The sequence below is a fragment of the Rhipicephalus sanguineus genome, chromosome 11, assembly GCF_013339695.2.
Source record: "Rhipicephalus sanguineus isolate Rsan-2018 chromosome 11, BIME_Rsan_1.4, whole genome shotgun sequence".
Classification (NCBI taxonomy): domain Eukaryota; kingdom Metazoa; phylum Arthropoda; class Arachnida; order Ixodida; family Ixodidae; genus Rhipicephalus; species Rhipicephalus sanguineus.
In genome coordinates this window covers 11,384,390-11,456,478 of record NC_051186.1, presented here as the reverse complement: position 1 = coordinate 11,456,478, position 72,089 = coordinate 11,384,390, and the positions used below count along the sequence as shown (strand labels likewise).

Genomic DNA, 72,089 nt, shown 5'->3' with positions numbered 1-72,089 from the left:
ACATTTCGATGCTTGATATTCCGTATGGTGCCTAATATAACCATATAACTTATATATGCGCATATATATTCCACAATGTCAAGTACAACTGTCCAAGGAAAGGTACAGTAAGTCGCCATGACACCTGCTGCGGAAGTAGGTGGCGCTTCGCGCAGTAAAAAGCCGAAACCGAAATCCATTTTTGAGTGCCTCCGAACGGTCCGTCAGTTGCTGGCACTGACCCACTCACCGCGATTAAATGAATAAATCGAGGGAACTTTTCTCCATGGGAGATATAGGGACTTTTGATATTATTTAAAACGCTTATGGACCATTTGCCTTAAATAAAAATGTCGAATAGAGGTTTTTGTGTCGACTTTTGTCACCCGTGTTCAGGCCTCGCTTGTTTGTTTTCTTTTGCAAAAACCAGCGGCAGAAAAAAAAAATCATCTTGGAATTTACTGGCATAATAATTACTGGGAGTGATGCTTCGACGCGAAGTTCAGACGTTCGACCTTGAACCTCTTTCTTTGCCAATTTATTTGTTACTGCAAAAAGAAAAGGTAATGGTCACACTCATGTATTACATCGGTTTTCCAAATCATAAGATATTTCGAGAATTATAACATTGCGGGCTACCGCGCTTCAAATATCGGCATACCTTACTGTGACAGGTCCCTAAATCACGCAGACCTGCTTCACGCTGTAGTATGGTCAAAACGAGCACAATGCCATAGTTGGAATGAATGCTCATTTTGGTATCTAATAAATGAATCAATGAACGAAAAATTTTATTTGTTCTAGTTTATAGAAAAAGAACTTGAAGCTGATAATTGCGCTGGACGATGTGCTACATTACTCCATTATACACAGAGTGTTGCAGTCGTGAAGGTTTTGTTTTTGCACAACAAAACGAAGCAGATGCAATTTCACTGAAGTAATCTTTTTATTTACTGCAACACATAATAGCACGATAATCTGCTCGTACACAGGAGCACATCAGACACCTGAAGACTAAATTTAGAAAGCACGTCACGATCGCTGCCGCGGAAAGTAAGGTAACAAACTGTTATGTCCGGTGTTGTCGTCGGCCCATAGACGTACGCATGGGTCGCGGTAATCCAAAAAGTGCAGACAGCCTCGAACGGTTAAAATCGAGTTTATTCCTATTCGGATGGAGGCGGCAGCCGAATTGCCGGAGGAAACGATCGGTGGCTCGTTTGCGCCGAGCGGGGAAAGGAATAGTCTAGGTGGTGTTGGGAAAGGGGAGGAGTCAACATCTTGAAGTTGTTTCTGCAACCGGTCCTCCGCAGGTGCGGAGGCTCGCTCGGGAGACAGGGAGTGCTTGGGAATCAACATTGTCGCTTGGAAGCGATCTGGTGGCCGCCATGGGCGCGTGGACGCTCTGGGTGTAGTGAACTAGAATATATATACTACACTGTAATATGTTCTAGTTCACTATACTCTGGGCGCACATAGGAATAGAAGCCTCCGCTCGCTGGGTGTCGTTTCTCTTGTGTTCAGGGCCGGCGGGCGGCGGCGCCGATTCGTCTGGTGCGAGATGCCAGGCTCAGCGGGACGAAGCTTCCGTCGAGGTGGCTGCTTGAATGGGAGGTTCCCTTGGCAAATTACCTGAACGACGCAGCTGATTAAGGTGGCGGCGTGTGGCCTTTCTGCCGATGTCGACGAGTCATGACCGCAAACCTATGCGTTTCAGCGCCGTCGCTTCAAGCCAGCCGGGCTTTCTGTACTTTCAATTCTCCTGCTACGCGGGAGCTTTTCTTCCTCCGACGCTGTTTTCGCTGAGGGATCCGGGACAGTTGCTGTCAGCTGGGTTCTCATTTCTCGTCCGAACATCAATTTCGCTGGCGTTTGATCACTAGTGCTTTGATGATGATGATTAGTGGTGTTTTGTGGCGCAAGGGCCATGGGTGGCCAAAGAGCGCCATGTCTTTTGTGTGGTGTTGGCGATGACCAATGATTTCGACGACAGGGTGTATTATGGCTGTATAGAGGCCTAAAATCACGCGCTATACATAAGCGTAAAAGGGGTGTATACAGTATAAAATTATGGCAGTGACAAGTGATGTGATCTGTGGGTGTGGCTTGAATGACGAGTGAGTATGGTATTTACAAGTGAGCAGCGGGAAAAGAGCACGAACGCCTCCTCAAGGCCTTTGAGCCCAAAGGCCGGGAGGCAGGTTCTTCCTTTGATAGAAACCGCAGCAGCAACCTCTATCACGAGGCCGCGCTACGGAGCGCCTGGAAAAATTACGTTGAAATTATGTACACTTTTTAAAAATTCAAAGAGGGACTGATATTTAAAAAGGGGTTCTCTGCCAATGAACATAGCAGGATGAAGAGGGAACTGCAGGTATGCAGATGAAAAATGCTTTATCCTGAGGGCGTCTAGTTCCGTGCATTGTAGTAGGGTGTGAAGTACGGTTAAAGGATCGCCACAGTAGTCGCACAAAGGTGGATCGCCTCCGGACAAAAGGTATGAATGTGTACTGTATGTGTGGCCAATCCTAAGTCTGCAGAGTGTAACTTCTGTGTGGCGTGACTTTGATACTGGTGTCCAATTACCTAGTTGCGGCTTGATAACATGCAGTTTATTTTGTGTAAGCCTATCCCATGTGCTCTGCCAAAAGGCCCTGAGCTTTCTTTTGAGGAATGGTTTTAAGTCTAGCGGAGGGATAGCAACGGCTGTATTGGGACTGTTTTCGTGGGCGGACGCTGCTAGCTGATCCGCCAACACGTTGCCTTGTATCTCGCGGTGCCCAGGCACCCAGCACACTACGACATGTTGTTCGAGGGAGTAGATCGTGCATAAAATAGAGTATAGCGAGACAAGGACAGGATTTGTGTGCTTTGTCATAGTTTTTAAAGCTTTCACTACACTTAAAGAATCCGTGTATATCACTGCTTTTTGTAGTTTCATTTGTTTTATGTGTTTAACTGCCGCAAGTATCGCATAAGCTTCTGCCGTGAAGATACTTGAATCATGGTGCAGAATACCGGAATCGGAAAAGGATGGACCAACGGCTGCGTACGACACAGAAGTGTTAGACTTTGAGGCATCTGTAAAGAATTCAGGGTGTGGGTACTTGTATTGTAATTCGAGGAAGTGTGTACGGATATGCGCAAGTGGCGCGTGCTTGGTAACTTCGACGAAAGAAAGATCGCAATCTATAAGCTGCCACTGCCACGGCGGGAGATGGGCAGCGGGAGCCATTAGACAGTGTTCGAGAAGTGGCACACCCATTTCTTCAGCTAGGCCCCTCACACGAAGTGAGTACGGCTGTCTCATAGAAGGACGGTTGTCAAAAAGTTCAGAAGCAGACAGCTCGTTGATTGTAGTGTGTGAGGGGTGTTCGTTGTTTGCGTTTACCTTGAGGAAATATACAAAAGATAGGTAAGATCTCTGGAGGTGTAGCGACCACTCGTTCGATTCGACGTAGAGGCTTTCCACGGGGCTGGTGCGAAAGGCACCCGTAGATAGCCGAATGCCTAGATGGTGGACAGGATCAAGCATTTTTAGGGCACTTGGTGTCGCAGACTGGTAGATTATTGCCCCGTAGTCTAGGCGAGTGCGTATGAGGCTTTTATACAAATTTATCAGACACTTCTTGTCACTACCCCACGCAGTGCGTGACAACACTTTTAGAACATTCATTGCTTTTATGCATTTGTTTTTTAACTGTTTAATGTGTGATACGAACGTCAGCTTATTATCCAGGATAAGGCCTAAGAATTTGTGATCCGTCTTCACGGAGAGATGTTGGCCATGCAGCTCAATGTCTGGGTCAGGATGAAAGCCTCTCTTTCGAGAGAACAGGACACAGGTGCTTTTTTGGGGATTAAGACTGAAACCATTCTCGTTTGCCCATTTAGAGATCTTGTTCAGACCTAGCTGGACCTGCCGCTCACACATGGAAAGGTTGCAAGATTTAAAACCGACCTGCACATCGTCGACATATGTGCAATAAAACATATTTCGTGGTATGCAAAGACGCAAGGAATTCATTTTAATAATAAAGAGTGTACAGCTAAGTACACCACCCTGTGGCACTCCAGTTTCTTGAAGAAATGGTCTTGATAGAACATTTCCTACCCGGACACGAAAAGTACGACCCGACAAGTAGCTCTCTATTATATCTAGCATTCTACCACGTACACCAAGGTGGGACAGGTCTCTTAATATTCCAAAGCGCCATGTGGTGTCGTAAGCCTTTTCCATATCGAGGAATACAGAAAGGAAGAACTGTTTGTGCACGAATGCGTCCCGGATTTGTGCCTCGATACGCAACAGGTGGTCGGTCGTGGATCTACCCTCGCGAAATCCGCACTGGTACGGGTCAAGTAAATTGTTTGTTTCCAGGAAATGTATAAGACGGCGGTTTATCATCTTTTCAAAAAGTTTGCACAGGCAGCTTGTTAGTGCGATGGGCCTGTAGCTCGTAACGGAAGATGGATCCTTGTCCTGTTTAAGAATGGGAATGACAGTGGCCTCTTTCCAAGACGGGGGGATTTCGCCAGAAAACCAGATAGCATTGTACAAGGAAAGTAAGGTTCTTTGCGTTTCGGCAGGTAGGTTTTTCAACATGTCATATACCACACGGTCAGAACCTGGGGCGGAATTACTGCAGCTGTTAAGCGATACCTGGAGCTCAGCTAAGCTGAAGGGTTGGTTGTATGCCTCGTGTTTTGTATATTTCCGCTCTAGTTTTTGTTTTTCTATTCTTGTTTTGTACCGTTGGAAGACTTCAGAGTAATGCGCGGAACTAGACACTTGTTCGAAGTGTGCGCCGAGGAAGTTTGCCTGGTCTTCCAAGGTGTCGCCTTGTGTGTTTACTAGAGGAAGTGAATGTACTTGCCGCCCTGCTACCCTACTAACCATATTCCAGACCTTAGCCTCCTGTGTATACGAATTGATCCCCGTTAAAAACTTCTCCCAACTTTCTCTTCTTGCCTGTCGGCGCGTTCTCCTGTCTTGAGATTTTATGTTTTTAAAACTGTCTAGGTTCTCGGCTGTCGGAGAGTCCCGAAGCAACCTCCATGCTTTGTTTTGTTTTTTGCGCGCCTTCCGGCATTCTTTGTTCCACCATGGGACCCGTCGTTTGCCAGACAGTCCACTTGTTTGTGGGATACATTTGGTGGCAGCATTAATCAGAAAAGCTGTAAAGTAGTCTACAGCTGCACTTATGCTTAAATCACACATGTCTGTCCAACTTAAGAGAGCAGTCTTACGAAACTGTTCCCAATCGGCTTTGTCAGTGTGCCATTTGGGAACCTGTGCGGGACATTCATTTACTATTTGTGTGCTCATAACTATAGGAAAGTGATCACTTCCGTAAGGGTTATTAATGACTTTCCATTTAAGTAAGGGTAGAAGTGATGGAGATATAATGCTGAGGTCTATAGACGAGTAGGTACCGTTAGCGAGGTTATAGTATGTTGCCTCTTTCTGATTCAACAGACAAGCACCCGAAGAGAAAAGGAATTGTTCAATTAGCCGACCTCGCGCATCGCAGCGAGAGTCACCCCATAGAATGCTATGTGCGTTGCGGTCCCCAAGAATCAGATAAGGTTCTGGTAGCTCATCTATTAAAGGGGCCCTGCAACACTTTTCGAGCATGCTCAAAAAGCGCTGCCGATCGGTAGTCGAGGCTCTCGAGAACACGCGAGCCAAATATTATAGCGATGCGCACGGCCTGGAATTTACAATAAATTCTCAAAGTCAGCTGAAAATCGCTCCCTCTTCTCTCGACAAATGATGTATTAGTCCGCAAAATATGACGCGATTGTCGGCAGTTCCACCATTGGCTGATGTTATAATCACGATAACACCCTCATTATTACTTTCGTTGTTAATTTTGAGTTCAATAAGTAGATAATATGTACGTTTATATTATGTTATCGCGTTAAAAACACCGAACAAACATTAATATTAGCACTTCCGGTCTCACCGACAGCTCGTCTGCTCGTAGTTGCGTGGTTCCGTTTTCTTCGCCATGCGCAGTGCCGAAAACGTGAATATTTCTGTGCTTTTGACCATCGCCGGTTGCTGTTGAGAGTGGCAGCCGTTCGAGTGTTGCCTCGTCAGCTGAGAACTGGATCGTCGGCACGTTCTCACGACCGACCGAGGCACGGGCGCAGCGTGTCTCCGATAACAATGCTGGCGTCCGGTAATGGCGGCGCTTCGGGGTCGTCTGCCAGTGCCGTCTTACGAGGCGGTGTATCGGAGTATGGGCCGAAACCGATCTCAGCTGTCATTCGTTCCAAACGAGCGCGCACGTTTGCTTCCATGGTTGGCAGAGTGATGAAAACACTACGGCGTTCGAGGTGCACACCCAACATTACCAAACCGACGCGCAGTTTTCAAGCACGCGCGATACACAGCGCGATCGACTCCGCTCGACGAGAACGACGCAAGCCGACCGGAAGTGGCGGCACAGACCACGTGGTTGCGCCGAGACGCCAGAGAGAAAAAAATGAAAAAAATGCCGCCGGCGCTGACGTCGCCTCCTCGCACCTCCGCCCTCCCTCCCTCCCTCCCCTCACGCCGCGCGCAGCTTTCCGCGCGCTCGCTGCGTTGAGTTGAGAGAGAAAGCTGCGGAACGTGATCTCTATAATTTGGTAACACCACTTAGACTTGACGGATTCGAAAAATTTTTGCGGCATATGACTCGTGAAGAGTAATACGTCAATAATGAGACTATTCCAATATAATTAAGAAATGTGTTGCAGGGCCCCTTTAAGGACTGGAATTCATGTTTTTGCAGGTGGTAGTGTGGAGGTATGTAAAGAGAGCAAATGGTGACGAGTTTGTTCAAAAGAACCACTCGAACAGCCACTGCCTCCAGGGACGTTCGTAGTGGTAAATGTGTACATGCTACTGATTGGTTGACTATAATGGCTACACCACCGGATGATACCATGGCATCATCTCGGTCCTTTCGAAAAATGAGGTAGTTGCGTAGAAAGTTTTTGTGTTGTGGTTTTAAATGCGTCTCTTGTACACACAGCACTTTTGGATTGAGTTCGTGAAGGAGTTCTTGAATGTCATCGAGGTTTCGCAGAAGGCCTCGGATGTTCCACTGTAATATTTGTGTCTGCATATTAATGATAAAAAGGTGCTGTGTGTACAGTAAGGAAGTGTGGAGTGTTCAAATGAAATACTTTGTTTCAGGAGGCAGGACGGTCGTCCGGCCCCGTTATTGGCTTTTTTGTTTTCTTGGCGCGGTCCAGAGAACTGCGCCGGTGTTTCGGCACCAGGGGTGCCGATGCCGTGTCCATTGCCTCCTCGGAGGCACTGGATGCCCGCACGGTCGGGCTAGTGGCTCGAGTTTCGGGCCTCGTCTGGCGTGACGAGGCCTTGAGACCCGACGGCCCTGGAGTCGCCGGTCCCTGTTCGCTAGTTGGCGGAGTAGACTTGACTACTGCCGCCGTGGGGGCAGGCGCCACAGCCGACGGTTCGCTCTGCGCAGACCGAGGGAGTGGCGGGGGCCGATGCGACGCGGCCCCCCGGCGCGCCGCATCAGCGTAGGGTGTGCTGTGAAAGGGTGAGCACCTTTTACGGGCTTCGCGGAAAGAAATGTTCTCTTTGTACTTCAATGTGATTATGTCCTTTTCTTTTTTCCAGCTTGGACATGAACGGGAGTATGCAGGATGGTTGCCGTTACAGTTGACGCAGTGTGGTGGCTCAGCACAGTTGTCGGAGGGGTGGCCTTGTACACCGCATTTAGGACAAGTTTGATGACCACGGCAGCTGATTGATCCGTGGCCGAATCTCTGGCATTGGAAGCAACGTCGGGGGTTAGGAATGTATTGTCTGACATTTAGTTTTATGTAGCCTGTTTCAATGGTTTGGGGAACAACACTGGTTGCAAATGTAAGAATCAGGTGTTTCGTTGGGATTTCTTTTCCTTCTCTTCTAATAACGATTCGTTTCACATCAGTTACGTTCTGGCTTTTCCATCCCTCTAGCAGTTCAGTTTCAGACAAGTCAAGGCGGTCTACTTCAGAAACGACACCGCGTGAGGTGTTCATGGACCTATGGGGTGACACTGTAATGGCTATGCTTCCAAGTGATACGAGAGTGCTGAGTTTTTCATGCTGTTGTTTCGCTGTGACTTCGAGAAGAAGGTCACCGATCGCCATTTTGGTTACCTTGTAGCCCGGCCCTAAGGCTTCGGTCAAGGATTTTGCAACTGTGAATGGAGAGATAGTTCTTGCGAGTTTGTCAGGGTTCTGGCTGTGAAGGACATGGAATTTTGGAAACGTTTCTGTTGGTCGGGTCAGAGAATTAAGCATTTCATCGGTGCGTACCCTCTTGTGAGGGTAACGATCAATGAGACGGGGGAATGGAGCTGTTTCCATTATAGTTGTGTGTGTTTCGGCAGCAGTGGCGGCCACCCACCATGGAGTCCAACTTGGGGACGCTTCAGCACTTATGATCTAAGGCTGCAGACGCCAGTCGTACAATGCCGCTATAACCTAATATGTTATGTCCAAGAGAGGACACATATACACGGTTAACCCGGGCCGCCTACGAAAATGGGGAAGTAACCGAAAAGATTAGAAGACAGGACAGCGAGGAAAGAAGATAGGAAAGCGAAAGATCAGAGAGGGGGATAGGAAAAGGCGACCGCCGATTTCCCCTGGGTGGGTCAGCCCAGGGGCGCCGTCTACGTGAAGCAGGGGCCAAAGGGGTGTGTTGCCTCTGCCGGGGGGCCTTAAAGGCCAACTCCGGCGATTTTTTGGCCATGTCAAAGTAATGGTGCTTTTATGTTCCTGAGACGCTCCTGTTACGGGCCCGATAGCAGAAATACTAGGCAAATTGGAGAATAATTTTAAATAGGCAAAAAAGCGCAACACCGAAACCCAACCGAGTGTACTGTCTACGTATGACGTAGACGTTGTTACGACCGACCCGGAAGTCGTGCAAGGCATGCCGGTCACGCCGGCGCGGAGTATGAAAACTGTGACAGCCGGGACGACCAGCGAAGCGCCGGCCAAACCAACGCTGTCTGTTGCCTTGTGGACAGCAGACGCTCGCTGTAGCGGCCTAAGCGCCGAAGTTAGCGGGGCCCTCGGCTGCGTCACTTCCGCCGCCTTGCCAATACTGACGTCACAGACGCAATGTTGCCAATAATTGTGGGAAGCCAGGAGGGCGTTTGCAGAAAATCTTTAAAATTCATTTGCAAACAATCTGCGCATGTCTCAAGCCTGTAATTTGGCATAAATGACGGAAACGTGCAAAGGAACGTACCCAGCGAATTTCACTGAGATCCATCGACCTCGAAAAATCGCCGGAGTTTGCCTTTAAAGGTCCAAGCACCCGGCGTCGGCTCAACCCCCAGGATCCCCTTTTCCCCGGACACGGCAAAGCCATGCACGGCGGGGCGTGGGAGGGGGTCGAAACCCCCCCGTTAGCTCGGGTCCGTGGTGTCGCTACACACCAAACGCCTGCTTCCACAGACGCCCCTGCGGGGTCACTAGTGCTTTGAACAGTATTGTGCTGCCTGAAAAGAAAGCTCGCGATGCGGCGTTGCATTGTCCCAGTGTGATTGATTGATTATTGATTGATCGATTGATTGATTGATTGATTGATTGATTGATTGATTGATTGATTGATTGATTGCTCTATTTGCTTCGTCACAGTAGTGTAACAGGAGGCGAAGGGAAAAGCCGTAATGACGGCTTAAGGGATTCTCCGCCCCCTTTGTGAACACAGGGGGCGGGGGATCTTTAGTAAGGGCGCCTTTAAGCTCAGCCATGTATCGCTCGGCTTGTCCGTTCGTCGCCGGGTGGTAAGGAGCTGGTGTAACAGACGAGACGCCGTTGTCGCTGTAAAACTTGAGAATCTCCGTGGACACAAACGGAGTGCTGTTCTCCGAGACCACACTAAAAGAACTTGTTTTTGGGCGAGTTGGTGCCTTAGTTTGCTGAACATATCGTAAGTGGCGCGAAGCTAGGAACATGAAAAAGGGCCGGAGGAAAGAGACAGAAGAGCGCCAAACTACCAACTGTTTATTGCCAGCGCAGGCTGAAAAACAGGTAAACTTCCACACATGCGCAGTGGAGTGGGAGAGTTACCCCAAACATGACATCACGTGAGCAGTTCATTAAAGAAGGACAACTCAGACTGAAAGAGAACAATGGATGTGTCACTGACACAAGCGGACCCTTCTAATATGATACGCCTCTAGTAATTCCCTTGCTGTCTGATCTCTGCTTTTGCCGATAATCCTAGCTTGCGCAAAACGTGGCACACACGAGCATGACCTGACATGCGCGGGAAGGTGCGCACCATCACTCTTACCTATGCTGTTGGCATGCTCCCTGAGGCGGTCGTTGATACACCGACCCGTTTGACCGATGTAGGTCTTGCCACAGCTCAGGGGAATTTCATATACAACCCCTTCGGCACAACGCCTGAATGGTTTTACGTGCCTCTTTTGGCACCCTTGCTCCTTAGCACGAGAGATTCGTCGGCACAAGTGCGCCAGTTTATTCGGAGCGGAAAACACAACAGGGATTGCAAACCTGGCGGCCACCTTCTTCATGTTCCTAGCTTCGCGCCACTTACGATATGTTCATCTCCGAGACCACCTTGCGCGGTAGGCCGAACGTTGCAAACAACGACCGCAGAGTGTCGATAACTGCTGCCGATGTCGTTGTAGCCATTTCTTTTAGCTCAAGCCACTTGGTGTATGCGTCTACAACCACCAGGAACGAACACCCTTCGATAGGTTCAGCAAAATCAATGTGCAGGGTGTGCCAAGGCGCGTCTGGTCTTTCCCATTCAGGAATAGGGGCTCTTGGCAGGCTTTTGTGGTTGCGTTGGCAAGGCTGGCAATCTTGAACTGTTGATTCTATATCATGATCGATACCAGGCCACCACATATAACTTCTGGCGCACTTTTTCATGGCAACAATGCCTCGATGACCTGCGTGGGCAAGCGACATGACCTGTTCGCGAAGTGCCGCCGGAATTACAACTCGTGATGCCAAGGTGACGCAACCGCGATGACGACTCAACTCCGCAGCTCGCTTGCGGTAAGCGTTGAAGTGTTCACCCTTTAGCTCCTACGCGTTGCCTTCTTGTATAGCTGCGTAGACTTCCTTCAAGACAGTGCACTCCTGCGTTGATGCTGCTGCCGTGTCAGCTGTTAACGGAAGGTTCGGCAGCGCCTCGAACATCCGGCGGGGGTGCTTCATATATTGTGGTGTCTAGAGGCAGGCGGCTTGGTGCGTCGGCGTTCTGGTGTTTCTTCCCAGTGCGATGTGCGAGTTCGTAATCGTACGACGACATCTTGATGTACCATCGTGTCATTCACGGCGCCAATATCTGTGGCTTCTGGGGAACCATAATACCCAATAAGGGCCGGTGATCTGTTATGAATGTCACTTTTCTGCCGGTGATGTACTGCCGAAAGTGATCTGCTGCGTAAACGATGGAAAGTCTCTCTTTATCCAGCTGGGAATAATTCCTCCCTGTCTGCGACATGGTGCGCGATGCGAAAGCGATCGGGGCTTCCCGTCCCTGGTCGTCAGCTTGGGAGAGGACTGCTGCCACTCCGTATGGTGATGTGTCACAGGCTAGCAGTAGGGGTCTCCTTTCGTCGTAGTGTCGCACTTCGCTTCGCGATTGCTCGCACTTCGACTTAAGTGGGATGGATACCCTGCGCGTCGATTTGATGTCCAAGAAACTTCACTTCAGGCACCGCAAAAGCACAGTTTTCTTTGTTGATGTGCAAATTATCATCTGATAGCTTTTCCAAAATGAGCTTAAAGCGTTCTGTGTGCTCTTCATTGGAGGCGCCACCGACAATAACATCGTCCAAGTAGACGCAAACGCCAGGGATGCCGCTAAGTGTAGACTTCATAAATTTCTCCGAATGGTAGCCTTTTAACATTGTAGAGACTCTTCATGGTGTTTATTGCGAGCAGTTCAGACGTTGATTCGCTCACCTTCAGTTGCTGGTAGGCTTGTGTCAAGTCCAAGGTGCTGAAGATATTTCCGCCACGAAGCGTGCTAAAAACCTCCTCTGGTGTCGGCAGTGGGTAGGAAGATGCTTTTGTCGCCAGGTTGACAGTGCTCCTGTAGTCTACGCAGAGGCGTAGGGTACCGTTCTTCTTTAGGACGACAACGAGTGGTGTAGCCCATTGCGAATGTTACGTCTCTTCGATGATCCCTTGTTCCTGCAGTCGGTCAAGGTCATTCTCGACTTACGTTCGTAGGGCGAAAGGTACCGACCTAGCTTTCAAAATTTTCGGCGTCGCATCCTCCCGCAGCTCCAGTGTGACTTGATGTCCGTTGTTTCCTGGTATTTGTTCGGAGAAAACCGCTTTGTACTTATCTTGAAGCTGCTCCACTGACGGATAGCTGGGTGTGTGGTGAAATCCGCCAATGACCACCCCAAGAAGGGTGAACCAGTTTCGTCTTAAAAGGCTTGATCCAGAACCGTGGACGACTAGCAAGGGGAGCTGATGGGTCTGACCGTTGTAGTACACGTCGACGTTGGCACAGTCCAGTAGTGGAAGGGAATGTCCGAACGACGTTCTCAGCTGCGTGTCGTCTTGCTGGAGAGCTGGCGGGTTCTCACGCCAAGTGGCGCGAAAATGTCCTCGCTGATGAGCGTACATGCTGCTCCGCAATCCACCTCAAGCTCGACGGGGCTCTGGTGTACCATGATTTCTCTCGTAATCTTCGGTCTCGTGCCGAGGTTCACAACGGCATTTAAGTCATATAGTGCCGATGACGTTAGTGGTGTTCTGTTTGTATCTTGCTCCTGGCCTTCCTGTGCGTCGACATTGTTGTTCCGTTGCACTGAAGTCTTCTGTCGGAGCTGTTAGCGCTTAGTGATGCATGCCTTTTCAATGTGTCCCCGTTTTTGGCAAAAATTGCCGATAGCTGTCTTGAGTCGACATTGAAGTTTATTCCTATTCGAATGGAGGCGGCAGCCGAACTGCCGGGGGAAACGATCGGTGACTCGTTTGCGCCAAGCGGGGGAAGGGAAGGAGTCATCATCTTGAAGTTGTTTCTGCAGCCGGTCCTCCGCAGGTTCGGAGGCTCGCTCGGGAGACAGGGAGTGCTTGGAACACAACAGAAACCATAACCGTCGACCGAGAGCAGTGCATTAACATAGGCATGGCAACACTTATACGAAAAAGAAAAAAGTTGCAAACGCCAGATCAGTTCAGAAAGTCGAATTATAGGTACAGCATGCACAGCATCGACACACGTAATAGAACATCCATCCAACTACAGTACAGACGGAATCACATTTGTCTAGAGTGCCCAGCGGGCCGCTTCAGCTGCCGTTTTCTGCAAAAATATGCGAAGACCGACGCCATAATGATACCTAACAGTCGTACTGCAAGCTATGCCATTGTGCTATAATTCGAGCATCAACCGAAGTTCGTAGCTAACGTGAGGTAGCAGTGACGGCCAACAACAGCGTCCACAGCCACGCGCTCCACCGCTCTAGTGTGATTCCGTCTGTACTTGCTGGTCGTGGTTTCGACTCCCGGTGACGGAACTTTTTTTTTCTTGGCCATCTGATCGTGTGCTTTTTTTTTTCTCGTCATTTTCGTGACGAAAATAAGTCACTGAAATCTTGGTGGACCCCGGCATAAAACACTTTCGTGTTAAAACAGTGACGACTTTTTGGCAATCACTCGTGAAGCACCACGCGCTTGCCTAGCCTTTTTTCCACCAGCTGGATTTCATTGAGGCTTAGCACCCCGTCGTCATCGTGCTACCAGCTGCAATGCACCCCGGAACACGGGAGTCGCTTCAGTAGTCAACTAGTTAAAAACACCAAGTAAACCTTACTGGTTATTGATGGCAGAACTTACGAGCTTTACTAACTGCTGGCTAGTAAGCAAATTTCGCGAAGGAAGTAAAATACGCTTTAAGCTAGTACGTACAAGCGTTTACTAACCAAACACAGGATTCGCCTCTGTGGCATGCGTGTTTTCAGGGTTGGCACAAATCCTGGTGTTCTGCTGAAGTTCCCTAAAAGTTGCTGCACTCACAGCTCGAGTATGATAAGCAAGTAACTGGTATAAAATACGAGCAGCTACTAAAAAAATAGCATTACTGAGTAAGGAAAGTAGTGCACAAATGACAGAAAATATGCTCCTTGTGACCCACGTGATCAGTTTTTTTAGACCAGAATACAAAGAATAAACATCAATAATAATAATTCTAAGGGGGATTTTCGCCCCAAAACCACCGTATGACCATTAGGGACGCCGTAGTGTGGAGGGCTCCGGCAATTTTGGACCATCTGGTGTACTTTAACGTTCTCCCAAATCTCGATACACAGGCCTCAAGCATTTCACCGCCATCGAAATGGGGCCGCCAGTGCCGGGATTTGATCCCGCGACCTTCGGGTCAGCAGTCGAGCGTTATAACCACTGCACCACCGTGGCAGGGTAGAGAATAAACTTTAATGAAAAAAACGCTGTAGGTTGGATTACCGATATAGTAGGTGGATTATGCATGTACTAGCGAAATTTTGTCACCATGTTGCTAGCGCAGCATAGCCTTACTCGCTTTTGCGTTAGTAAACTCAACGTTACTAACAAATGACAAAACCAGCTTAAAATTTGGCGCGTTACCAGCAATCACATACGCTTAATTTATTTTGTACAGGTGCCGTCACGTGAACGCCTATTTTTTTAAGCGACGTTATCTGCGTATCTCGTGCGGCCTGTGGATATCTGAATAGCGTTAATGACGACCTGTACTCAACGAACTGTGTCACGCTGCTCACGCTTGTGAATTAAGGGCCACGCTGTTAGGAACCAAGGATTTCGCGATAACGTTTAGATAAACGACAACAGAGGAAGCGGCTTGAGGGGCGCGGCCATAAAACGTATTGTCGGAGGGACAGTCAGCGACGCACGTTCTTTTACGATAACTGGCGACGCTGTGGCCTGACGTGAACAAGGTGAGTGGGTCTCTCGTACAGTGAAAAGCGCAGATTTTCGCTACGCATTGCGTCACCTATCTTGAGCGCTGCGACTGTATTTTGTAAGGTGGCTTTTGATGAGCACAACATCGCAAAAAAAGAAAAGGCAGTGTTCCGTAATACTCTTTTCTTCGAGGTAGCGAATAATATAGGATCCCGCGTCATGAAATAATAATAATAATAATATCTGGGGTTTAACGTCCAGGATATCGTGCACAATACTTTTTACTGTGCAACCACAATGCTGAAATAACGTTCTGGACTGGTCTGGTCATAAAAACAGAACAGCTGCTTACGTTGCGTCGTCCGCTTTACAAGAAAGCAAGACAGCCTTAAACATGTATGAAGTGGAAGCAACGGAATCTACATGCATGTCCCACTTAATGTAACTTGATTGTTCATTGGGGCCATAAATGGCCAAATGACCAATATATGGCTATAATTGTTCAGTAAGTACGCTTCTTTTTAAGAAAGATGGCGATCGAACGGGAGGGTCGTTATTGAGTCCTGTGAAAAAATGGCTGCACTTGCAGAAATTCAACGATTTCACCTCGTTTGTGCCACTTTAAAGGTCGTCGTGATGGAATCACCCGTAATACAGATCCGGCATGGATGACTTGCATACTAAGCACACCGATTGATAAGCTTATGAACACGTTTTTGAAGTTGGTGAAACTTTTTAACGCGCCCGAGATATCGAAGACTTTGCTTTAAAAAATTTTACGATCGGTCCTACGTTTAAAAAACTTGCAGAGCACTGCTATAAAACATCCGTGACGACTGCATCCTGTTGATTCCCTGCTCAGAGCGAAAAATTGGGTATTGTAGGGTCAATTCTTCGACTCCATTTTGGTGTAGCCTTTTAAGTCTGCCAATAACCAAAAAAAAATTCGATTCAGATGAAGGAACCATAAGAAAACTTAATGAATTGATAGTGGTAAAAAAAGGATGGGCAGCTTTCCTTTGTCTATTAGAGGTGAAATGTACAGACGGGATCACACTTGTCTAGAGCGGTGGAGCGCGTGGCTGTGACGCTGCTGTTGTTTCCAGCTGTTACTACACGTTAGCTGCAAGCTTCCTTTCATGCTTGAATTATAACATCGTGGCCTAGCATGCAGCATGACTATGTTAGGTATCATTACGGCGTCGGTCTTTGCATATTTTTGCAGAAAACGGCAGCTGAAGCGGCCGCACTGGGCGCTTTAGACAAGTGTGATTCCGTCTGTACATACTTGTCTACTGTGAAGGGCAGGCAACGCTTGTAGGGTAACGTAGAACGTGACGTGGTGTTAACGACAGCGACAACGATGTGGGAAACGCGACTTAAGCAGTTTCCAATGTCTGGATAAGGGAGCGTTCGGCATTTTCGGCGGGACTCTCGTCAACATTGAGTCTGTATTTCAGTGTAGACGGCAAGCGCTCACTACAGTCTCAGTCAAATTCCGCTCACAACACGCGCTGTCACTTTCAGAGAAAACTTCACCGTGACGAAGTTTTACTAAGCTGCCCGACCTGATGGCAGCCATTGTGTAAGCCGAGCGGTTGTGTGGTACAAAAGTAAATAGAAAAGAAAAAAACAACTCTTACCAAGCTGCCCGCCTTGCCTCAGTGATATTGTAAGGAGCACAAAAGTTCATTACGAAAGGGGGTGGGTGTCCACATACAGTCACGTGTGAATAGAACAACACAAACGCCGACGATGAACTCAAAGCGCACGCTTCCAGTGGCGGTAAAGAAGGCGTACACAAAAGTTAACTGCGCATGTTCAGGCAGGGAGCGCCACCTGTCAATCAGATAGGTGCGTATTTAGCGAGAAATGACTGATTTGACGTTTCATCTCGTCGGCATGCAAGTTAATCAGGGGCTGTCTCGCGCATGCGCTTCCACTACTATTGATATGCCAAGCCTCGACCACTAGATGTGTTTCTTCGTTCCTGTATGCGAGTCCTGACAGTGACTAATGCAATTTGCTGAAATGCAATGCAAGTCTTTCAGACTAGGGAACGCAGGTACAGCCGCGTCCAAGTCTCTGTAGAGCGCGCGAGCAGCCAGCTTTGCTCTGCGGAGGGACACCTTGAGGCGGTTGCAGGGTGTGACGTGGTGTGCCCCGGGGGCATGCGCGGCCTAACAAATGTGCAGATCTGCGCACGTTGTTTTCAATTACAAATTTTGTTGTTAGGCGCCTTTGTTTTGCCACCTGTGCGCATTACCCGAGGTTATCACTTTTTCATTTGCCCACGTATCTCGGAATAGCCACAAAACGCGCATCGTTTGTTCTGAAAGAGTGGGGCGCGTGTTGTTAACCCAAGTCAGTAGCGTAGCCAGCGGGTGGCACACCGGGCCCGTGCGCCCCCCCCCCCCTCATCGTAAAAAAATATTTCTGCCTACGCCCCTGGCCCAAGTGCGTATTATTTGGCATCGAGATCCCGCAAGCGCCTTGAGGCCGAGTGAAAATTCGGCTAAACAACGGCACTCTTCAACTTTGCCACTCGTACATAGCAGGTTTGCATGTCTATTAGGCCGCGCATGCTCCTGGGCAAACCACTTCGGACCCCACATCCGCCGCAAGGTGTCGCTCCGCAGAGCAAGGCCGGCTGCATGCGCGCTCTACACAGACGTGGACGGGGCCGTACATCACATATGGCCACTTACATCGCAGCTTGTGGCTGCCTGCCCACTTCTGATTCCATACGAATTCTATAGTCAAGTATCAGAAAGCCCGTCTCATTTCGGAAGCTTACCAAATCACCAAGTATGGTGACAGAACATTAATTACAACCAACAGGCAATCAAGCCAAGGAAAGTATAGGGGGTGTTATTTGTTGTATTTGTGATACAAATGTGAAGGAAGTAAAGTGGACGAAAAGACAGCTTGCCGCCGGCAAGGACCGAACCTGCAACGTTCGAATAACGCGTCCGACGCTCTACCAATAGCTACGGCGGCCGTCGTTCTCCCGTGCACCTTACGTGTAGATCTGTGTGTTTAAATCTGGGAGTGTTAGTCAGCGCCGCTAGTAGCCATGACTGCGAGTGTTGACACAACGTGGCGCTTTCGAATGTTGAGAGATCTCTCAATGTTAGGCATACGTGGCAAAATGCTAAATGTAAGCGAGAGCCACCTGTCGAATCGCACATTTCGTGTTCCTGTTGACAATGTCCTATCACGACACTTTGTCCAGGAAACGAGTGTGTCACAGGGTTGTGTCCTCAGCTGTACACTTCTTATCATAAAAATGACTTCCTTGGGTCTGTTCATCCCGCATAGCATGTTCTATTCCGCGAATATGGATAATGTGCAGAAACAGGCTTTAATCTTGTAATCTTGAAATGTTTGAGCGGCAGGTTCAGCATGGTTTCAACAAGGTCTCTAAATGGCAGACGAGAACGGCTTCACACTGAATCCACAAAAAAACGCCGGCAGTCTTATTATCTAGAAATACAGTCCTTCTTCCCAATCTTGACGTTGATCTGCGTGGCCAGTGCCTGTCTGTAAAGACGGAACATAAATTTTTAGCCTAATCCTATAAACAAAGCTAACTTCATATCACACATCAAGGATATAAAACTAGCGCATAAAAACAATCAAATATTCTATGAGTGTTGTCACGCACAGCATGGGGTAGTGACAAGAAGTGTCTGATGATTCTGTATAAAAGCAGCATGCGTCTAGATTACGGAGCAATAGTCTATCAATCTGCGACACCAAGCGCCTTGAACATGCTTCACCCTGTCCGCCATCTAGGCATTCGCCTTTCCACAGATGCCTTTGGGACGAGCCCCGTAGAAAGCCTCTACGTTGAATCAAACGAGTGGGCGCTCCATTTGCAGAGATGCTACATATCCTTCGTGTATTTTCTCAAAGTGAACGCAAACAAAGAACACCCTTCGCACCCTACTGTCAATGATTTGTCCAGTTTTGCCCTCTTTCGCAGCCGTCTTGCCATGAGACAGCCCTAATCACTTCGTGTGAGGGACCTAGCTGAGGCAATGGGTGTGCCACTCCATGAACACCGTTTTAGTGGCTCCCGCAGCACCTTCCCGCCGTTGCAGTTAGCACCTTATAGACTGCGATGTATCGGTCATGGATAGTTGCGAAGCACGCTCCTGTTGCACATATCCGTACACACTTTGTTACGTTCTACCTGTCATAGGCCGGAAGCGGTGACATGGAAACCAGTCGATGTGGCAGGGCAAAAAACAGCGAGCGCTTATTTCCAGCTCGGAAATATATAGGAAAGTAAGAGGAGAGAAAGAAGGAAAGAGTTACAATGACGCATGCGCCGTGGGGCGTCATTTGGCCCGACTTGTTATCTGCAGCACACTTCCTCGAATTCGCAGCGCAAGTACTCTAACCCTGAGTTATTTACATATGCCTCAGCCTCACACTGGTGTGTCCTACGCAGCAGTTGGTCCATCATTTTCAGATGCCGGTGTTCGGCATCCTGACACAAGCATCTTCATAGCAGAGGTTATGCGATGTTTACGGACGTTACAATTAAAACTACAAAGTGCAGTTATACGCACAGATACCGCAAGAGCTTAAACTCTGAAAAAAAAAAAGACCGAAATCCTGCCCTTATCTCTCTCTGCACTCACTGTTATGCACGATTTATCCACTCGAACAGCATGTGGTAGTGTTCTGGGTGCCAGAGCACCGCGAGATCGAAGGAAACGTGTTGGCGGACAAGCTAGCTGCATCCGTCCACGAAAACGCTGCCGATACATCCACAGCTGTCTCTGCACTAGAGCTAAAACACTTCCTACAACGAAAGCTCACGGCTTATTGGCAGCGCTAGTGGGATAGGCAAACACAAAATAAATCACATTTTATCAAGCTGCATCTTAGTAATTGGCTGCCGGTATCGAGATCACGCCGCACAGATGTAAACTTACCAGGCTTAGAACAGGACGCACGCACAGCACACACGCATACCTTCTGTGTGGTGGCGATTCACCCGTGTGTGAGAAATGTGGTGAACCACGTACCGTGCTTCACATTTTAATCCAATGAAAAGAATTGTACGCTATTAGAAGAAAACACTTTCCATTACCCAACCGACAGCAAAACCACTTCATCGATCGATGTTCATAGGTAGGGAATCGGTTTTTAAATATTAGTCTCTGTTTGCGTTTTTAAAAGATGGGCGTAGTTTTCAGGTCATTTACCCAGGAAATCCGTAACACGACCTCTGAGCACAGGTTGCTGCGGCGGTAACTACAACAGAGAAAGCATCACCTGCCTCGTGGCGCTTGGACCCAGGGGCCGTTGACGAGGCAAGATTCGTGATCACACAATATCGCCATAGTTTTATTATCTTGATCACTTTATGAAATGGGATCAAATTTTGCGGATGGATTCATCAAAGATCAATCTTGCAAAACGTTCTGCAAAGTAACTTTTTGCTTGCTTAGTTGCCGTATTGTACCATTCTTGCAATGAAGCTATTCCTCAGTGGATTGCACAACATGCGGGCTACTTCTACAGAAAGCACGAGAGAAAAAAGATTCTTATTAATCATAGTACTTAGGAGGTGTAGGACCATGACAAGTTTTTTTTTTCTTTTCTGTCAGTCACGCTGAAGGTTTGGGCATGGCGGTCTCGCATGCACCTTCGCATTATGTGACGATCGAAGGCAACCTTTTGGCGACGATCCTCCTGTTGTGATAGGAAGGCCACCTAAGAGCATAAGCATTAGCATAAGACTACAAGAGCATATTATCACCGCAGGATAGGAATATGAAAGATGTACAACTCCTTAACTAGCTGTAGCGATGAGAAGAAATGGAATTTAAAATAGCGAGCGCACAACTTTCAGCCGTTTTGGCCAGTTTTGCTGGCTACATTTAGTGAAGCGATACCATTTGTTCGTACTGCCGGTTCATCCTGCAAGAATGGAAAAAACTAGGTATCTCACTCGCTCTTACCTCCGATAATTGTCCAGCAAAATCCTGGCAGAATTCCCAGAACAAACAGCACAGGAAAATAATTGTCTGAGACGCCCGAATGTAAAGCACAGCGGCGTGCATGAGCTAACGCAAGACAGTAGCAGTGCTGCTTTTTGCGAGGATTGGTGTAGTATTGGTGCGGGATAAATCCAGTCACGTTAGGGGCTTCGAAAAATTTGTGTTATGTGTGTAATATGCAAAGAAAACGTCGTCTGCAACTCCAAAAGCCACTGTTTGCGACAAGCTGTAGTTGCAGAAAAAATTACTGCATTTAACCGTTCATGTGACCATTCGACACCGACTACGTCTCCCTCGACATGACGAAGAAGCTACAAGGGGTTACGAGGAGCCCTTGTGAGAAATTATTACTGCGCCAGTAATGCTGCCAATTTGACAGCCACTATGCCAGCAAGGACAATATTGTTATGTCTTCAGCTCACCACGTCGTTTTTTTGTGCATGGCGGCAGACACTGCTGTGTAAAAATGAACGTAAGAAATGCCTTACAAAGTTTCCTCTCAGCTGTTGACAGTCGCTTCTCAAGTTTCTGCAAACTTTCGTGGGACGTCAGCGGCAGCATGTCAATGGTGCTGCTGTCAACAGGTCTGGCATGCTCATGTCCATGCAGCTAAACTGCCATTTCCAGCCTCCTTAGGATGTTTCCATCCAAGGAAACTGGTCTTTGTTAGATTTGACAGTTTCAATAACGGGCTCATTTTGATTAACATAAACAATGAAGTCACACTCTGACAGATTCAGTATACCCATCACTACATTCATTTGCGTTTCGTAAACAAGTTTCGGCTTTCTGCCCTGGAGGTCTCTGAACGAGTTCTCAATCTTGAGAGGACACTTCACCTCCTGGGCGCGAACTTTCCCTCTTCAGCATTCGCAGGTGAAAAATATTACCCCGTCAGGTGATGCACCAATGATGGGCATGTCCTCAAATACTTCGTCTGTGAGAAAGGCAGCATCTCCAATTTTTTCCAGTCTTGACATGTAGAACAACTTTGCCTCTGCTTCTTTTCGCGAGCCATCCTTTATCCCAGCACTTTTAAATGTTCACGAGTGCGTTACAAGGTTCACGACACCTCGTAGATTATGGGGTCGTGGCGCCTTCTTCAAGTTCTGGGTGCGAGTTAGGCATGCACGGGCTATACTTGCCGTCACCACGCCTTTCCTGTACTGCACCGCATTAGTGAATGTGCTTGCAGCCGCGTTGCGGACTCAATATTCCAAATGCCCTGCTCTGTGTAGGCTTGTTTTATCCAGGACAGGAATTCTGGCCCGGAAAGTTCACGCTTGTCCTGAACTAGATCCATGAGGGTTGGAACCTTTTGTGTGGCTGCCAGGACATCAAGGAAGCAGAAAGAGTAATGTTAACCCTCCAATGCACGAATGAGTAAATCATGAGAGGAAAAAATTGTTTGCCATGCAACCGTATTTTGCATCAAGACAAAGCATTCTGAAAAATATTGTACTAATTGGGCACATAGAAATGAACATATTAGTATCGGTCAAACTTCTCACACGTAATTTGTCAAACTAGAACTAGAATATGCCGCTGCCATTAGAACCCTCACCAAGCCCATATCTGCACTTGAATCAGTTCAGAATCGTGTCACCCCTAAAATTCACCCATTCTTCATATAACATCAGCATTTCTCTCTTAAGGCAGAATTTAGCTTCTCATCCCTCGCTTTTCGTGATCGTGTTGCCACGCTCCCTGTTTTACAGATCCCGAAACCACCCACCTTACATAATGCCATGCTCTTCATGCACGCCATCGCACTCCAGCCATCAACTGCAAGTTATCCGTCCTGAACAGAAAAGAACCTTTCAAGCCTCATTTTTTCCTCGGGCTGTCAGAGACTGGAACAAATTTCCCTACCATGCTGCTGCCATTACAAGTCATTCTTAATTTGTGGACATTGCGCAAACATGTAGCACACCATAACATCTGCTTTTACTGTATAAACACGATACCCCAAACCGGGTCTTCAAAGTATTAAAAATGAAATTAAGCAGCTCTGACAAGTACCGTAGAGGATGCAGTGTAAGTATCCACACAATGCGCCTCTTTCATTTTCCTGTGCTGCCCTCTGCCGTTTCGGTAGGAAATAGTAACAGTGCGATATTCTACACGGGGACACACAAGAGAAGCAACACGGACGGGCGCTGATTTTCAACTTAACTTTATTGAACACGAAAGGAAAATATATGCGGAAAAATTTAAAGAAAACAATAAAGCATGACAGAATATCAAGGGATCATCATTGATCACACGTGCTGTTCCAGAAAAGGATAATTATTTCGTCGACATACAAACAGATGTCATGCTGATGCATGATAAACCTTCTTGCGCTGTATATGCGGCTTCAATGATTTCGCGAGTGCGCTGGTCCTGATGTCTGCCGATGATTGGTTTGTTCAAACAGGGGAGTGCATCCGCACGAACGGCAATGAATAGCTAAAAAACCATCTTTAGCATTGCGCACATTATTGTTGTGATCTCGAAGGCGATCATTTATACACCTCCCCGTCTGGCCTACATAGCATCCCCTACATGAAAGTGGAATTCGATAGATGACATTGCTGCTGCAATCTACATATTGTTTGCGATGCTTGATGGTGCACTTGAGTTTTTTCTTCTTCACAGGACAGGTAACACGTGAAAGATATGAAAGGTTATGGGGTGCTGAAAAAATCACTTGAACACCACAATGTTGCCCGATTTTTTTTGAGACGATGTGATATCTTGCGCATGTATGGAATGACCGAAATCTTATCGCGCCCGCAAGCTTCATTGTCTACCTGCGGACCATTTCTGCCGCAGTTTTTCTTTTTCCTACAGATAGTTTCCGCTACTGACGCATCAGTTTTTGCGGATATTTTGCAGCTTCGAGCCGACGAGTCTAAGCATTAAAACTTTCCACGACAGCATGCGTACAAGATTTTTCCAAAGCGTTGAAAAGACATGTTTGAATAATGCTTCTTTTAACTAATTTTGTATGTGATGATGTGTATGGCAGTAAGGGTTTTTGTACGTGCGGCTCGTACCTCCAGCATGTATGTCGATTGGCAAATGTCAGCCGCAGATCTAGAAACCGAATGGTGCTGTCCCGAGGCATTTTGTGTGTAATCAACAGTGGCTCTAAACATTCTTCAAACAGTCCGATAAGGTGCCTGTTAACAGCTTGGAAGTTTTCAGCATTGCACTTCAAAACCACAAGATAGTCGTCCATAAAACGTAATGTTCTCAGAACACTGCTACCGTTAAAGCGTTCACTCAGAGCTCTGTCGAGCTTTCCTAGAAACAGGTCGCTCAACAGTGAGGCAATGCATGACCCTATTGAAACACCATTTTTTTTTAAGTTTTCATTATTCCATTCAACGTAGGTAGACTTCACGTATAGAGACACAAGGTCTAACAAAGCACCGGCACTTATACCTGTCGTGTTCTGGAATGCTATGGGGCCAAATTCATCGATGCTTTCTTCGATGCATGAAATTAGTTCTTTAGTGGCCAGAGGAGGTGCTAATTGTGCACCATATGTACACTTGAAAAATCAAACCATGTGTTTCCGCTTTGTTCTGTGTTTATCAGATTCTATAAAAACTTTATGCCACCAGGCGCTGCTGCCTCCGTGGCAGCAAGTGAAACTGCTGAAGCGTGATTAGCTCTGCTTTCTATCGTTATTCAGAGGCCTGTGATTTCTAAAAACATTGCCACTGCAGATAGGAAAATTGCAAGCAAGGAATGTTCTGCAATCTTTACCATCGTGATTTTTATTGCACTAAATGAAGCAGTATCATAAAATAAGGTTGTCACTTGAGTTCAGAGCAAGTAGCACCAGATATCAGACTGAAGTCAATGTTAATGCATAGGGAACTACCGCTTGATTCAGCTTCAACAGCAGCACGCTATGCTGTCACTATGCTTTCATTATTGGTGGCTTGCCTAAATGTTTGTAAATTTTGAAGGCACATCTCTGTGCTAATACCTTATTATAGCGAAGCCACATAGCGCGAGGCGATGCGTCCTGAAGGTTCCTCCTGAACGTGTCAATGTCTAATGGTGATGGCTGGGGACAGGGATCATAGGATCTTTTTCTTTTGCCAGAACTATCCTTCTGGTTTGCCACTGTGAACGTGATTTCGCTCACTGGCTTCCATTTCTCCGGCTTCTTGGCTAGAAAGCCAAATAATTAATTTTAATCGCTGTTACGTTGTGGTGGATTGCTCCTAACGAAAAAAAATTACCTCCAGGGGGGCACAATTCAAGCACACGGCACATCAAGGGCAGCTCCGCTGGCTGCAGTGAGCTGCAGCCCAACAACTTGCTGGCATGTTCCACTTAATCTGGAAAACAAAGACGTGCTATTAATTAGCAGTTCCTCTCAAGACACATTTGTGGCTCAATACTTTCTTTGCAACTTTATTTACCCAATGCCCTATCTTGATAATGATGCTACGGGCCAAGTATTTGATAAGGTAATGTTGAACAAGCAGCTTATACTAACACAATAGCTGCAAATACTTAAAATAAAATCAAAATGTGCCACAGCCTAGTGGAAGAAAACAGCTATCGAAATGTCCAATGGCGTGCTGGCTCAGTAACCGCGCAAGTAGATCGCTACTAACAAACGCTTACTACATGATCGGCAAGTGAAATACGCGAATGGTAAACTAAAGTAAAAGTCTGTATATCCTAGAGCATGCATATCCTGTTGTTTTATGGGAACTCTGAAACCGGAGTCAAATGCTCACTTTTCATCGCGATCGGGTGGGATTCGGATCCAATTTCCTGATCGTGATCGGGTTTAACCGCGATCAGCAATGCACCGTAGGATATGGTGTCACACGGGCACTTTTGATCGCGCTCGGGCTGATCCAGATAGCATTTCGTGATTGCGATCAACAATGGTCGGTGCTACACGGTCCACACTAATCTTCATTGAGTTTGGCACAGACGTTAATCATATCGCAATCTCCCCGCAGGGGCGTCTGGAAACAGGCGTTTGGTGTGTAGCGACACCACGGACCCGAGCTAACGGGGGGCTTCGACCCCTCCCACGCCTAGCCGTGCGTGGCTGTGCCGTGTCCGGGGAAAAGGGGATCCTGGGGGTTGAGCCGACGCCGGGTGTTTGGACCTTTAAGGCCCCCCGGAAGAGTCAACACACCCCTTTGGCCCCGGCTTCACGTAGACGGCACCCCTGGGCTGACCCACCCAGGGGAATTCGGCAGTCGCCTTTTCCTATGTCTCTCTTCCTACATCTTCGTCTTTCGCTCTTACTTTAAATCTATCCTGTCATCTTCTTTCTTCCGTTTACTTCCCAATTTTCCAGGCGGCGAGGGTTAACCTTGTGTAGTTATCCAACCTCGGATAGGTATATTTGGTTATAGCGGCGATGCATGGCTGACGTCTCCAAGTGTTATTCAACCTTGTAGCGTCCCCTTGTTGGGCTCGGTGGTGGGTGGCCACCATCGCCGCCGAACTTTACTAGTCCCTCATGGCAAACGCTCTGCCCTCACATCCTGATCGCTCCCTCAAAAGGTGGCGCACCGAAGACATAACTTTTCGCTAAACAGAAGCAGGCTTTCCCCAAGTTCCACGTTGTGCACAGTAATCATGAAAACCAAAACAGTCCGAACTATGTCACCATTTCTTGTCTCAAAGTCGCTGACGGATGCAATTGGCCCAGGCTACGAAGATGGGAAGCGGAGATCTTCTTCTTGAAGTCCGCGACAAAGAACAGTACGATAAACTAGGACACCTTGTGGCTTTTGGCAGTTTTCCGATCTCTGTGACAGCACATCGCACAATGAACACTGTGAAGGGCGTAGTGTCCGACGAAGACCTAGTAGAACTCACTGAAGCAGAACTCTTAGATGGATGGAAAGATCAAGATGTAGTAAATGTCCAGCGCATCACAATCAGGCGAAACAACAACGAAATCCCGACGAAACATTTAATACTCACTTTTAATTCTACTACCCTACCTGAGACTCTAGAAACCGGCTATGTGAAACTTCATGTTAGACCATACATTCCAAACCCGCGACGTTGCTTTAAATGCCAGCGGTTCGGTCATGCGTCACAGAGCTGCCGAGGGCAGCTTACTTGTCCTAAATGCGGAATAACGGGCCATTCTGCCGAAGGATGCACTCACGATGAGACACACTGCGCGAACTGCGATGGAGACCACCCTGCATACTCCAGAGCTTGTCCAACTTGGAAGAAAGAAAAAGAAATAATAACGCTAAAAGTCAAAGAGAACATAACGTTCCGTGAAGCGCGACAACGTCTTTCATCGTCCTTCGCTTTCAAAACGTCTTTTGCCGAAGTGGTGCGACAGGGGGCGGCACCACAACGGCCTATCGCGGTTGCCCGGACCACGCGCAGCGTGCCGAGGCAAACGCCACCCGCCCCCATGGTGGGAGCAGCGAAGGCTGCCCCGCCTACTCTGAATCTGACCACACCGGCGGCCACTACAAGCTCCGGCACCGTAGAGGCCAAGGAGAGCACATCGCCCTCCGGCTCGGTGGCGTCCAAGACTTCGTCACACCAGGCGAAGTCCCCACCTGCCAAGCCAGAGATGCCGGCGACTCCAGGGTCGTCCGGTCTCACGACCACGCCTCGCCAGGCGAGGTCGGACAAACAAGCCAGCAGCTCGCATACGCGGGCGTCCAGTGCCTCAAACGAGGCAATGGACACAACTCCGGTGCCTCTGCTACCGAAAGAGCGGCGTAGCTCCCTGGAGCGCGCTAAGAAAACCAAAAAGCCGATAATGGGGCCCGACGACGGCCCTGCTACTTGAGCTCTAAATCTCGACCTAAACAACACCCACTTCCTTCTCGTACACACAGCACTACCTGACATCCAATATGGAAGCACAAATCATACAATGGAACGTAAGAGGACTGCTTAGAAATCTCGACGATGTCCAAGAACTCTTACACAAACATACACCAAAGGTGCTGTGTGTACAAGAAACACACTTAAAATCCAAACACACGAACTTTCTACGCAGCTACATTATTTTCCGGAAGGACCGGGACGATGCCATCGCGCCATCCGGGGGTGTAGCCGTTATAGTTAATCAAGGAGTAGCATGCACACATTTACCACTTCGAACTTCCCTTGAGGCGGTGGCTGTTCGAGCGGTTCTTTTGAACAAACTCGTCACCATTTGCTCTCTCTATATACCTCCACATTACCAACTGCAAAAACATGAATTTCAGTCTTTAATAGATGAGCTCCCTGAACCTTACCTTGTACTTGGGGACTTTAATGCGCATAGCTGTCTATGGGGTGACTCCCGCTGCGATGCGCGAGGCCGTCTAATTGAACAGTTCCTTTTCTCTTCCGGCACGTGTCTCTTGAATAAAAAAGAGCCAACATACTATAGCCTTGCGAACAATACCTACTCGTCCATAGACCTCAGCATCACATCTCCATCACTTCTGCCCCTTCTAACATGGAAAGTCATTAATAATCCCTATGGAAGTGACCATTTTCCTATAGTTCTGAGCACCCCAATAGTTAATGAATGTCCTCCACAGGTTCCCAAATGGCAAATTGACAAAGCCGATTGGGAACAGTTTCGTAAAATGGCTCTCTTAAGTTGGACCAACATGCGTGCTTTAAGCATAGATGAAGCTGTCGACTACTTTACAGCTTTTTTTATTAATGCTGCAATGAAGTGTATCCCACAAACAGCTGGACTGCCCGGCAAACGACGTGTGCCATGGTGGAACACCGAGTGTCGAAACGCGCGCAAAAAACAAAATAAAGCATGGAGGCTGCTTCGGGACTCGCCGACAGCCGAGAATCTGGACAGTTTTAAAAACATAAAGTCACAAGGCAGGAGAATTCGCCGACAGGCAAGAAGACAAAGTTGGCAGAAATTTTTATCGGGAATTAACTCATATACACAGGAGGCTAAAGTCTGGAACATGGTTAGTAGGGTAGCAGGCCGACAAGCACATTCACTTCCCCTAGTAAACACACAAGGTGACAGCTTGGAAGACCAGGCGAACTTCCTAGGTGCACACTTCGAACAGGTGTCGAGCTTGTCACACTACACGGAAGATTTCCAACGATACAAAACAAGAATCGAAAAAGAGAAACTAGAGCGTAAATCCACAAAACACGAAGCATACAATGAACCTTTCTGCATAGCTGAGCTACAAGCATCGCTTAATTGCTGCAATAATTCCGCCCCAGGCTCCGACCGTGTTGTGTATGAAATGTTAAAACACCTGCCATTTGAAACACAAAAAACCCTCCTTTCCCTATATAATGCTGTTTGGTTTTCCGGTGAGATCCCCTCGGCCTGGAAAGAAGCCATTATTATTCCTATTTTAAAACAGGGCAAGGACCCATCCTCCGTTGCGAGCTACAGGCCCATTGCACTAACAAGCTGCCTGTGTAAACTTTTTGAAAAGATGATAAACCGCCGGCTTATACATTTCCTCGAAGCAAACAAATCACTTGACCCATACCAGTGCGGTTTTCGAGAGGGTAGATCTACCTCTGACCACCTTATCCGTATCGAGGCACAAATTCGCGACGCTTTTGTTCACAAGCAATCCTTCCTTTCGGTGTTCCTCGATATGGAAAAGGCCTACGACACCACATGGCGCTTTGGAATATTAAGAGACCTGTCCCACTTAGGTGTACGCGGGAGAATGTTAAATATAATAGAGAGTTACTTGTCCAATCGAACATTTCGTGTTCGTGTGGGCAATGCCTTGTCCCGAATATTTGTCCAGGAAACTGGAGTGCCGCAAGGTGGTGTCCTGAGTTGCACACTTTTTATTATAAAAATGAATTCCCTACGTCTGTGTATTCCACGGAATATGTTTTATTGCACATATGTCGACGACGTGCAGATCGGTTATAAATCCTGCAACCTTTCAATGTGCGAGCGGCAGGTGCAACTTGGTTTAAACAAGGTAACCAAATGGGCAGACGAGAACGGGTTCAGCCTTAACCCGCAAAAAAGTACTTGCGTATTATTCTCAAGAAAGAGAGGCCTCTATCCCGATCCGGACATTAATCTGCATGGTCAGCGGCTGCCTGTGAAAACGGAGCATAAAAACTAGCCTTCATATCACACATAAAGTATATAAAGAACAAGTGCTTAAAAACAATGAATATTCTAAAGGTGTTGTCACGCACTACTTAATTGGGGTAGTGACAAGAAGTGTCTGATGAATCTTTATAAAATCCTCATACGCACGCGCCTGGATTATGGGGCGATAATATATCAGTCTGCGACACCAAGCGCGTTGAAGATGCTTGACCCTGTCCACCACTCGGGTATTCGTCTTTCTACGGGCGCTTTTCGCACCAGCCCCGTGGAAAGCCTCTACGTCGAATCGAACGAGTGGTCGCTCCACCTGCAGCGATCCTACATGTCGTTTCTATACTATCTCAAAGTGAACGCAGACAAAGAACACCCCTCACACCCCACAATAAATGATTTATCTAGTTCTGCCCTTTTCGACCACCGTCCTTCGGTGCGAGAGCCCTACTCACTTCGTGTGAGGGGCTTGGCTGAGGAAACGGGTGTGCCACTTTTCGAACACTGTCTATTGGCTCCCGCTGCACAACTACCGCCGTGGCGGTGGCAGCTTATAGACTGCGACCTTTCTTTCATGGAAGTAACGAAACACGCGCATATTGCACATATCCGTACATACTTCCTTGAACTACAACACAAATACACTTGTGCAGAATTCTTTACGGACGCCTCAAAGTCCAATACTTCTGTGTCTTACGCAGCCGTGGGGCCATCCTTTACAGATTCCGGTACTCTACACCCTGAATCAAGTATCTTCACGGCAGAAGCTTACGCGATACTTGCGGCCGTTAAACACATTCAGAAAGTAAAACTACAAAAGGCAGTTATTTACACAGATTCTCTAAGCGTGGTAAAAGCTTTAAAAAGTCTGAAAAGACACAAAAACCCCGTCTTTGTCTCGCTGTATTCTCTTTTAAGCACGATCTACGCACTCGAACAACATGTCGTAGTGTGCTGGGTGCCAGGGCACCGCGAGATTCAAGGCAACGTGTTGGCGGACCAGCTAGCAGCATCCGCCCACGAAAACAGTCACAATACATCCTTAGCTATTCCCCCACTAGACCTAAAACACTTCCTGAAAAGAAAGCTCAGAGCCTTTTGGCAGGCCACATGGGATATGCATACACGAAATAAGCTACACGTTGTCAAACCGCATCTCGGTAACTGGCCGCCAGTATCAAAATCACGCCACACAGAATTTACACTCTGCAGACTTAGGATCGGTCACACATACAGTACACACACACACCTTCTGTCCGGTGGCGAGCCACCTTTGTGTGATAGATGTGGTCAGCCGCTCACTGTCCTTCACGTCCTCATCCAGTGCAAGGAACTCGATGCTATCAGAAAAAAACACTTTTAATTACCCTACCGACAGCTATTTCCTCTTCATCCTTCAATGTTCATCGGTAGGGACCCGCTTTTTACATATCAGTCGTTGTCTGCTTTTTTAAACGATGTACAGAGTTTTCATGTCATATATCAAGGTGATCCGTAGCACGGCCTCTAAGCGGAGGTCGCTGCTGCGGGGAATACATTAAAGACAGCACTTGCCTCGCGGCCCTTGGACTCAAGGGCATTGACGAGGCATTCGTGCTGATGTCATATCTGCATAGTCTTATTCTTGCGACCACTTGCCATTCATTCCACTACACATATTTCACGTCACTGTCATGATTTTAATATATATATATTGTACCGGTGCGCATCGGCGCCCGCTCTGTGCCAGCGAGAGTGAAGACGATGACGTTCGTGTGTTGCGCGCTCGGTCTGTTTTCTGTGCTGACGCTGTCTCGCATTTGTGACCCTTGTGCAAGGCGCCGTGCCGAACCTCTTTAGAAGAACCCGCCTGTTGCATTTGGTGGAGCTGCTGGGTAGTTCCCCTCCTCGTCCTGGAGCTCCGCAACCGCACCTTACCATCTGCCTCCGCAATGACCGAGGACACCGTTCCCTCTCCAGCCCCACCTACACCCACGTCGGTCATGTGTGCTGGGGTGTTTCTTCAACGTGACCCTCCGATGTTCAGCGGCACTGACGAAATGGATGTTGAAGACTGGCTGGTAGAGTTTGAGCGCGTGAGCGGTCCGAACAAATGGGATGAAAGTGGAAAGTTGACGCACGTCAGCTTTTACCTGACTGATGTGGCCAAGCTATGGTACTTCAACCATGAAGCCGATTTCACCACCTGGTCGGCTTTCAAAGAGAAGCTCACTTCGTTCTTCGGTAGGCCAGGCGTGCGAAAGCTTCGCGCCGAACACCGCCTGCGTGCCAGAGCCCAAAAAAACGGTGAGACCTTCACCAGCTATATTGAGGACGTCATCGACCTCTGTAAGCGGGTGAATGTGTCAATGGCAGAATCTGACAAAATAAGGCACATTCTGAAAGGCATAGATGACGATGCGTTCCATATGCTAGTAGCCAAGTGCCCTCAGACAGTAACGCAAGTCATTGAACTATGCCAAAGCTTTGATGAGCTGCGTAAAGAGCGCCTTTCTACCCGTCGCGCCGGAATTCCGACAGCGGAACTCTCAGCCTTGGAAACTAGAAGCACTGGCGCTGAATATTCCGCCTTGCTGCCACAAATTAAGCAGTACGTTCGTGAGGAAGTGGCTCGCCAGCTCTCCCTTGTGGCATGTGTCAACGAGAGCCCCACGGCGCTGGATCACTCGCTCCGCCGGGTCATTCAGAGTCAAGTTGCTGAGGCTCTCCCACCTCCTGTTCCAACAACGCAAGTTGCGGCGCCTCTCACTTACGCTGAAGCCGTTACCCATTCATATGCTCGACCGACGCCAGTACCATCCGGCTCAGTCACCAACTTCTACTCGTCGCCACGCCCTGTCCGCCCGGTACGCCCTGTTCACGCACCACCCTTCTCGCCTCCCGGACCTTCTCACAACCCCTGGCGTACTCCAGACAACAGGCCTATCTGCTATGCCTGCGGTATTCCTGGCCATGTTGCACGCCACTGTCGTCGCCGCGGTCTGCATTCGCATGATGACGCCACCAACCTCGGCTACATGCCACAGCTACCAGCACGCCGTACCCCTGCTGACTCATCGGACACTTATTCGCACCGTGCCACTTTCGCCTCCCGTCGATCTCCTTCTCCCCGGCGCCGCTCCATTTCTCCCATGCTCCGCCGTTCCAACTCTGCTCAGGAGGAAAACTAAGAGCCGCAGTTCCTGAGGCAAGAACTGCGCCTTCGTCGAAAATTTCAAGGCCTCATCTTTCGCCCCCTAACGAAATCGCAGTTTTTATAGACGGTGTCGCGACCAACGCTCTTGTTGACACAGGAGCTGCCGTTTGTGTTATCAGTGAACTATTATGCCGCAAGCTCAAGAAAGTGACGATACCGGTTTCTGACCTTCTATTACGGACGGCGAGCTCACAGCACGTTAAGCCTTCGGCCGCGTGCACAGCACGTGTTTTCATCAACGACGCATTCTATATTGTCGAATTTGTTGTCCTCTCGCATGCGTCGCATGACGTCATCCTCGGCTGGGACTTCCTTTCCGCACACCATGCTGTCGTTGACTGCGCTCGTGCTCAACTCGCTCTGTCCCCTTTGGGTACCACTGTCCCGGACTCCCCAAGCCCGTCGCCTAAATTGGTCGTCGCTGCTGAGGTCGTCATTTCGCCGTTCTCCGCCGCCTTAGTGTCCGTTTCCTGTGACTCTGTCTGTGATTCCAGTGCCCTGTTTACACCGTCTGAAGACTGTGCGCGCCGACGAAACCTTGTACTCCCTTTTGCTGTCGTTACACTTGCGAATGGTGCCGGTGCAGTCTACGCTTGCAATCCATTCCCCTGCTCATCAACTCTGTTACAAGGCGAATGCATCGGTCGTCTGGACACTTTTGATGCCATCTTCCCGTTGGATGCACCCTACGATATGGCAGCACTACCGATAAATGCCGTCACTTCCGCCACCGCATCTGCCTCACCTGACCAAGACGCCTTCTTGCGTAGCATCGATAACGCGCTTACGCAAGCTCAGCGCACAAAGGTTGTTCAACTGCTTGAACGCTTTCGTGGTTCATTCGACGTCGGCCAATTATCATTGGGGCGCACGTCTGCGGTTGTTCATCGCATCGACACTGGTCACCATGCTCCACTGCGACAGCGTCCCTTCCGAGTATCGCAAGCCGAACGTCGCGTTATTAGCGATCACGTAGATGATATGCTGCAACGCGGCGTGATTCAGGAATCCAACAGTCCCTGGGCTTCTCCTGTCGTGCTGGTGCGAAAAAAGGATGGTTCGATCAGATTTTGCGTTGACTACCGCCGGCTAAACAACATTACGAGAAAGGATGTTTATCCCCTACCACGAATCGACGACGCCCTGGATTGCCTTCAAGGAGCCGAATATTTTTCTTCTCTGGATCTGCGTTCAGGCTACTGGCAAGTGCCGATGGCTGAAGCCGACCGTCCAAAAACAGCTTTTGTCACCCCTGACGGTTTATACGAATTTAATGTAATGCCCTTCGGGCTTTGCAACGCGCCTGCAACCTTCGAGAGGATGATGGACACTATTCTCAGAGGACTCAAATGGCAGACCTGTCTATGCTATTTAGATGATATAGTGGTCTTTTCTGCAGATTTTCCATCTCATATCGCTCGCCTTGAACAAGTTCTCGAGTGCCTCACTACTGCTGGCTTGCAGTTAAACTTAAAGAAATGTCATTTTGGCGCCCGTCAGCTTACCATTCTAGGCCACGTCGTCTCGAAAGACGGTATTTCACCAGATCCTGCCAAACTTCGAGCGGTTGCCGAATACCCCAAGCCCAGCACTCTAAAGGAGCTCCGAAGCTTCATCGGCTTGTCTTCATATTTTCGGCGCTTCATTCGCAATTTCGCCTCCATTATTTCCCCCTTGACACAGCTTCTCGCCGGCAGCACCGACCTCTCGGCATGGAATACCGATTGTGATGAGTCATTTACGACGCTCCGCCGACTTCTCACGTCCCCACCAATCCTGCGTCACTACGATCCCAACGCGCCTACAGAAATACACACGGACGCTAGTGGCGTTGGACTTGGCGCTGTCCTCGCCCAACGCAAACACGGCTTTGGCGAGTATGTTGTAGCATATGCCAGCCGTACCCTCACAAAGGCAGAGTCAAATTACTCCGTAACAGAAAAGGAGTGTCTGGCAATTGTTTGGGCAATCGGTAAATTTCGCACCTACCTTTACGGGCGTCAGTTTGACGTTGTCACCGACCACCATGCCTTATGCTGGCTGTCGTCTTTGAAAGACCCGACTGGACGCCTCGCTCGGTGGGCTTTACGCCTACAAGAGTATGACATACGTGTCATTTATCGCTCCGGGCGAAAACATTCGGACGCTGACGCCCTATCTCGATCGCCACTGCCTTCTGACACTGCCTGCTCATCAGCTTCTACATGTGATTCGTCATCTCTGACCATCACCGACATGCCGGCCGAACAGCGCAAAGATCCTTGGATCGCTTCCCTTCTTGACATTTTGTCTTACCATCCCCCTGCCTCCGTTTCACGCACCCTTCGTCGTCAAGCTCAACACTTCGCCGTTCGTGAAGGCTTGCTGTATCGTCGCAATTACCTAACCGATGGCCGCAGGTGGCTCCTCGTTATTCCTCGTCATTTGCGTACGGACATTTGCAGCGCCTTCCACGACGACCCCCAATGCGGTCATGCTGGCACATTCAAGACGTACTCCCGTCTGCGCCTGAGGTACTACTGGCGAGGCATGTATCGATACGTTCGCCGGTATGTTCAGTCATGCCCTGCGTGTCAACGCCGTAAGCTACCTACTCGCAGCACCACTGGTCCTCTACAACCATTGCCCTGCCCTGCCCGACCATTCGACCGCGTCGGAATTGATCTTTTCGGCCCACTCCCGAACACTCCTGACGGCAACCGCTGGATCATAGTCGCCGTAGACCACCTCACACGGTACGCCGAAACATCTGCGCTACCAGCTGCCACCGCGAAAGATGTCGCCTGGTTCCTTCTTCGTCACCTCATTCTGCGACATGGTGCACCACGTGAATTGCTAAGCGACCGTGGCCGCGTCTTCCTCTCAAACGCAATTGAGGCCCTTCTAAAAGAATGCCACATTGTACACCGCACCGCTTCCGCATACCATCCCCAAACTAACGGCATGACGGAACGCTTCAATCGTACCCTTGCCGACATGCTTGCGATGTACGCGTCGGACGATCATACCAACTGGGACCGAGTACTTCCTTTCGTCACATATGCTTATAACTCTGCGGCCCAAACTACCACCGGCTTCTCTCCCTTCTTTCTCCTGTACGGACGTGAACCTTCATGCTCCATGGACACCATTCTGCCCTACCAACCGGACATTTCTGAAGCCAAACCGATTTCTGAAGCTGCTGCTTACGCAGAAGAATGCCGTCAACTGGCTCGTTCGTTTACTGCGCAAGACCAGTGTCGCCAGAAATCACGCCACGACGCTGCTGCGTCTAGTGCCCATTACTCCCGGGGAGCGCTCGTTTGGCTCTGGGTCCCGTCCACAACTCCAGGCCTCTCCACCAAACTCTTGTCAAGGTACCAAGGCCCTTACCGCGTCTTGGAGCAGACATCTCCCGTGAACTACGTCGTCGAGCCAATCGACTCAACGGCCGATCATCGCTGCCGCGGCCGCGAAACAGTTCACGTGGCGCGGCTCAAACCCTGCTACGACCCGCCTGTAGCATCTTCTCCCTAGGTCGCCAGGTTGGCTCCTTTTTGTGCGAGGAGAGATTGTACCGGTGCGCATCGGCGCCCGCTCTGTGCCAGCGAGAGTGAAGACGATGACGTTCGTGTGTTGCGCGCTCGGTCTGTTTTCTGTGCTGACGCTGTCTCGCATTTGTGACCCTTGTGCAAGGCGCCGTGCCGAACCTCTTTAGAAGAACCCGCCTGTTGCAATATATATGTTTTACCCGCCTTTAGCGCGAGGAATTTTAAGGCCCCTTTACAGCTACTTACCGCAACCATTGCTCACATCCTTTGTCTCATGAACTGGCGCTCTTTGACCATCAATTGGCCCTTGCGCCATTAAACACCACATATCATCATCAATCATATCGCAATCTCCGAGCCCGGTAACGAGCACCTGATCCGGATAGGCCCTGATCGCAATCACGGGAGCTCGTGTGAAATGGGTTTAGCTACTCGGATGCGGCAGCCAACGGCTGCGTACACGCGCACCGTGACGAGAGATATGCGTGTGTCGGAAAAGTGAGTCCGCGAACTTGCAAGTGCAACTCCAGGAAAAATCAAAGTAAAAGCTCTTGTTACGCATTGTGATTGCGTTTTTCTGCTGTATGATTTAGAAAGTATACGCACCTAAGTGGTCGAACAGCGTGCTAAAGACCACTCTACACAGTGCGTATGATTTACCTTTACCGCGTTTCATATTCACCGAAGGAGGTGATGGTGCTCTTATTAGCAAAGTGTGACGTTCAGCTATTTACCGCATAGCATCAATGTCACCGGCGCTACATCGTACTGATAGAGTGAAGAAACAGACAAAAAATTGTTGCGACTTTCATTCGTCCTCTCCAACATGACACAACCACCGACAGATGTGTGCCCGTGCTGACATATAGCGATGCGCTAATACTGCATTAAACACACACGAGGGTTTTAACATCCGAAGCGATTGCACGTGAACAAAGAAGCTTGCTTACCCGGCTGCGCAAAGGCAGTGAGCACCGGTGACGGCTCCGGTGACCTTGCGAAGTACGGCGTGAACCAGGTAGGAGCCCCCTTTGATGGATGGAAGGCAAGTCGACCGCAAGACACCAACTTCGCTGCGCGGTGACACTTCATTGTACATAATGTTCCTGACATATATACTCCTCCTCGTGGAAGGGGCGACCCTTGTTCAACTGGCGCTCGCATCTCATACCCGACAACTGAAGATTCTTGACCCAGCCGTCGGTGAGAGCCAGGTAGTCCCCAGGAACAATATGCTGCCCTAGAGAGCTCATGTTGTCACGCGCACTAACCTCCATGCGGTAGGTAGGCGACGCGAAACGCGCGATATCAGCGATCCTCTACCAGAGCGTTTGCAGCGGTGTGCGGGAGGTGGCAGCACAGGAAAATGGAAAACGCGGATTGGCTAAATACTCGTGCCGTCCTTCTGCCCAGGTCGCGGTTTCAATTGGAGGCCACTATCACGCGCGGGAAATAATGAAAAACGCTATTGCACCTAGATACGAACGAACGAATAAGAGATGGAAGTTTCTGTGCTATGTTGCAGGGCTTACACATGGCTGCCCCCACTGTGGACACCGTGCTGGACAAGCTCTCTCGCTGCCATGTGGTTATCTTTGTGTTCGCGTTCATCAGAGGCCTGCCTGTCACATGGAACCTAATGATGCCGGTGTTCGTGGCTCCGTCTGCAGTCGACTTCCGCTGCAACGACGACGCACTCAACGACACTGTGACGTCATTCAGCGGCGGTGACCACCATATGTGGACGAACAACTCGGCGCAATGTTTCAGTTCCGCTACATCCAATGCCAGCGAACCGTGCGAATCATGGGTCTACGACCGTAGCGTGTACGGCAAAACTGTCACTGAAGAGGTACCGTGCCTTATTCGTTGTAACTTAGTAAGGTAGCTAACTTTACTGTAATGGGATACAGCTTAAGAAGTCTAGAGAGGCCCCGCCCAGGCGACCGAAACGCTGTAGCCGAGTGGCTCCGCGACTAAAGAAATAGTCCCGCTCATGCAATCGGCAATGCTCTCCGAGGGCGGGGTCACCGGCCGTCCGCCTCATGACGTCACTCTGGAGTGCGCGCCCATTGGTGAAGGCTTGTGTGCATCCGCCTTTGAGCAAGAAATGCCGCGGACTTCTTAAGTTGTATCTGACTGTAGTTGGTTCTTCATACTGATAATAAACAGCGCAAAAGAAAAGAAAACACAGGGACGAAAACCGGACACACTGGACAAGCGCTGACTTCCAACGGTTTATTTTGTTGATTTTGATGAGATTATTTGTAGTTTTTAATTGTAGTATAATAACTGCAGCATAAATAGAAATGATTTGAAGTGGACGAAAAAATACTGCTTCTTAAGTGGGGCCCAAACCCAGCACCTGCGAACTACGCGTCTGGTGCTCTACCAATGGAAGTACGACGGCGGTCAACGCCCGTCCACTTTGTTGGGTAATACGCGCATGTAATAAATGTTATGCAAAAAGCGTGAGATATCACAAACATCAAATTAATACGTCTTTTCGAGCAGAACCATTACATATAACTCAAGTATGGAGTCTATAAATGAAATATCATTACCTGAATGCACATAGGCGCAGGGAACATGGATACATACATATTTATTTATTAGCGGGTAGATGCAGTAATAGTTTAAAATCAACGCAAAGACAAAATCTGTTAAATCTAAATATCGCAACTAATAGTGATGTCGAATCTGTTAGATCAAATCTTTATTTTAGAATACTTGCAAGATGGCAGGCTAGTTTCAGTGGCTACGTAACGTATGATGGTAGGTCACTCCATTGAACTATTGTACTTGAAGACAAGTGGCCTTCTTGTAAATAGAAGGAAGACAAATAGGCTTTTATTGAAACGGCCTGCTATTTCTAAACGACAGGCGCAATTCTTTTGCAGTTTAACATGGTGTGCAGGAACAGGTGGATGGTATCCTCTTCCCAAAGCCTCTACCTCGCTGGCATGGTTGTTGGAACAGTGGCAGCATCTCACACTTCGGACTGGTGGGTTGAGCACTACTTGAGGCCGGGCTCGGGCATAGGAACTTCGTCGTCTGACCATAGTCTAGCCCGCAAAAAAAAACGCTGCCTCACAACTCGGCAAATGCACCTTGGTTGTAAAGAACTAAAGGCCAACGCAAATTGTCATAGGATTTCGGATTCTATCATAGTTTATATCAGAAATTTTCTAGACGAAGTCGTTAGACACATCTGCTGCATAATACGCAGATTTCGGCATCTGTCTTTGATGTTCGTTTCTGCACTGCGTGGTGTGTCTAACGAAACACAGCATCCTGGGGTAAATTTCTGGATTGATCTTGGAATGTACAACCGGCCAGCGCTCGCGCACTATCGTGCGCGAGCGCTGACTTTTTGTGCGTCAGCGCCCTACGACGGAGCCAAGTTGCAAACAGGGCGAGAGTAAGCGCATGCCCACGAAGCGCGCTCAGCTGGGCCCATCGTCTGCTTGGTTGTTCCTTCGTGAGAAGGTCACGCTCCATTAACTCACTTCAGACGAACAGGCAGCGCGTCTTGCTCGTATCTTATATTCCGATCAGCAAGCGACCGAGAAAATGAAATCCGCAGACGTCACACGCCCGCGCAAATGAGATAAGCTAAAAAATGGGGATCGTTCATTTGTTATCTGGCGACGCAAACGCTTTCTTTTTTCCTTGTAAGAGGGGCGCTTACACTCGCCCTGCTTGCAACTTGGCTCCGTCGTACGGCGCTGACGCACAAAAAAGTCAGCGCTCGCGCACGATAGTTAAAGATTTGGCTGGCTGTACTACATCGCTCGTAGCCGACGCTTTTGTTTTTTCGTGCTACTGTAGGCACATTGCTGAACATGGGGCAGATGCGTTCCTGCTTAAATGAAGGGCTTCACCGAACCGTGTACGCCATCATCCTTGTCTCGTAGTGTTGGGAGGTGCGCGTGCCTCCGGTGGGAATTGTGTAGTTTGAACGGCCGGTCGTGGTAGCGCAAGCCTTATCTCGAGAGCGATAAGCTCATGATTTTGCAGGCGCTGTGTTCACACCGCTGAGTTTGCGTTAAAGTCTTTTACAGCGTGAATGTCGTTTCGCTCACTGTAGCGGCCGCGTGTCCTTACGCCAGCGTTTTGTTGAGTTATGCCAGGTACGACGCCAAAGGAGTAAGTTGCTATCCTTACTTCGTATGACATTCCATTTTGTTGTTATCGCGTTCGTTACTTCGCCGTTGCGGCGAAACTGCGGGTTTTCTTTTTTTTTTATACTCGCGCTCGCTCTAAAGGCCGTCACATTGGGATTGCACACTGTCCTACAGGTCTGTCACATTCATTTCTTAAGTCCATAAAATATTCAAAAGCATTGGAGGAGAGAGAACGGAAGCCCCCCGCTTTTATGTCGGTGTGAAAGCGTTGGGCAGTGCGTTGCAGGGAAGAACTTTCCTCAATGTTTGTATTAGGTTCTGGTGGGCTAGTTGGTTCATTGCTGTTAGACGTTCTTAAACTGCGCGAAATGACCAGGATGCAAGCAAGAAAACACCAAGAGCACCACGAGAACAAACAGGGAACGTCACGACAACACCACGAGAAGACAGAGAACACCACGAGCGCACTACGCTCGTTTTCTCTGTGTTCTCGTGGTGTTTTCTGTGTTTTCTGTTTGCTTCGAGACTCCACAAACACGAGCGCACTGCGCTCATGGTGTTCTCTGTGTGTTCTCGTGGTGTTCTCTATGTTTTCTGGCTTGTGTCCTGTAGGTTGTCTACCGACCGGGAAAACCGGGAATTCTCATGATTTTGGGTAGTCTGGAAATTCTCAGGGAAAACTCAGGGAAATTGTGCTTCCATCAGGGAAAATCAACAGTAACTTTATTGAAAGGAGGCTAAAGTCGCGGTAGCGCTTGCTCGATATTTTGTGAACGCATTTTTCAAATCAAACGGCCGCTGCGGCTGCGGGGAAGTGGCGCACCTCGATGCTGTCATCGCCTTCGGAGCGGTGAAGTGGGAGAAAATCCGGCTAATGCGTGGCATGCGGGAACCGCGAACCATGACACATTGTATCGCGCAATGTTGTCAGGGTGTTCTGTGAGTACGCGGTGTAGTTCTGTAATCTTTCTCGCGCGTGCTGTGCGTTAGCGCTCGATATGGTGTTTTTGTTATCGCCGCGTGTCAAGTAACAAGCATGATTAGTTGTAGAAGCGGTAGCAGTAGATGTAACGAGCTTGAGTTATCTTGCAAGCGATCGCGATCGTGCAGGAAGCGCGACAAGGCTCGTTTCTGGCAAGCCATCCCGATCGGCGAGAAAAAAGACGACACTTGTTGGCTTCAATAACATTTGCTGGCAGGCTAGTTGGTGATGCATAGTTCATGGGTAAAATACAGCACAGACCAGACGATTAACACAAGGAAGACACGGGACAGAGTGCAGCACTCTGTCCCGTGTCTTCCTTGTGTTAATCGTCTGGTCTGTGCTCTATTTTACCCATGAACTTGGCTGTTATCGGAGAGCTCACTGACTCTGATCCCGAGCTTCAAAGGTGCTATTTAGGACTCCGTGAAGAATAGAATAAATTTCAACGCGAGAGCTAGCGTAACTAATGAGCCCATTCACAGCAAGTGAAAGCTTTTTTCTTTTTTCTTTTTTTTTTCCCGATGAGGGCACTGCTGAAACACGTTTTAGGCAGTCGACTGAAATTTTTGGGGGCTGCAGCTCGCAATTACCAGCCACACCACGTGGATGTTTGCTACAAAGCCGAATTACAAAACTTTTCAAAGCCATGGTATAGCGGCGACCGAAATTCGCAACACCGGCACGGGTCCCACATGCTCGATTCGGCGCGCGATGTCGGAAAACAGTAACGTTTCCACCATAATCGGATGTTCCGTAATTCAGGCTGTTGTTGTGCTTTCATGCGATCTTAGCCCGCAACTATATTGCTTTTTTTTTTGCGATAGCAATTACATAGACACTCCGACGCGAATTTTTTGCCTTCGCCATGGTCTTCCTTATCAAGTCCAAATCGCGATTACATCACCCCGCGCGTCGTACGCTCCATGTGCGAGTGAAAGTGCGCGAGCGCTGCCGACGAACGGGGCTTAAGCAGAGATGAAACGAGCCGACCGTCTCATTCGCGCGATGGGCACATGGAGATGGGAGCCGGCGCGTTGGGAAGGTGGGGGGAGGGGGCTGCGTGAGTCCGACAGGAAGTGCGTACTTTGTACCAGCGGGTGTGGTCGCGTGCGCCGCGGTATCATTAGTGGGGATCAGCAGACGGCTCATACCTTTGTAGGTGTTGTGCTCTAATTGCAAAATTTGTGTTGAAGCAATAGGAGTGGCAGATCCCAGGGGGGGGGGGCGGTAGCGGCGATCTCCCCCGCCCCCTCCCTTCAGTGCCTGTCGTCCACTTGCTTTGTCAGGCTGCCTGTTGAGTTTGCCCCCTTTGTGAGGTTGCTTTGCCTGCCACTGCCCAAGAAGGGCAAAGAGAATCTTGTCCCTGCTCTCTACTTCTCTCATCGCTCTACCCTTTCCTGCTTCCCTATGCTTATTTACAACGAAGGCTTCTTAGGCACCGCCATAATCTCCTCTGGGCTGTTGTAAATATGCGTGACCCACCAAAATGCACTGCTGAGCGGTGGCTTCTGCCTTTGTATCCCCCCCCCCCCCCCATTATGTACCTGTATCCACCCCTGAGCCATAGATAGGGCACTTCTCTTAGGGCAGCGGCTGCGTTTCCTGAAGGAGCGAGCTGCTAGCCTATATTCGTATAAAATTCCTATTTGTTGCTATCGGATTTACTATTTTGCTCTCGCGGTGAAACTGTGACTATTTTTTTTAACGTGGTATGGTTTTCGATGTTGTGCGTTCGTGGAGAGCAAATGGTTCGGTTAGGCAGCATGATAGCAAAGGCATTGCATTGCTCTGGGCAACGCGCGAGGATTTGAACAACCCGCAGCAGCAGAACAAGCGCAATTCCACAGTTGCATTAAACCCGCATTTGTTTCGTCTTTACATGTGACACTCTGGCAAGGCATCTAACTGTGATTGCAGCATCTCAGGCTCAACAAAATTGAGTTTTTTCACGCAAAAAGTAAAAAAAAAAGTTTTTTCATGTTGCCATATTAGTCGAGCATTCTTGTGGCATTTTCTGTTTAAGATTACTCCTTCGGTAACTATGCCTTGCATGAAAGATCGAATTTCAGTTTAACGAAGTTTCAATATAACGGAGTGAGTTGCCGATTTTACCAACTTCGATATATTGAGGTTTATCTGTTCTGTGTACTATTCAAATGGGATTAAGTCGTTTTCATTTTCTAACGTGCGTATTAGAGAGTGACATCACCGAGCGATATGGTCTCTACCCATTTTGACATAAAACAAAGTTCTGCTTCACTCAGGGAATTTTAGCAAAAACACTCAGGGAATTTAGAAATGTCAACTCGGTAGACACCCTGGTCCTGGTCATTTCGTGCAGTTTAAGAACGTCTAACGTCAATGTTTGTGTCAGCGGCCATAGTGGCTGTACTTTACTAACATTTTCGATCAGTGTTTACAACGCGCAGCGATATCTGGAAGCAGCTATTTTTGCGAAATATTCGTTCCGTTCGCTTTGAGACGCTCTAAGCAGGTGACTCATCTGTGCAGGTTCGGCCGCAAGAAGACCATACTGGGTGGAATATTACTCTCGGTAGCCGCAAGTGCCATGACCGCCTTGTCAACCTCGGTCACTGTGTATTACGTGGCCAGATTCATCGTGGCCTTGGGTGTCGCAGGATACGCAGACGTCATTTACACATTAAGTGAGAGATTATCACACTTCTGTTTACTTTAAGTTAATCGATAATTAGAACATCACTAACATGAATGCCTTTGCTAAATCCGAAAGCACGATAGCCCTTTATATGGAACACGTAATATGAAGAATTGTCCGACCGTAATGGAGGAAGCAGCCCGCTGCCTGCAAAAAAAAAATGCATATTAGAGAGGTAGAGCCTTCAAGCAGCTCACGAGCGTGTCCTTATAAGACAATGCTGCAGGGCGTGGTACTTATACGAAGTAAAAGCCGGCGAGTGGCCGAATCATCGGTAGGCAGTACCGCCGTATCATGTCAAACTGAGCGCTTCATCGCGCTGACAAGAATTTATGTGCAAACAAAGACACCTTCTGAACGCCAGGTAAGCAGTGCGCGCCGGGTCAATGTGGCACTCGTGAATATTATGCTTCCTTATTAGGAGAGGTGGCAGACGTTTGACTAAGGCACGAAGTAGAATGTTTGTGCATGTGATATGCCTTCACTGTCTGCGGGGAAATTCATTTCCCATGTTCTCTGGAACTGCAGGGAAGACACTCCCCCACCTAATCTCCTGGTCTCTCGCCCACATTTGGCGTGGGAAAAAATACTGTCGTCTACCAAACCGGACGTCCAGCTTCGGGCCATAAACAGAGCCGGGGAGGTGGCTGACAGGCATGGCCTGGCAGGCTACCTCCCCTTATAGATGACTTTAGGGTCAATAAACATTTCAAGTCTGGAGCACTCTAGGGGCCCGGGCTGTCGTATGCTGTTATCGCTTGGCGTAACGCAGGCAAAACCGTGTATAAAAATAGAACAAAAGAGGAAGCGAGCGAGAAATAGAGAGAAAGGGAAAAAATAGGAAGAAAAGTAGAACTTAATGGAAACAAAGATGAAAAAAGGCCTATAAAAAACTGGAGAAACGAAAAAGAAAGAGAGGAGGAAAGAAAGACAAAACCGAAGAGAAACAAAGAAGGCTGCCCAGCTCTGCACTTCCTTCAGGCTTGGCACCACTAGAGCGAAGCTGCCTTCATTTCTTTTTTCTTCTTTGCCAAGTTATGGAGACGGTCTCACCGCGGTTCCGCTACATGCCGACAATGACGATGGGGAACGGCTGGACGACGGGAATGCTGCTCCTGCCCTGGCTCCACTACTTGACTAGGGAATGGCGTGCCACACAGCTATACGCAACGCTACCACTCGCTCCGCTGTTTCTCCTTGGCTGGTAGGTATGCGCTCCTAATACACCATTGCCACATTTTTACTAGTTATATTGGGATAATGTCTGCCAGTTATTATATGTAATTTTATATATTCCCTTTTGCTACATATTCTTACTTTAGCACGTTCATCTTGTACAGCCGTGTACTTATAGTTTCATCAGTAACTGATTTTCCTAAAGCGCGAAGGATTCTTTCTCATTAACAAATATTGATTAATCATCGGGCGGTAATTACGTGTTCAACTGGATGTGGGAGAGTACTGAAAGGCGAGCGGCGAACATCGAGAGCGGTGTTTAACCGCGCAGCCCAGTTTTTTGCCAGAGTCTCCCAGGTGGCTGATGGCTGTTGGCCGCTTCCCAGCAGCCAAACAAGTGGTCACAAAGTTCGCCAGGAACGCCCCCAAGCACGTCGTTGACGACATCATTGAAGAGGCTAAGCGCAAAAAGGCAGAGGTGAGTTTTTGCCTGCGCGCGTAAGAGAGCCGCATTCTATTTCTAGTGACGACACCGACTATGCGCGAACGGTGGTGACCGATCCACAAAATCTTTCCTTTAACGCTACAACTATGTAACGTCCGTACGCACACCTTGTTGACAAAGCGAATGCGCTCATCCCGAGAAAGCCCTATTGATATACACTTTACTCTTTCCTGGAGATCTGTAGCCGCGTGGCATTTGTTTCATTCGCACGGACAGGTAGCCATTTTGTTTTAATAAGCTGATATCTAATGGTACGCTGCCCGAGTGGACCAACAAAAAGCGGTCAGTTGGATTTCTCGTACGTCACTGTAACTGTTCTTACCCGACCTTCACGAAATAGATAAGGATTCCGGGCACACCCATCAACAACTTTCGTAGTCCTTTCAGTATTCACTTGTCCATCAGCTGAAAGTGACTTTCGTCGTTGAGCAAATTGTCATATTTATTAGGTACCATGAATGCGCGCCACAACATATACATTTGACGTCGCTGTCCTGTTACTTAGCCTGCTCTGAGTGCGTGTTCACTGGTGCATCTGCTGAAGGCTATATGTAGCGCTTTGGTTCTGAAGCTTTCTTACAAGTCGTAAGACTGGCCCCGCCATGGTGGCCTAGTGGTTATGGCGCTCGACTGCTGACCCGAAGGTCGCGGGATCGAATCTCGGCCGCGGCGGCTGCATTTTCGATGGAGGCGAAAATGTTTGAGGCCCGTGTACTTAGATTTAGGTGCACGTTAAAGAACCCCAGGTGGTCGAAATTTCCGGAGCCCTCCACTGCGGCGTCTCTCATAATCATATCGTGGTTTTGGGACGTTAAACCACAGATATCATTATTATTATTATAAGTCGTAAGACCCTAGACAAGAATTGTTAAGGTGCAAAGCACTCTAATACTGGTTCGTGGGGAGGGACCTCGTGGCTTTTCAGAAAATCATTGGTTTTCGGATGACCAATTTTATTGAATTACACGAGAGAGCGTCCGCACCACAGGGGCAAGCAGATCGAAGGAGCGAGCGGCCGAGCACGTCTGTAATTCTTATGCTCCACGTTAAGCTGCTGAGCAATTAGAGCGAATGAAAACTCCGTTTACAGAATATCTTAGAGGGACCTAAATTTCAATCCAGGATTCCTTATATGAGCCAAACTTATTAAAAACACGCAAGGAAAATCATTTAAATTTTAAGTGTCCTTCTGCATCGTGAAATCGCGGGCCACTCCTTGCGGCGATGTGATTATTTGGACGCTTGTGCGACGTCCTTAACACAAGCTCTTTAAGCTCACCAGAAAGCTTCGCTGCGCTTTGAAGTGCTCCTTCGCATCACATTATGCGCACATGACCTCATTTTCTCTTGCCTTCAGCCTTCGCTAGCAATAATTTTCGAGCCGTTAAACCAATTACGAGGAATGGAATGGAATGGATATTTCGTATCCGACGTGTTTGTGGGCTGGGCTCCCGCCTAGGTGTCGGCTAGAAGGTCTTGCCTCCTAGCGGCTTCCTCGGCCCGCTGGATTGCCCAGAGCTGATCGTCCAGAGTTGAGCTGAGCAGCGCGGCCCGCCAACGCGCGCGGAGGCTGTTGGTGGAGGCCGCATTCTCATCACTGTGTATTAATCCCTGGCATTCCCACAGGATATGTTCTAAGGTAGCTCGTGTTTCGCAATCTTTGCACTGATCGGTCGTGTATATATCTGGATATATAACATGTAGTAGCGCGGGACTCTTATATGACCTGGTTTGTAACTGTCGCCATTGGACAGACTGCGACCTATTGAGTTTAAGGTGAGGTGGTGGGTAAACGCGCCTCTGCAGTTTATAGTGTTTAGTAATGTCATTGAATGTAGTCATTCGGTCCTCCCACTCCCACACATCAGAAGACTCTGACGAGGGACCAACGTCTGTCATAGCCCGGAAAGTGAGTCCTCGAGCTACGTTGTGTGCAGCCTCGTTAGGGTTGACCTCTCCCGTTGGGTCGGGTGTGTGGGCAGGGAACCATAGAATGCAGACACATCTGTCGTCTTGGGTTGTTTTGCCTGTTCTAAGAATACGCAGTGCCTCAGGGGAGATTCTGCCATTTGCAAAGTTGCGAACTGCCGTTTGTGAATCGCTAATTATATAATGGGCGTCAGTTTGGGCTATGGCCATAGCTATAGCTGTCTCCTCCGCCGTTTCAATGAGTGTCGTGTTTATTGTCAGACTGCATTTTTTATTGTGATTAACCACTGCTGCGACAAAACAGCGTTTTTGTTTGTAACGAGCAGCATCTACGAAAACCGCTTCTTTGTTCTTTCCGAAGCTCTTTATCATGGTTTTCGCTCTGTTTTGCCTTCTGCCTGCGTGGTGTACGGGGTGCATGTTTCTGGGTAACGGTGGGACTGTGAGCTTAGCCCGTATGTTTCGAGGAATATCGCATTTGGTGCCATATTGTGTGTGATAAGTGATGCCTAGTTTCTCTAGAATGTATCGACCACTCTTGGTTTTAGAGAGGCGCTCGTACTGTGCAATACGTTGCGCCTCTATCAGTTCCTCAAGCGTGTTATGTAGACCTAGCTCTAGGAGCCTCTCTGTACTTGTGCTTTGCATGAGTCCTAGCGCTTGTTTGTAGATATTTCTGATCAGGCTGTTTAGCTTCATTTTTTCTGCTGCGAACCATCTATGGTACGCGGCCACATACGTAATTTGGCTAATGACAAACGCGTGGATAAGCCTTATGACATTGGCTTCTGTCATGCCACTATGCCTGTTGGTGATTCTTTTGATTAAGCGCATCGTTTGAGACACCTTCGCTTCGAGATTGCGAACCGTTTCCCCGTTGGTGCCTTTAGCCTCTATTATTAACCCCAGTACCCTTATCTTGTCGACAATGGGTATGGAGTGTCCATCTTGTGTTGTAAGTTGCATGTCTGAGTATGTACGTGTGTTGTGGTGCTTGGGAGGTCGGCCTTTTAATGTTGGTCTATATAGTAGGAGCTCAGATTTTTCGGCTGAGCACGTAAGACCAGTACCTTCTAAGTATTGTTCTACGGTGTCGATCGCTTCTTGTAACCGTTGTTCAATTAACCCATCGCTGCCGGTGCTTACCCAGAGAGTAACGTCATCTGCATAGATTGTATGGTGTAATCCTTCGATCTTTAGTAATCTGCTAGGGAGGCCAATTAAGACTAAGTTAAACAGCATAGGTGATATCACCGATCCTTGTGGCGTCCCTGCACTGCCTATGGATATTTCTTCGGATGTGAGGTTTCCTACTATGATTTTCGCTTTCCTATTCGTGAGGAAATTCCGGATGTAATTGTATGTCCTCTCACCTAAGCCTAAGGTACTGACATGGTTCAGTATGGCTTGGTGGGTGACATTATCAAATGCTTTTTTGAGATCAAGCCCGAGGATGGCTCGAGTTGATCTCCCAGGGTCATCTATGATCTGTTGTTTTAGTTGTAACATGGCGTCCTGTGCACAGAGATTCCTCCGAAATACTATCATTGTAAATGGGAGTAGGTCGTTGTCTTCTAGGTAGTTAGTGAGTCGGGCGAGTAAGGCGTGTTCCATCTGCTTACCTACACAGGATGTTAGTGATATAGGTCTTAGGTTTTCAAGCTGCAGGCGCTTACCAGGCTTGGGTATAAGAATGACTTTCGCCGTTTTCCATTGTGGCGGTACGTGGCCTTGTCTCCAACATTCATTAATAAAGTCTGTTAATTTGCCAATAGACGTATCGTCTAAGTTCCGCAGTGTTTTATTTGTAATGGCGTCAGGGCCCGGTGCCGATTTAGTATTGAGTTTGTGTAAAACTGCTCTTATCTCTGCTTCGCTGAATTCTTCATCGAGGTCAGTATTCGGCACTCCCAAGTATTCGGGGTGAGCGCTTGGCGGCGCCTGGGATATGTATTTAAGTTCGACCTCTTTGAGGAACTTTGTTCTGTGCCTTCATATGCATGCAGAATTTTGTTCATATTTTGTCTATGCACTGTTTTTGTGTCCTCTGGATTTAGGAGGTGCCTGAGTAAGTTCCATGTTTTGGCTAGGCTCAATTGGTTGTCCATAGTGGTACAGGTTTCTTCCCATTGTTGGCGGCAAAGCTGTTGTGCATATTGTTCGATTTCCTTGTTTAGTGTGGCTATCTTTTTTCTTAGTGTCCTGTTATGTTTCTGCGTTTTCCACCGTTTTTGCAGCCCTTGTTTCGCTTCCCACATATGTAAGAGCCGGCTGTCCATCACTTCAAGCTGAGCTTCCGGTGGGACCATTTGTGTTGCCTTTGAAATATCCTTTCTTAGATTGGTTGTCCATTGGTCAATGTCTGTAATGTTTTCTGTGATGCCCTCTCTTATATTTCTGAATTTAAAACCCAGTCAACGAGCTTCAGCTGTTTGCCCTTGTATTTGGTGGGGAATAACAAGACTTTCTGGGCTTTTACGCGCCAGAACCACGATACGTTTGTGAGGTATGCCGTAGTGGGACACTATGCATTAATTCAGACCACCTGGGGATCTGTAACGTGCATGTAAATCTAAGTACACGGGCGTTCTTATCGTAATGCGGCAGCCTTGGCCTGGGATCGAACCTGCGCTCTCGAGGTGAGCAACGCGACACCGTGCGAGTTAAGCTACTAAAGCGGGTGGTTTTTGAGGCAATTAGATGTACTGATCTCGTGTTTGTTCCACAAACAAAAGTTTAGGTCCTGCATTTACTTTATAAATTCGATTTGTTGCCATCTCCTACAGAAATGGTATAGTAAAGACGAGTTAAAAACGACCATAGGACGCTTCGCAACAGAAACGAGCTCTGCTTACTTTGTGTGTGTGTGTGTGTGTGTGTGTGTGTGTGTGTGTGTGTGTGTGTGTGTGTGTGTGTGTGTGTGTGTGTGTGTGTGTGTGCGCGTGTGCGCGTGCGTGCGTGCGTGCGTGCGTGTTTTTGTCGCTTTTGCTATCTCTGGCTGACAAGCGCTCTACGTTTCCCTTCTGTAGCATGATGCGCTGTGCCCAGCGCGTCACCTTGACTGCTAAATGCTTAAAACATTCTTGTGCCCACGTCTTTTCAGGCTCGAGACATTGGCAGAGCAAGCGTCGCTGACTTGTTCTCAACGAAGGTCTGGGCCAAAATAACAACACTCTTCAGCTTCCAGTTGTAAGTCCTCAAGCCACACAAGTCGCGTACCGCGCTGTTGTATGGCAAGCGATTTAACACGCGCACCTGCACAAATGAACATGCTAAACAGCCCAAAAGCTCAGTATCAGTGTTCGATTAGAATTGTCAACCGTTCAAGCAGAGTTTGCAAGAAAATACATGAGAAATTACGCAAAGCGATTGACGATGACGCCGATCTCCTAGGCAACTATGTATTACATAGTTGTCGGAAATAAATACGTTTCAATGAAACGAACCTAATGGTACCTTGTCAAAACGCGTAAGCAAAACTATTACTTTTGTCTTCCATAACCGGAAGGCGATCTCATTGACGTAGTTTTTATTACATTCTTCTTACTGGCGTTTAAAAGAAGTTACGTGCGTACCATTAGCTAATGTTTGTGAACGTTTGTTGAACATACCGTAATTTGTGAATCACGTTTATTTTTGCACAGAAATGTGGGATAATGGAGAAAAGATGCGACTTTAAAACAAACTAAAACGTCGCAATAATGCGAATGTATAGAGACACAACTTACAATCAACTTGTGCACGAGTATGCAAAGAAAACAGAAGTTCGGGGGAACTGGAGTTTTATAAATGATTCACAGTGCTAAAACTGTGAATGTTCTGGAGGAAAATATTTTGAGAAGTCGATGCGTCCTTGTCAACACCACCATGCTTTCCTTGGCAATTAAATTTATGAAAGAAAATTCAGAAGAAGTGCAGAGTACAGAGAAGCGAAGAAGGATAGCTAACCACGGAGGAGGCAACACAAGAACGCATGAAGATATTTCGTCTAAAAATCCCTCTAATGACGCTGTAAGGGCATCCCACTAATGCCTATTCTTTACTAACTGAGCGATTTGTGTTGGAGAATATGATAGTCATGCTGCCGTGACGATGAGGAACAAACAAGCCACGGACCTCAGTAAAAGCGAGACCTGCTTACAAAAAACTTGTCTGCAGCAAACGCGTGTAACACTGAAAACACAACGACAGGGCTGAGCAGAGGTTTGTTATCAAAGTTTGAAGTACCGGTAAAGCGCGAGCCATCCACTCATGCTTCACTCTTCGCACATTTCAGCTTAATTGCGGTAGTTGCGTACATCGAAGGATATACTACTCTTCTAGGACGTGCGATTGGCGCCGCGCACGTAATATGATTGCAGCCAAGCACCTTTATTCACAAAAACGTGTTGCGACAGAATAGAACGACGTGGGAGCGGTAATGTTTGTATCCATTCATGGCGATCTATAGTTTTAAATGCACTGCGAGACGCAACCACTGTAAAGTACAAAATTAATGAGAAATGAGGACGCGATAGGAAGCACTATTCTGATTGAGTTTTGCGCAAGAAGTGTTCTTCAAAAGATATTTTCCGTCAATCCTTTTGCTGGACATGTGATAGGGCCTTTTAGCAGTACTGGTTCACCATACAGTTAGAACTGATATACCGCATTCTCGTGGTTCCTCGAGGCTTTCATAGTCTACAAGACCTCTCTTAGCCACTTTTATTATCTGCTCACATTACCCTATGGAAAAAGCAGCTCCCGCGGCTACGAAGTTAAAAAGGGTCGCAGTTTCCCCGCAAGGGCGATGCAAGGAATGTGACAGCGACAAATTCCAATCTCATATGAAGAAAGGCTAGCATATCACTCCAGTAACAAACAATGCTGTTGCACCAAGTGAAGTCACCTTTGTGCGTTGCGTCGCTTCAATGCAAACTTTGCGATGAAAGCACAACACGTACGAAGCTATGAGCTTCCTGTCGAGCTAGGGGCCGCAGGTTCAAATCTCTGGTTGCGCACTTGGAAATTTTTTTCTTATCGACCATTTTTCTATGTGGGTTTTATATATATTGCGGCGCAACAGTTAGTGCGACCTTACCCGAAGACACGGAGAAGCGGCCACACCCAAAGCACAAGTTCCCACAACCGATGATTAATAACGCCACGTGATCACTAAGATGTATGGCCGACGAAGATGTTACTAATGAACGCCCACAATATAAGTATGCATACTTATACGGAATGGAACAGCGACGCCGATGGCGAAGGCAAAAAAAGCCCGCCTAGAGTGTCCATATAATTGCGCAATAAAAAAGGCTGTGTGCCGACCACGGCAGGGCGGTATTCCCGTACTTGCCGTACGGCAAACGAACCTTACTTGAACTGGTACAGTGCATCACGGGAAAAGAAGATACGGCCGAGCCGGCCAGACGAAGGGACAGTGTGCTAGGTGCCAAGTGGTTGTTACTGGCAAATTGCACACAAAAGCTCCCGAGCGTCACGCCAAGAGGAGACAGCAACATCGCTCTGTCCTGTTCGACAGCGTTCTGGCCCCATCTTCAACAGCTGGTAAACCGACACTTCTAAAACAGTATTATCCAGGGCAGCTCACCATTGTTGAAGAGCACTTGCGAATAGAAAATGTATGTGTATTCGGCCCCAGATTATTTCGCTCTATAGTCGGTGACAGCATTCCAGAAAGTTCCGAAGCCTGAAGGCGCGCCTTGCATCGTTCACCCTGTGACAGGTTTTGCACCAGTAAAAAAAATAGCCGCGGGAAGAAGACACCAAGCACGCTTGTCAACAGATGTAGCTCGTGCAGCGCGTTTCACCGAGCACATGAGTGGCCGTATGCATAAAACCATTCATCCGTTAGTGGCCTGGCGCTAGCACCCCCGGCGTCATGCATGGTTCAAACTTCTTCTTGGCGAGAAATTCCAACGAAAGACCTTCTTTGTGAATACGGGCCCAGGAGTACTGACACAACGAGGTTGGTGCTTCTCACAGTATTCCTTCTGAAAGGAAGCATTTCGCGACTTTCTTGGTACAACAAACGGTCTCCCTTGAATAACTTCTAGCCATAATTTGCCGGCTCACCATGCGCCTCTATTCATGACGCTTACGCAAGTCTCCTAAAAAAACCCAGCCTCAGTGGCATTAGTCATGGATGTGTACCTCCTAAATTTACGCTGTAGATCGCAATTGACTGTACCGAAAGACGGCGAGTTGGAACTTATTCGTTCCTGGCAAACACACAATGCACGTCACGTTGTCTTTCTCGTGTACTGTCTGTCTATGCGTTGCCCAAGAATACAGTAGATCGCAATTAAATGTGCACAATGCGTGCTGACCGCTCTCGCAGGATTATCTCCAGCTTGGTGTGGTACCACATGACGGTCTCCACGGCAGCCGCAGGTGGGAATCCATACGTGAGCTTTACTATCGGAGCGTCCTCCGAGTACCCGGTAAAGCTGATCAACGTGGTGCTCATCAAGTACTGCCGTCGCCGGTATACCATCTGCGGCACAATGTGCTTCTCGGCGCTGGTTATGGTTGCCCTGTGGCTCCTGCCAACTGGTAAGTACGGGATTATTAAACAGCGGACGTAACAAGCGTGTATCATGAACGGCACATACTCAACTGATCTTCTCAGGAAGAAAAGTAGATATCTTCAGCACTGTTTTTTCGTAAGGTTGAATCTGAACCGCTGTGTTACAGAGGCATTATAGAGTTAGTGCATGCTACGTACTAGGGGAATGATACTGGTAATCACACTGATACTGATATTGGTATACTGAAAGTGAGTACAATTTCACCAGTATCGCGAACCTATGGCGAAGCTCTGTGAAACGCGCAACGAGACGTAGGATGTGCAACCTTGCATATTATGATGCACAAAAAGGCCTCATGAGAAGGGGACTAGGATTTCTCGAGGATGCCGGGGGCCAGATTTCTCATCTTTAAGCGCTTCCTTTGGCTGAATGCTTTCACTAATGATATGTCCAGTGCCCTGATTGGTTAAAGATTTCTCTGGAGAACATTTCTAGCGTAAGTGCCTTTTGTGAATTCGGGCTCTGGTGAGGAGCGATAATATTCCCAGTGGCATAATTCAAGGCAAACAAAACTACTTCTTGAGAGGGAGACCGCCACCAAAAAAAGAAAGAAAAACGATGAGGGCACTACTGACATGGTGGTGATGAAACCTTTGAAGCTTTATTGTTTTTTGAAACTTTATTGCACTACGGACATTCAAATCGAAAATGTTATTGTACGCAAAGAACAGCCAAATGAATCCAACATACACTCAGGTCAGGGAAGACATAGGGGACATTGATTGTTGTCATTAACTCTAGTGCCACCCTCGCAGCTTAGTGGCAGGATTCAGCGGAATGGAGACTTCAAATTTTCAAATGAGCTGACTACACTCAAACCTCGATATAACGAACACAGATATTACGAATTATCGGTTATAACGAAGTAAAGGAAGAATAGTCTTGTCACAGATACAGTGTTACCAATAAATGTTTATAACGAATTTTTGGATATAACGAAGTTATTTTTGTAGAAGATGTGACTTTGTTATAATGAGGTTTGAGTGTATATGTCCAAGTTTATTGTCTCGCAATGGTGCAGTCCGTGCGCGTGCATTGCAAGTGAGGAGCGACATTACTGTCCGCAGAATACTCCTGGTTGCGGCTGGGCCTCCTCATGTTGGGAAAAGTGGGCACGTCAGTGAATGGTGCGGTGCTACGCGTCCAGCTGAGCGAGACGTACCCGACCGTGGTGCGCTCTGTTGCCATGGGCTTCTGCTACACATTGGGAAGGCTCGGCTCGGCTGTGGCGCCATTTTTCGACGACCTGGTAAGTGCTGACACACGTTCGATTGCCTTAGTTGTCTGCGAAGACAAACCCCACTAGTAATGATTCTATTTTGATTCTGGACGTTTACGTGCCAACACTACCGTAGGATTTACAACACGCCGCAGTGTGATCAGTTTTGACCGCCTAGGCATCCTTAACATGCACCTAAATCTAAGTACGGAAATACTTCTGATTTATGTTCCTATCAGAATGCGGCCGCCGCGGCCAGGAATCGAACCTGCACCCTTGTGCTTTGCACTTCAGCACGTCATCATAGCCGCTGAGCCACCATGGCGGGTGAGGATTCGACAGAGCACGTGATTCGATGGATTTAAAGCCTAGAATTTCTAGTTTATGCGCGGTAAGCTTAAAGGGCCCTTTAAACATCCCGGACAATTTTTTTTTTGTCAAATATTTCAAGCAAATACGCTTATCGCGTTCGCAATGCCGTCACGATTAACTGTAGGCTTCCAAAGCAAAGTCGAGCGGCGCCAGTGCTCTTACGCAACTGGGAATATTCACGGCGCGTCCCCTTTTGCCAGAACACTGCCGTCCCCGCTTCCGCGCATGCGAAGAGCTCTCCGATTGCATTTGTGGTGCGTCACAATGAAACTATTGCTGACTACCAAGCCGAATGAGGAGCGCATGCGCGCACGTGTCCTTGCCGCTGCCACTGCCAAATCCGGCGACAAACCGCCTTCGCCGGTAGCGTCTATCCCCAGTAACGCATAGCTCTGCTGCGCGAGCGTCGCCAGGGGAGTGAAACTTCCTATACCTTCCATGGAACGCGATATTCGCTCGCAGCGCCAGATGAACACCTGGTGTTTGGGGGCGGTGCTAAAACATGGCGGCGCATTGCAGACACGCACTGGGGGACGCCATCTTGATGAGGACTGAGGATCCGAGTGGCGGGGGGATTGATTTAGCGCCAAATTTAATTGGGATGCACCAGCAAGCCAAACTGAGCGGGTGGAATGTATTCAATTCAGATTGCGAGCGCGCGACCTTCTTCCTGTTGCGCAACCCGCCACATGATCAAAACGACAATCGTTGCGTTCTGATTGATGAAGGTTTGACCATCCACCTATTTTCGCACCACTTATTCTAAGTAAGACTGTTTTTTTGTTTACGTGTACACATAAATTAGACAGAAATAAAGAGCATAGCTTGTTTGAATCTTTTATTGCCTAAGCGTACCATTCATACAGTAAAAAACACAACACAAAAACAAAAGCAGACAATCAGAATGTAATAAATAAATTACGCACGTGTATGCTCAAATAAATTACATAGCTACTGCTGCAACCGTATCCTGATATGCCGTGCAAGCGTAGAAAAACAAAACGAGCAGCATGCAGATCGTACCTTTCGTCCGCCGCGGATCAGAAAGAATTTTATGCCGGTACGGCGTGAAGAATTTTGACACCGCTCAGCACAGCACGATTTGTGATGACGGCGCGAATACATTCATGCGTCTGTTTCGCTGAAGCTTGCAAGGGTTTTGCCACTTTCGCTGAAACAAACTTTACAGTGGTAAAAGCGGCCTTTGGGACACCGTAAGCCGCAGCATACCCGGGCGCGTGAGAAGAAACGCCCCTTTTTCGCCGTGAGAGATAACACGGTGCAGTTCCCGTTTTCCACTCCGGGTGGCGCTCGTATTTTCGCAATTCCGAACTTCAACCTTTCCGTTCACTTGCGTATTGAAAACACTCGAGTTAATAAGTAAACTGGTAATAAACATAAAATGGAACAAGAACGTTCATTTATGCTCGTAGGTATAGTACAGCCCCCAAACATTAGGATCGCTGCGGTCACGGGACAGAAAAACCGCGAAGTTTCACCCCCCTGGCGTCGCACCCAAACTTGAGCTTTGGTTCCATATGCCAAACGCTGCGACCCTACGCGCTGCCGCTAAGTCAGGAAACAATCCCTTGTTTTTCCGGTGCCCCATCGCTCATCGTGTCGCAACCGAAGGTAATTATAACAAAATTCATCCTTACCCTATTCCAGGCCAGTAGCCAGGAATTTATTTCGAGGGAGGGGAGGGGCACTTGCTTTACCCCTTAACCCCCCTCCCCTCTCCAAAATATCGGAGAGGGGTGGGGGAGGGCGGGAAGAAGCGGGCCCCTGCCCTAGGGCTATGCACCGGTCTTATGTACAGACGCCCACTTTTTTAACCAGAACGCGCGAGCGTCGGCCGGCGAGTTTATAAGCGCCGCACAACGGACCGCAGCGACGAAATGAACGAGAATACGCGCATGCGCGCCATGAGCAATCCTGGGCAGCTGTCGTCTGCTAGGCTTTTACGAGAACCGGACACCACGCCTGCTTTACTCTCTTTTCCTCTGGCAGCCGAGGCGGCATCACTGATTCTACGCGAAGCGCATTCCCGAGAAATCGGATGAAAGGCGTTATAACAGCGAAGAGCAACGACATCTGATCGGAATATTTCGCTTAGCAATTCACATCTTTCTGCAAATACAGAAAACAAGGGGGTACCACGTGACACTTGATAATCTTTTCTCAGCGGCGTTTAGAAAAGAGAACAAAAGGCGATAACGGACAAAAAATGTTGGCAGCTTGCTCTAGTGGTGCGCGGCTGCAATGACAGCGGACCTTGCGGCCGACCTAGCTTATGAGCAAGATCTTAACATGGTGATAACTAGCAATTCATAAATTACCACGATCTTAATTAAGAAGTTCTCAACTAACGTGGTCCTCATTAGCAAGGTCCTAATTAGTGTGATCTAATTTAATTAGCAATTAATTAGCCTGATTAGCCCTAATTAGCCTGACTAATTAGCGTGATTAACACATGACATGGTTTAATTAGTTTGATCTTAACCCAGCTTGGCTTAATTGGCTTGACTAAGCACGAAGACCACAAAGAAGAGGCGGAAGAGAGCCAGAGCCGCTGATGAGTTTCTTGTCGACTCTGCACGGCATAACGAAAAGCCTTAACGGCTCCGCTGTCAAAATGCTGATACGCACCTAGTATAATTAGCGGGTGTAATCACATCCCATCCACCTGAAGCACGACCACTTGACCTTTTCTTTATAACTTGATGGCATCGTTCGTAAAAGCAATAAAGAATTACGATAGCGTAGCTCAAAAGAAGCGGGCGTGGTGTCCGGTTCCCGTAAAAGCCTAGCGGACGACAGCTGCGCAGGGCTGCTGATAGCGCGCATGCGCGTATTCTCGTTCATTTCGTCGCTGCGCTATGTTGTGCGGCGCTCGCCGGTCGACGCTCGCGCGTTCAGGTTAAAAAAAGTGGGCGTAACTGAACACCATACATAACCATACCTATCCTGTCTGGCGATGCCGCCTCTCGGCCGACGCCGTGAGATAAACATTCGCCGACTATTACAATGCTTCATGAAGCGAAATTAGAGCGCAGCACGGATCTGGCGTCGGCGGCGCTGAGCCTCTCTTCAGCAGCAGCAGCAGCAGCAGGCAAAGCACGCCGACCGGTTGCCTCGCTCGTTCAGAAAGAAAGCGCGAACGTGAGAGCGTGTGGCTCGAGTGGAGCGCAAAGGGCGTGTTAAATGTAACCATACCCGAACTCCAAACTGGCGCGCCCCCTGCGGATGTTAACTCAAGGGCTGTGTAAAGTACACTGCTTTAGGGTACACGAACGCGATCATGCCGCCGTCACACGAGCGTTATGTCGCTTCCACATCCGCTATCGCGTTTCACGCGCCTCCTCAGAGCACCGCTGACGGACGAGCCGCTGCAGTTCTTCATCAACGACGACGCGCTGGAGGAACTTAACACCCGGTAGCTACATTTGTTTATGTTTGTGATGCAAACAAATCCCGTTTCTATTAGCGGTGTTGTAGCACAGGAACTATTGATGCGAAATTCCTATAGTCACCATTAACACTGTCGTGGCGCTCTTTGGCCAAACCTAGCGCTTGCGCCATTAAAACCCACATGTCACCATCCATTCCTGTAATTCTTTATCTGGTAGATATTTCATATGGTAGATATTTCGACCGACACTGCGACATCGTCGGCCGTTTGCCCGATAATATAAGGACCCCTCCACCTACGTACACGTATTCGTACGCACCAATGTAACGTTCCCAATGGTCTCCACGCGACCTGCGTGCTCGCGTGTTCACGTTTTCTTTCTGAAGAAAGCGATATAGAACAGGTCGAAGTGCTTCGTCGGCCCTTGCTTCTAAATGAACTGCCCGAGTGGAGGCTCAGTGCCGCCGACGCCAGAATCCTGCTGCGCTCAACTATGTCATTCGTAATCATCGGTGAATTTTTTTTTTCTTTTTTTGCAATACTCCCACCACCTTGCGATGTTTCAATACAGCCTTTGCTTTAAAACGAAGACCTCGTACACAGCGCTTGTGTACAGTATCGAGTCCGTATTTCTGTGAAAGTGTCGCGTTCTTTCTTTCATGTGTTCCAGGGTGAAGCGACGCAACCGTGGGTGCCAAGCATCGTGTCGGCAGGCCTCTGCTTGGCGGGCGCCGGCGCATCCTGGCTGCTTCCGGAAAGCTTCGAAAAGACTCTGGAGGATGGTTTCTCCAAGCGCTGAAGCCGCAGGGAATGAGTGAGCGCTATAACTATTCCTTTTGCGCCTTAAGGACGTCACTTGCAGGAATTCCTGAGCGGCGGATAGATCCTTCCGCACCCTGAATATCGCAGCCAGCACAGTACGTGGCAGCCTTTCTCATACTTGAAAGTAAACGGCGGCACAGAGAAAGGACACGTTCATATGGAAGGGTAGGGGGACGAGCGCATGTCTCCGTACCCTTCCATGTGAACGTGTCCTGTTTGCGCGCAACCTTTTACTTTCAAGTATGTTTAAGACAGTAGGCCAACAACGAGTTCTACTGGAGCCTTTCTCATCTTTGGAATTCGTGCGGCCGCAATCTCTTGAACAGCTTCATGCTGCTGTACACAATGCCGTTGTCTCTATTCCGGCTTGTGTTTTCGGGGGCATAAGGCATTCGTTTGTATGCATGTCAAGGCATGTAGCTGTTAGATATCGAAACTGCGAAGGCACTTTCCTCTGGGAATACTCGACACACATACCCGCGTTCGGTGCACACAGCTCATCACTCCCCGTCGCTCGCTGGCATCTAGTGCTTGTCCCCGTACCCTTCAATGTGAACGTGTCCTCATCTGCGCAGCCTTTTACTTTCAAGTATGAGAAAGGTTGCCGCGGACCGTGGCTGCAGTCTTCTCCGGTTTTGTATTTGCCAACCAGGCAGACTTCTGCCGAATGTTTACCTTCAGTGCTCGTTTACGCTCTCGTAATTCGAAAAAAAAAAGAAGCACAATCTTCTAATTCGTGGATGAATACAAGCGCCTCAACCCTGGCCAGCCCGTCGTAATCGCACGTCGGGGAAACGAAGGGTGCTTTTCAGCGCGGGAATTATGGCGCAGCGAAGGTGTATAGGCGCTGAATTCACACTGGCGTAACCGAAGACGCAGTGCTTTACTATCGACCTGTGCTAAAAGGAAGGGGGCACATGAAGCCGTCAACAGTGTACAGTACCCAGGAATTGAAACACATTTTTTTTTAGTAGCATGGCTGCCACGAGCAATTGCTCGTGACATCCGCGTCATGTCGCTGCATGTCTGGTCGCTAATGTTAATGTTGGCTCTGACGTAGATGTTCCAGTCAAAATGGCACCGATATGACACGAACTGCAGACACTGGAAACGAAGGTACGAGCGCTACTTCGCCTTAAATTTTCGCGCTACAATCCACGGGTATTGTACATATGCACCACAGGTGAACGGCGCATGCGCTGCCTTACTTCACTTGTGTGGCTTGAATTTGGGCTTTATATTATCCGCGGTTTCCCTGATTCGACCGTTTTTATGCGATTGCAGCGCTACCTTCGGAGGTGGGCACGCATACCGATACTGTGTGAAACAATCATTCCCTTATGTAAGCACGAACTCACAAAAATTACCAGAAATTTCTAGAAGTAAAATATTATGCGCTGACTAAATAAGGTGTATTTTCACACTGATACCCTTTTATTACTCTTGCAGAGCCGCTGTCACTGGAAGCACCGATCCACAGCAAGTCTATGTTCTCGAAATGACGCACTTTTAGCCCTGTCCAGACTTCTAGAAGACTCCTTCAACAGCGGGAATGAAGATGGAAGATGGAATTCTCTTTGCACCAAAGGCGGAAGCGAAAAACAATTCATGTTTATCAGCACAACGCTGAATAAATTTGCGTGCTGGGCCCGCACAGCCACGTTAGCATTTTTGTGATATATTCGCACAGTACTCGTTCAGAACTTACGCTAATCAAATATTTCCTTAAACGCATGTTAAAGAAGTACAGCGGTATTGCGAATATTAATCTCTATCGAGCAAGGCGAACGCCTTATATACCTCAGGAAAACGGTCACTTCTCGAAAAGCTGGCGTGAGTTACAAGCACGTGAATTACAAAAACCTAACCGTGCGCCTTATAGCCTCAGGCACGCAAGATGTGCGGTCACTTCGTCTTTGCGGCGTTGGTGGGGCTAAAGAAAAAAGGAAAGAAAAAACAAACTTCGTCGTTACGGCGTTCACCTGATTCAAAGATAAGAAAATTGCGTTCGCGGGACAATAACTTCGTCTTTGCAAAAGCGTGAAACTGAGGCCATAAAGGAGAAGATAAAAATCACACCATCTCCGCTAAAGGGGTATTCAGACGGGGGAGAAATGCTCGAGGGATAAAGGCGGAGCCTAGTGACGTCAGCTCGCGAGGAGAAGTCTCCACAGATGCCCCCCACTCACACGGACGAGGCGAACGGAGGGGGAGACCAGTGTTACTAGACTACTCTGGTGGCTTGCACCACTTGTTTGACGAGCGACTGATGACGAGCTACAGACGACCATGTAGCTGCAGACTGTACACCCGCTGCCGCTCTTTTGTAGGAGCAAGTGCAACAATGTGGCCAAACAAGAGCTCGAAATTTCGCTATATCCCCCACCACCGGGGGATTGTTTGTCCTTTCGGGGAAAAGGTCCCCGTCTCCCCCGAGGAGGCGCGGGGCGGTCACGCCCACTCGCTAATCCGTGATGTCGCGGTCACGTGATCCGCAATCCCCTCGTCTCCCCCGAGCATTTCTCCCCCGTCTGAATACCCCTTTAAGGGGACCATGAGGCGATGCGAAGCAGCGTTTCGGCATGTCGAGCCCGCGTTTCAGAGGGGAAGTGGAGAGGGAGAAAGTGGGAGATGGGGAAGTGAGAGAGGGGAGGGGGTGGGGAGTCCTGTGGAGAGGGTTCGCGCATGCGCAGTAAGGGTGGTCACGCCGCACACCACCATCACCGGTTTGAACTCCGCCATAAGATGCTTCGCATCTAAAAGGACGTATCCCTGGCGCAGCATATGGCATGGAAAGCTTCCACGGAGCGGCGCCGGCTGCTTGGGCAGTATAAAAAAGCTGCATTCGCGTGTCTCGGCTTCTCGGCGGTCAGGAAAGCGACATCTACACAAGAACGAGCAAAAGTATGACTCTGTGTATATGATGATAGTAAGAGCAAATTAGGTTATTTGCGCGTTAATTAATGAAAGTTCATTAGTGAAAGTTATTGTAAATTTAAAATATTAAAATAATTGGTGAAAGTTAGATTAGTGATAATATAACGCCAATATAACGTGCACTGCAAAATAGCCACACCGGATGGCATTAGCCCTCGAGTCGTCTTAGACGAACGTATAACAGGATCAGTGAGGTTTTGTTCAGCAGTTTGTGCCTGCTTCACGCTAAAAACGCGTGACAACACAAACTGCGCAAGTACATGACTTCCTTTCGCAACATCGAAGAGCTAACTGATCGTGTGCTTAAACGAGAATCGCATACCTCGTGTCCCATCTCGCGCTTTCTTTTTTTACGTCGTTACGTCACCGCGACTTCTGAATTGTCGAATATGTATTGTGGCTTAGCCGTTCTACTTGTCAGTGATTTCAGGCAGACAGTCCTCGATAGTCCACAATTATTTTTCACAGGCATCGAAAGCGCCCCTTCATTGTTATATATGTGCGGCCTAAGCGGAAATGAATGTGGTGTTCTTGCGTAAAGTCGAGAGCCGAGAGATTTAGGCACACTGTGCAAAAGAATTGCCAAGTGAAACGATGCGCTGCATAGATGAACTTAGACGACTGACACAAGAACACGGAACGGACAAGGACCTTGCGCACCAACAACATTTATTCAATCGCTTTCGCTCGTCATATATATAAACAGGCCCCGCCACGGTGGTCTAGTGGTTATGGCGCTCGACTGCTGACCCGAAGGTCGCGGGATCGAATCCCGGCCGCGGCGGCTGCATTTTCGATGGAGGCAAAATGTTTGAGGCCCGTGTACTTAGCTTTAGGTGCACGTTAAAGAACCCCAGGTAGTCGAAATTTCCGGAGCCCTCCACTACGGCGTCTCTCATAATCATATCGTGGTTTTGGGACGTTAAACCCCAGATATTATTAAATATATATAAACAGATAATGAAAAGCGACGTGTGCAATGACACAAGACAGAGCAAGGAATCAACACGAAAGTGTGACGCAACAGCTCCAGTCAGCACGTGCCCTTCAAGACATCAAGCAATTCATCGAAGTGTGCCAAACCAGTGGTTTAAAAACTTAACGGTGTCTGAATCTAGCGCAACCGATGGTGCGCTGACACAATCGCGGCCCGTTACCTCATTCATGAAGAACGCTTCAATCACTTCTTTTTTCTGTTATTTCCCACATGTGCTAGCTTCCTTGTCTTCTGAAAACATGGTGTGCACTTACAGTTAGCACAGTGTGCTGCTAAATTGCCAGAAGTAGTCAGCTTACCTACCATGTTTTCATGCTGCCGCAGCTTTTTGTTAAGGCATTGGCCGGTTTGGCCGACGTATGGCTTGCCACATGTAAGAGGGATTTCATAAACTGCTCCACTTGAGCTCTTTACATATTTATACTTATGCTTTACCTCGCACTTTTTCTGCGACACCTGCTCATCATTTGCTTTCTTGCACAATCCGCGCAGTTTGTACGGAGCTGAAAAAATTACTTTCACCCCGTTCCTTTCCCCTGTTCTTCTTTTTTTTGAGCCCATGTGATATTACCCCATGTATGTACGGAATGACAGCCATCATTTTGTATTCTTTGCTGTCTTCTTTGTCCGGTTTTGGTTTGCCGCAAATATCCGAAAGCACTTTTTCGCAGAGCGAGATAATTGGCGTCTTTGGGTATCCACATTTCAGAAGTTTGCGTACCTGCATAGCAAGTGCGCTATCTTTCTTGTGCTCACAAGATTTTTTGATTGCCTGCCCTACCACGAGTCACTATCCCTCCCTTGACTTTTTTTTCACGAGCCTACGCTAACATACTTAAGGGGACTCCTATAAAGCGTTTCCTATCTCAGTGCAGAAACCTCACACACGTCTTCGTTTCATCCGCAACGTATCTATAAAAATTTGGAGGACGCATGCACTTCTATTTACGTAGTATAACGCAATGGGCTAATCCGGCCCCGTTCACATCGCATTTTCCTTCGCTTGCCAGGTTCAGCTTGTCGGTGGACAACTCAACTGTGCCTCGAGGTAAATAACGTCTGTGCGCGGAAGAGTGGCCGTTTTAAACTCCCCTAGAATGTATGCCTACTGCACGTACAGTTGAGAAGTGTCCGCTACGCCATAAATCGTATTGGCAATGAGCGAAGTACCCACTACGTGCCCGTAAGGCAAATCGCGCAGGTACGCAGCCGCGCACACTGGATCATGTTGCTGCGGCGGGTAATTATACGCCTGAGCGCATTGTTACGTCGTATAGTTTACATGGGAGGACGCGTCGTGCAATTCTACACTTCTGAGACGCATTGTTATGCCCTTGTTACACGGGCACGCTAACCTCAGTTTCAACAAACCTCAGTTAACCGGAATACAAACTATTGTAGCCGCCAACTGCAGTTGGCACCTGTTACACGGGAAAAGTTCTCCTTCGTTTGGGCATGTTTGAGTCTGCAAAGCAGGTCACGTGTCACTCAGCTTCGCAGATAAAATTGTAAACATTTAGCTGCTTTTCATATGTGTACTGCAGAATAAATTTATTTTATGAAAAGAATCCTTCCTGCTGGCACCAGCAGCCCCCGAGCGTAGTCCGTCAAGTATTTTGAGAATATTTGGCACAAGGAAAGGCTGGTCTCGCAACTATGGATGAAGTCACCTCGTGGAGGGTGCGAAAGCCAAGACAATCCGTAGCTCGATATGTTTATTATTGCTCTGTTTGCTGTGTTATTTGTTTTGCCGGACTGTTTCGCGTGTCAGCGCCTCTGGTATTGGGAAAGGCAAGTTGATGTTCTTCTGGCGAGAAGTATCTACCTCCTTTGGAGCCACGCTGCCTTCGATGGCCGACATGGGTGCCGCCATTTTGTTAGTTAGCCTGCTTAACTGAGGGGATCAACCTCAGTTTAGAGCAACCACGGTTAGTGGGATAACTGTAGTTAGGCTTTTCGTTTAATACCCTAGTTACACGGGCACGCTGACCTCAGATACGACGAACCTCAGTTTCCTTAAAACGCAGTTACATCCACTTAGACGGAAAGTACAGTCAAATTTGACCTGTCATTTGCCTCTTTAAATGCATATTTGGCCGTGAACGAATATTTTGCAAAATACGTAGATGCGTTCTTGAAGCGAATATGATTCGAAGAAAGTATATGTTCCAATATTCCCACAGCCACGTTGCTCCGCTTTTCAGACGAGATAAATTATTGAAATAGTTTTAAGCACTGCAGCGTATTTGCCTCCCCGCGGTGGACGCAGCGTGTCTGAGTTGCTCTTGCGCCATTAAAGCAGCTTATCTTTTTGCAGGGCGCCATCAAAGCCAGGAACGGTAGAAATTGCGATCTGTTTTCCACAAAGTGGGGCTGTTTAAAGCTTCCTATATTGCCTTCATAAAGAAAGCGCACCCACGAGAGAAATATAAGAAACAGTGTTTTACGGATATTAATAAGGCTTCGAGCGGCTGACCAGCCTGCAACGCGGAAGAAACGACGGACACTGAAAGTAAGACAACAAAATTGAGCGATAAATGAGGACACACGCAGGTTGGCATTTGTCCTCATGTTCGAATAGCGCATCTCGAAGCATGGGAAAATGACATCGGACACTCTGAATACACCGTCAGGTTGCACTCGAAAGTGCAGAGCTTTATTGAGTCAAAGCAGTACGTGTATGCAGACATTGTACGAGACCATTTGCAGAGGAGAATGGAGCCGTGCCAGTAGCATGTTGAACTAAGCCAGACCAAGTCGCTTACATTCTGCGGCAGTCACACAGCGGCGAAATCTGTCCCTGTAGTACCCCGGGCGACAGAAGCAGCTACTAACGCAGTCCTTACCGCATGGCTTTTTCCCTTGTGGCTTGAGAAGTTCGAAGCAAGTCTTTTCGGCGCAGTTATCTCTTCCACATGACTTGTATTCGGCTGTAGGCTGGCATGCTAAAAATAAGCGAAAGTGAAAAAAAAGCGTTGTGCAGCACACTGGGTGATTTCACACAATTCAAGGTCAAAAACCGTGCATCACGTGGTTTATGAAGTAAGTATTCAATGTTTTTCGCTATAGTTAAGCTAGAGCGTCTGTTTGAATGGAAAAAGACACGTACAGATGATCGCCGCAGGCGGAACACGCCTTTTCGTTCACCAGACCTTTAGGCACAAAGGTGTTGTGACCTACACTATCGTCATGAGGTATAAAACAAAATAGTCCACTTAGGTAGTTCATACGATCGTGAAGTAGCCAGATCGATGGACCACATGATGCGTGCGTTTCTCTTCTTCGTTCGAGATAGTATCACTATGTGCACAACGCGAATGTACACAATAACAAAACAGATTAATACAAATAGCATGCTTTAAGCAGCCAGTGATCTCGGTTTCCCCGTGAATTGCCCTAGCTGCTTTGTCGGCTGTCAACCTACTGATCGGCGAGATGCCCAACAGTGACATTGTTTACAGTTGTCACTGAACGAGACGCGTCAATTAAAGGCTCAGTAACGTGCGTATTTTATTTCCACCGCTTTTCACTTGTCTGACATCAGCGTAATATCGGTTCCTACACTTATGCGAGAGCTCAACCACCTTTGTTGGCTACGTTCGTAGGGACACGACGTGGTTATCTCGAGCAGTTGAGCTTAGCAGTTCTTATACTTGAAGCTTTGATGTCGCGTTTCATTCCCCGAGCACTGTATATATCTGTGGAGGGCAACTGGCAAGTGGAATGGATGTAGTGCATCGGTACAATAAACACCCGGATCTCAATGCCCGATTGGCGCCGAGATATGCGCATTTGCGGATGTGACAGGTCACCAGGCACTCCGTCCGAACTAAAGCGCTGTTGGAAGATGTCCTCTGCGTTTGGCCCATAGAGTTTCTCACAATGATGCCTAGAGAGAAATCTAGCGCCACCGTGTGTGCGAATTTAAGGGGCGCTGTGCCGTGAAGGGAATAACGGGATATGTGTCCACGAGGCTTTTGTTGGCTGGCGTTGAGCAAGGCTTCGCCCAAAAGGTGGATACGGCTGCGCAAATAAAGATTCTATAAAAGGAAAGCGTCATAAACGGATACCTTTAAGCCGTTTTACATTTCAAAAAATTTCACTCGCCTGCAGGGTACAAGCAAACTGCGAAAGGAAGAAACAGACGACAATCTGTCGCAGAGTGAACGCTGACCTTGTCGTCTGTCTTCAAACTTTAGCGGCAGTTCGCTACATTTTACTTTTCATAAAATTGCACATCGAAGCAGAAGTTCTCAAAGTTAAATAAATCTTGTTTCTGTGCAATGCTAAGAAATAATAGCCCATTTTCGGCTCCTTCAAAGGCAAAACTAACGCAAAGAACGGTTCTAGCAAGACGCGGTTACGAGGTGTCCAGTCTCTTTGGGAACGATGCCTATCTGAATCCGGCACATCCCGGCATTCCCATGCATACAACAGCTCGGAGCTCCGGTTGTCCCTCTAGGTAATTGTAGGACACTACGGTCCGGCCTACCAAGGCCCGTCGGGCCCCCGTTCAACGTGTCCGTACGGTCGCCGAGATCATCCTAGGGACCTAAGAGCGGGGGTTCTTCCCACACTCTTACTACGCAACTGTAATGAATATATTTACACTCTCTCTTAAACATGGAAGGCTACTACTCCAATTCCTATGTTTACGTTTACCGGCTATCGTTGCCACAGAGTTTCTGTGTGTCCTCAAGCTTTTCAGCGTTTGCAGGTTGATTTGCCGAAGGAAGAAATGTGATTGAAGAGCAGCTGGCTATTTGGCGACACGTAGTGTTGTAGAGCTCAACCACCGCGAACTACCACGCTCTGGCGGACGACCACCGGAGGCAAAGTTTAGCCCCGACCAACTTATCCCTATTAGACACGACCAATCGGCGTTGTTAGGGACAAAAAGCACGGCTTGGGAGGAGGGTCATTTTTAATCGCCCGCAGCATTCTTAATATCTGGGTGTCTCTTATTCATTTATGTGCTACAGCCTAGATACGTTCAATGCCCCTGATACAAGGACATGTTCAACCTCTTTGGTCATAGCTGCATTCACCGCGAAGGCCTTCACGCCTGGTGACAAGTGACAAAGGAGCATCTTTTTTGCGAACAAAGTCCTTTAGGGCAGGGCACACTTCTTATATCAATCATGAGTTTTTTATATTCAACCCTGTGCGCAGATCTTCGATGCTGCAAAAGCTCGGCAGAGTGGTGCATTGTAAATACTATTGCTACTTGAAAATTTTCTTTTTCCTTTAGCAATAACACCTTTTGACTACGCACACGTACCGTTTTATCTAGATAGCAATTACATACAAACTCCAACGGAATTTTTGCCGTCGCCGTGGTCCTTGTATACTGGCGCAAACAGTGCAATGTTGTGAAATTTTGAGCAATGTGCAAATCATCTTCGAGTGTCCCAACGCTGCCGATACGCTGGCTGGCAATACAATAGGCTGGCTCACCATAAGGCGAGAGCTTACTTTTCAGCATGTTTCGCTGTAGTGTAAGAAGTAAAAGAGCGAGCTTAGAAAAATGCAGCCACAAGCTCATTTATGAGTTTCCACAGCACAAAGGAGGCTCTATCCTTTCCAAGAATATAAGGATGTTTATGCATCGTGAACGAATGCAGCACGTGTGCTTCTTTACACCATCACTTTCCAGAGCATCTCGCTAACGTGTCAGTTCTCGTGCTAGACGTACTGGTGGCACAACTATTTACAGCATGTTTAAACCACCGATGGTTATGTGTTCGAGGAGATACTGGCAGCGCATGGCGTGGCCGTAATTCACTGAGGTGTAGCGTCTGTGGCGGCAACGTTCATAAGGAATGCTTAACAAACAGCGACTGAAAATCAGTGGTTTAGCATAAGCGGTGTACAAAACGTGAAACACGGAATTCCTGGACTGATGTATGTGGCTGACATTGTTTTACTACTCTACTGTTTTACTAGCGGACAATAAAAATAATTTACTCGGATCTGCAAGCACGTGTCAGAAGGAGGCCACATATATATCTATGCCTCAACTTTAGCACAGAGAAGTCGAGAATAAAGTTATGGAACCATTGTTGATATGAAATAATTAAATGGTAAGTAATTCCCAATTTCAAGATTTAGATACCTGAGTGTACAGATACGTGAACGAAAACCTGAGCAAGGATCTATCGAGATAATGTGAAAATAAAACCAAAGCGAAATGAAACCATAGTGAAATATAGAGCATTTGGGGTTGCAATATGAAGCAATGGGTGGCATTTGAAAAGGAGTTATGGTACCAGGAGTAACGTTCTCGAATACAGCTGTGTCCTTAAAATCAGACGTTTTTTCGAGGTTCGAAGTTAGCTAAAGATCAGTGGGACTATCGGCATTGGGGCCCACGGCAAAACCACAAATGAAGCAGCAGTACAAGGGTATATTCGTTGGGCTCCTTTTGAAGTGAGAGAGGTGCAGGCCAAAGTTAGATTTGAAGGACGACTTAGGCGTAAGGTTGAAAGTAAATGAGAGGATGGAATGCACATGTACTGTACGTTGAAAATGTTGACACGGAATGGAGGAAAAGATCTATAAAGTTAGTGTCTGACGTGAGTGAACTGTCTCAGGTCACGTGCTCAAAGCGCACCCTCAAACTTGAAATCTGGAATGCGTACCTGGAAGCCCTCTGCTTTCCACTTGACCAGAGTTGCCCGCGGACATTTGATCACTGGTGGCTTTGGGTATTGCTCGCGCTGCTGTAGCAATCAAAAGGATAACAAACGCCGTGCCTGCAAGCATAACGAAGCAATGTAAGGACGTGCACTGCTACAATCACTTCTGAGCGAACGACTCATATTGCGATCTATTTTAGGTGAGTTTGTTTTTGTTATATCATCGCTTCACTCAATTCTTCTCAACACGTGCATCAGATTTTATTGTATTGAAGTCAATGGTCAGAGCTCTTTGTATTCTGCGTCACGCATCGTTTTTTTTTTCCACCTGCAAGATTTGCCGTCCATATATTTTTGACTAAAGATAGGATGCGTGGTCGTGACAAATATGAAATACGGCCGCCATTCTTACCTTCTAGAAGCCAGACCTATTGTTCGACACCTTATAAGTAGGATATCCTATGTCTGGCGTTTTTACTTCATCGTACTGGCACAATATGGGATCTTGACATTCTATGTCGACTAGAGATGATTCATCACGAATGCAAGGTTCTTGCCTTGTGGATGTGTTGTTGTTTGTTGCCCAGGTGCAAAAGGAGACTGAAGTTTTTGAGGTATATCAAGGAACAGCGCTATGTTTGCTGGAACTTTTGGTAATATGAGATGATAAATATGCACATAGAGTGCTCTTAACATTGCATTGATTAGCCCGAGCGTTTCTGTTTACACGTTGCCAGTTTTTAAGCTGAAGGTTCGACCGCAACGTGTTATACTGAAATATAAAAATAACGCCATGGTGCGGTTATAACATAGTGCCTTTATGCGCAAAAAAAGAAAGAAAAAAGAGCTTTGTGTTTAGTTATGAGTCCTGACGTACAAAACTCGAAGAAAAGCGTGGAGACCTGCTAAACGAGGTCCCTACAAGAAGTAAAAGCTCTACGGCCGGTGGGCTTTCATTGATTAAAAAG

General features: G+C 48.0%; 1 protein-coding gene across 1 annotated transcript; it reads left to right on the top strand.

Moving 5' to 3' along the window:
* Positions 1 to 14,862: 14,862 nt before the first annotated feature.
* Positions 14,863 to 62,197, top strand: LOC119374395 (organic cation transporter protein). The gene is made up of 11 exons (XM_037644483.2): positions 14,863 to 14,948; positions 38,258 to 38,584; positions 39,633 to 39,736; positions 44,356 to 44,510; positions 45,557 to 45,725; positions 46,034 to 46,175; positions 51,235 to 51,320; positions 54,475 to 54,689; positions 55,792 to 55,973; positions 60,398 to 60,541; positions 61,999 to 62,197. The coding sequence occupies exons 2-10, from the start codon at positions 38,267 to 38,269 to the stop codon at positions 60,524 to 60,526; spliced, it is 1,500 nt and encodes a 499-aa protein (XP_037500411.1). The 5' UTR covers positions 14,863 to 14,948; positions 38,258 to 38,266; the 3' UTR covers positions 60,527 to 60,541; positions 61,999 to 62,197.
* Positions 62,198 to 72,089: the final 9,892 nt, after the last annotated feature.

Coding starts and splice junctions, on each gene's coding strand:
- LOC119374395 (XM_037644483.2), top strand. CDS start 38,267: ATGGCTGCCCCCACTGTGGACACCGTGCTGGACAAGCTCTCTCGCTGC. Junction 45,726..46,033: donor CCGCTGTTTCTCCTTGGCTG/GTAGGTATGCGC, acceptor CGCGCAGCCCAG/TTTTTTGCCAGAGTCTCCCA. Junction 55,974..60,397: donor CGCCATTTTTCGACGACCTG/GTAAGTGCTGAC, acceptor CATGTGTTCCAG/GGTGAAGCGACGCAACCGTG.